The sequence below is a fragment of the Chanodichthys erythropterus genome, chromosome 19 (assembly GCF_024489055.1).
Source record: "Chanodichthys erythropterus isolate Z2021 chromosome 19, ASM2448905v1, whole genome shotgun sequence".
NCBI lineage: Eukaryota > Metazoa > Chordata > Actinopteri > Cypriniformes > Xenocyprididae > Chanodichthys > Chanodichthys erythropterus.
In genome coordinates this window covers 31,190,778-31,251,725 of record NC_090239.1, presented here as the reverse complement: position 1 = coordinate 31,251,725, position 60,948 = coordinate 31,190,778, and the positions used below count along the sequence as shown (strand labels likewise).

The window sequence follows — 60,948 nt, the reverse complement described above, 5'->3', positions numbered from 1 at the left end:
TTTATTTTACTAGAATGAAAAATTATGGTTTTATTACAGAAAATGTTTTTTGGCGGATTTATTACCATTTTTATAACCAGTTTTACTACAAATACCATGGTTAAACTATAGTTGGTGTTGTAAAAACTATGGTTAATTTGTGGAATATTTGGAATTCAGATGACCCAGAATCGGAACAAGCAGAATTGATAAATTCTCATATTACGTTTGTAAAAAAAAGTGATGCAGACTAGAGTTGTGATATATTTCAAACGATATCGACATAATTATGGTATGCATGATGCAATGATGGTGGTGGAATAATTTCATGTTCGCATGGGACTGAATGGTTACAATATCCACATATCATGTATTTACATGAAAGAAAACCATAACCATGGTATCATGTCATTACTTTAAATTACTTTTGATATTACTTATTGTTACGGTGAAACTGAAACATTTTCAGCGTTCTTCCTCCAAAATCAAAAGTTAAACACAATCTTCCGACCAATAAGAGGACGCGATATCACACCATCAAATCGGAATGAGCTATACTGCAGCAAACTGACATTCTCGGCCAATCAGAGGACGTGATCTTACGGACCAATATGGCAGCGTTGGGGTGTTGAGAATTGGAAATGAACAAAAACCTGATTCATTTACTGGAATATTTTGTGGTAAGCAGGATTTTGAATACAAAAAAAAAAATCAAAATGTGTATTTTAGCCTATTTGTGCATTTGATTTATGCACCTTATTCGAGAATGTGTGTTATTCTTTTGTGAGACGTCATGAGTAGAACTGATATCTGGCTTTCCTCTGCCATACACCGGGACTTGACTTTTAAACTTCATTTATATGGTTGATTAATCGATGTTTTGATTTATAGTTTATAAAACAGGCAGAATGAAGGTGGTGAATCTGAAGCAGGCTATCCTGCAGGCATGGAAGGAGCGCTGGAGTGATTATCAATGGGCCATTAACATCAAGAAGAACTGTCCTAAAGGAGCCACATGGGACTACCTCAATCTAGCAGGTCATATCTAAATATAGCACGTCATAACAGAAAAATAATGATTTAGTGATGCAATTCAATTCTGCTGTATAGCAGCTCTAAAAAGACAGCAGTAAACAGCCATTATTCAGTTGAAATCAGTGTTAAAGGGTTAGTTCACCCAAAAATGAAAATAATGTAATTTATTACTCACCCTCCTTCGTTCACAACTTTGGAACACAAATTAAGATATTTTTGTTGAAATCCGATGGCAGTGAGGCTTTCATAGCCAGCAATGACATTTACTCTCTCAAGATCCATAAAGGTACTAAAAACATATTTAAATCGGTTCATGCGAGTATAGCGGTTCAATATTAATATTATAAAGCGGCGGCATGAGGGTGAGTAATAAATGACATTATTTTCATTTTTGGGTGAACTAACCCTTTAATTAATTTCGGTTCAATAACTGTGTAAAGTTCCGCAATTATGAAATTAGTTCAGTTTAGCTATAAAGCAGGTCTGCAGAAAACAGTGATGTCTTCATCCAGCTTAGTTCTCCAGTAGTGTCAGTGCAGTCAAATCAGTAATATTGCTGAATATTAAGTGTCCCCAACTAAGCAAGCGACAAGGAACCCAAAAACTCCAATCAGGTGACAGAATGGAGAAAAAAACCTTGGGAGAAACTGGGCTCAGTCGGGGGGCCAGTTCTTCGCTGGCCGACAAACAAACACCGTGTGATTATGATTCAGGATACATAATCTCTAATGCTTTCCAAGGCCTTTATTTGATTAATTTTTTTCAGTTTTATTTTATGTTCTGTTTTCAGCAGCCATTACTCCAGTCTTGAGTTTCACATGATCCTTCAGAAATTATTTAAATATGCTAGGCTGTATGATTTAATGCTTAACTATATAATACTTTATAATGAATATAAATAGAGAGAGAGAGAGAGAGACCCATAAACTTCCTTGGGCTGAGTAATATCCAATATAATTACATGGTTCTATAGGGGGGAAAAAACAACTTTTAATTAACTTAATTTAATTTAACTTTTAATTTAATATATATTTTTTATAATTGGATATGCACAGTATGGTTAGCTGCATTTTATTACTTGCTTTTAACATTTAATTTTTTTTTTCCTTTGTTGCCCACAACCCTTTCAGAACAGAACCTGTAACCCTCAAGTTAGCAGTCACTGTGTTAGATAACACTCTGTGATGCAGGTAACTTGTCATATAGATGTCAAGGTTTGATTATTGTTTCTCCTGATACAGAAGCTCTTCTGGAGCAGGCTATGATTGGCCCATCACCTAACCCTCTCATCTTGTCCTACCTGAAGTATGCTATCAGTTCACAGGTAAAGTATACTGCTTGATTTATCATATCCTATTATTTGCCACATTTCTCAGAGAATAAATGAATCATGGCTGTCTGCTAATAGCTAATTTCTACAACAACAATATCAGGAACTGTAAACTTTACTGTTGTGTGATGCTGCATTTACTCCATTAGGTGTCGGTATAAGTTCAAGATGACTGCCATAGGCCCAGCACAGCATGCATAATACTATACCGAGTGCTTCTTGTCATGATATTCTCTCTCCCACCTCTAGATGGTGTCATATTCTAGTGTGCTGACAGCAATCAGCAAGGTTGGTGTTTGTTTTATTTTAAACAAATTATTTTTTAGACTTTTTTAACTTAATAAAAATAACCAAATTTTCATTTGTCCATCCACAGTTTGATGATTTTTCACGGGAGCTATGTATCAAATCATTGCTTGAGATTATGGACATGTTCTCCAACAGACTCAGGTAGCTATCCATCAGTCAGTCGCATCAATCCATTTAACAGTCAGTGAGATGCAGTTTTCCTAGGACAGAAGCAATATGTTTTTGTCTCTTGTGTTTCATCTCTGCAGCTGTCATGGAAAGGCAGAGGAGTGTATCGGGCTGTGCCGCGCCATGCTGTGTACTGTGGTTTGGCTCCTGCAGGGCTGTGCGTGGTACTGTGAGAGACTGCGGGAGTCCAGCGCTCTGCCTGCAGTAGAAAACAGTCTGAGAGCCTGCCTGGAGCGCATGACCAATCTGTTACACAGCACCAAGAACAGAGCCCTGGTGCACATCGCACGCCTGGAGGAACAAGGTGTGTGTGTATTCACTAAGAATTATTAATGATAATTCTTACTGAAGTGATAATTCTCTCTTTTTGATATACTTACAAAGAATGTTGCTTTTATAAAATTAAGCAACAATGTAAGTGTTAATGCACTCTGTTTGGTGCACAATGAACATCTTTCTTTTTTATTTGTCAAACATTGTGAGGGCAATAAAGTTTAGGCCATAATAAGGGTTTTTCATTACAACCAAATAAAGAAATAATAATAATACAGTAATAGCTGACAAATCTATCTTTTGATTCTTTTTAAAGAATCATTCAATATAATATAACAGTACAGGCTGTGGCAGGGGTTCCCAAACTTTTTTTGTTAGCTGAACCCCTTTGACATAAAATATTTACTTGAATCACCCCCTGAGATTTATATTTATTTATAAAGATTTATAAAGTAAATATTTCAATAATTTAATGACACATTCACATTTTTACGGTTCTCTGATGTCAGTTAATGGTCACATGACATGCGAGTAAATAGATATTTAATATAAATCGATAATAGAAATATTTTTTTTTTAGTATTTTTTTTACTTTGTAGCAAGACATTAAAGTGGACACAAACTTCTTTTTAATTGAAATAGTGTCTCAGTCCACATTACATTCACACTAGTGTTTTAGGAACTCAGTTAAATTGAATAATAATAATAATTGTAAGTAGATAAAGTTAGTCAAGATACCATGTATAAAAAATATTTTACTACTACTCTGTCACTTGTAACATATTGAGGCCATGTGACATTGCAGCAGTCTTTATTGCATAATGCACAGGAATCAGTTAGTAGTCATCTAGTATTGCATTCCTAATAAAACCCTTTTCTGTGGCCTGAATCAGCTTATTAATCAGTGTGACTCAGTGTGATTCATTTTTACAAATAATTTCTTTTAAACTGCCTTTCAGAGAATCAAATTTCAAATTTGTTTTCATTGCCAATCAGAAATTATTTTCCATTTTTGTTTGTAATCTAAAAAAGTATATGTGGGTTAATGTTAATGTTTATTGAATGACTGTTTAAAGGGATAGTTCACCCTAAAATGAAAATTTGATGTTTATCTGCTTACCCCCAGGGCATCCAAGATGTAGGTGACTTTGTTTCTTCAGTAGAACACAAATGATGATTTTCAACTTCAACCATTGTGGTCTGTCAGCCATATAATGCGTGTCAATGGGAACACAATTTATAGGAGTCAAAAAACATGCACAAACAAATCCAAATTAAACCCTGCGGCTCGTGACAGCACATTGATGTCCTAAGACACGAAACGATTGATTTGTGCGAGAAACCAAACAGTATTTATATATTTTTTTTTTACCTCTAATACACCACGATGTCCAACTGCATTCAGCACTCGGTTAGTGAGGTCTGATCGCGCTCTGACAACTGAAGTGATGTCTCGCACATAGACTTCAATGAGCGCTAGACATCACTTCAGTTGTCAGAGCGCGATCAGACCTCACTAACCGAGTAGTGAACGCAGTTGGACATCGTGGTGTATTAGAGGTAAAAAATTACATAAATACTGTTCAATACTGCCGACTGACAGACGGCAACGGTTGGAGTTAAAAATCATCATTTGTGTTCTACTGAAGAAACAAAGTCACCTACATCTTGGATGCCCTGGGAGTAAGCAGATAAACATCAAATTTTCATTTTTGGGTGAACTATCCTTTTAATGTCTATAAATTATTAAATAATGATGATCATTATATTGAATGCAATTTAATATTCCATGTCCTCTCTTGTCTCATAAGCATCCTGGACCAATGTAGAGCAAGCTTTGCTCAAACTGTCCGAAAATCTCAATGCTGTGACCAATCAAACGCTGAAGGAAAATCTTGAGGAGTGTGTTTCATTGGTCAAGAGGTGAGAATCCAAAAAGACCTCAGACTCACTGTTTGGAGTGCAGCAATGATAGAGCTGAACAATAAACTGATTACTCACAATGCATTTGCAAAGATGTTGCTGGCAATTATAAAACTAGGTAACGTTGTGATTTTAATGCAATTTGTCCATTTAGTCATTAGGCTAGTTTTACAATAATGAGGAGACATGGTCCCACTTTATATTAGGTGTCTAACTATTTTGCACCTACGTCAAAAAGGTTAATTGTTTATGTTCATGATATATTGCAAAACACTTTTGCTGCTATTGAGGTTGGATACAGGTAAGGTTAGGGACAGAGTTCATGGTATGTTTAGGTTTAAGGGTGGTTAAGGGGTAAGGGTAGGATCAATAGTGTAATTATAGATGTTATTACATTTTTATGATGTACATTTATTTTAGAATTTACCTATGTATGTAAACATGTAAATATTTGTACATAGTAGAATTTAAGCATTTATCCAGAAGCATTATGATAGTCTTTATAGTCCTCCTGTAGTCAATAATTTTATCCCTTAAAACTAATCTTTGATCACCAAAATTACATAAACTTTTTTTTTTTTTTTTCTGTGAAAAATAGCTGGAAAAAATAGCTTGAATGTAACTCTACACCCATGCTTTTAGTGTACGCGGACCCATGAATATGCAAATTAGTTTCCGCCTCCACTCAATCACACAAGCTCAGAATACCTGATCAACTCTGTCAACTTTACTGTAGTAAACACAGCACAATGGCAAGTGTAAATACTGGTTTAATTCAACCATATATGTTTGAACCAAAATACTGCATACTGTAGATGTGTGAGGGCAAGGCTTTGTCCTATGCTATTCTCTCCAGATGAGTTTTATTGCTTTATTGCAGGACGCTTGATCTAAGTTTTTGTCTGTGCAGGAAAATCAAGTCTTACATATACATCATATACATAATTTACCCGCTATATTGCTAAATGTCCCTTTTTTTTCATATCAACAGAAAATATACCATGCTAACCTGGCTTCTCTTGAGACCCCCCTGCTTTGCAGCATAGTTAATGATATGCTAAAGCCTCCCCCCCCGCATTGACGGGATTGGTTGCAATGTATTTGTAATGTAGAGAAAAAGGGCGATTTCTTTGGTCTTTCTGTCTTTGGTAAATTTTGGAAAAAATATTATAATACACTTGTGTTGACTGATGAATTTGCACATGGTTTGTCTTAAAGCATATTTAAAACACCATATAGACATATGAACAACATTAAAAAACTTGATTTTCACCACAGGGGGTCTTTAAAACTTAAAAGTTTGTAATTTGATTCATTTCCATGATTGTTTAAACTGTTTTTATTTTTTTTAAATGATTCATTTGTGTCTTCGTAGTATTCCTCAGATGTTGTGTCTTCAGTGTGATCCACCGGTCCACACCTCATTTCCTTCAGTCCATGCCTTCATCATGCTGGAGGGAACCATGAATCTCACCGGAGAGACGCAGCCATTAGTTGAGCAGCTCATGATGATCAAGAGGATGCAGGTGGCTTCAGACAGCAGCGTTCGTACTTGAGATGAAGTGGTGTATGAGTGGGTTTTCTGATGTGTTTTTGTGGTCCTTCTCTGTAGCGTATCCCAGCTCCACTGTTTGTACTGGAGATCTGGAAAGCCTGTTTCACTGGACTCATTGAGTCTCCAGAGGGGAACGAGGAGCTCAAATGGACGGCATTCACCTTCCTAAAGGTGTGGTTGAGTGAACAATCACTGGTCTCTCTTAAACTTTCAGTTGTAATATTGGCTATGTCAAAAGAGGCCACTTAAAGGGTTAGTTCACACCAAAATGAAAATAATGTAATTTATTACGCACCCTCATGTCGTTCTACACCTGTAATACCTTCGTTCATCTTCGGAACAAAAATTAAGATATTTTGATTAAATCCGATGGCTCAGTGAGACCTGCTTAGACAGCAGTGTTACTTCCTCTCTCAAGATCCATAAAGGTACTAAAATCATATTTAAAACAGTTCATGTGAGTTCACTGGTACTACCTTAATATTATAAAGCGACAAGAGTACCAAAAAAAACAAAATAATGACTTTTTAACTATCTAGTTATGTCCGATTTTAAAACACTGCTTCGGAGAATTATGAATATTTTGAGTCAAATCAAACCGCCAAAGTGCTGAAATCACGTGACTTTGGTGCTCCGAACCCCTGATTCGATTCGTAAAGCTCCAAAGCTTCATGAAGCAGTGTTTTGTTTTGTCCCTTTATAATATTAAGGTAGAACCACTGTGAACTTTATGGATCTTGAGAGAGGAAGTACCATTGCTGTCTATGCAGGCCATGCTGAGCCATCGGATTTAATCAAAAATATCTTAATTTGTATTCCGAAGATGAACGAAGGTCTTAGGGGTGGAGAACGACATGAGGGTGAGTAATTAATTATATTATTTTCATTTTTGGGTGAACTGACCCTTTAAAGAGAGAGATCACCCAAAAATTTAAATTCTGTCAGTTACTCACCCACATATCGTTTCAAACCTTTTTGCTCACCAGCCACTGTGGCTAGTGCTTTTCCAAAGTTACTACTAAGTTACCACTCGGCATTTTCACTGGCCACAATTTTTAATCAATACCATGGGGAAAAACTATAGAGCTAGAAATGAAAATATTATTTGAATTTTAATTGTGTAAATTTGAATTATAGACAAATGTTATTTAACTGAATATTAAGTGCCATTTTATATCGTTTTGAATGATTTTTTTTTTTTTAACTCGAATCCTGGACATTTGATATTTAACACAATTTAAAATTTTTATGGCATCATTTTCTATACATATATATTTTCAAGCAGCATATTTTTTTTGTTCTGAATTCTTCGACTGAACTTATCCACTTTCTTAAATATGCAGTTTAAAGTTTTCAACATGAAGAGCAAATTTGAAACACAAAATTCAATTTTCTAGAACTTCGCATTTTGGCCAATTACAGAAAAGCAATAATTCTCAGCAGGCGAGACATTTTGGGGGTCTCTGCTAGGCCTATTTATTTTAGTATGGAAGTGATTAGCATACGTTACAGTCACACATAACTCTATATTTACAATATTTCTGCTTAACTCTGTTATCAGAATCAAATTTAAGTTGGATGTTATGTTATTTCAAACACTTGCAGGCGTTTTGAGCTCAAGAACATTACAAATGATCATGTGTAACATAGCAGGCAAGATTTGTTGTCATTTGTTGAAAAAGCAGCATCAACTTCTCATTTTGTGTTTCACTGAAAATAAGTCATATGGGTTTGAGAAAATTTGAGGGTGAGGGTTCATTTTTTTGGTCAACAATCCCTTTATTGGAAGAACGTCACATAACATCCTTATCAGTTTGTTTCAGAATTCATAGATAATTATTCTCTGTACAGTTTGGAGTTCACATGGATTCAAGCTGTTGTTTATGGAGTAAAATTTAGCTTTTTCACATTACATTTCCAGATTCCTCAGGTTTTACTAAGGCTGAAGAAGTACCCACAAGGAGAGAAGACACAGGTACAATTATTTAACTGTTTACCTCACCTGTTCATGTAGGATTTTATCTATTTCAAGTTCTAGTTCCAATTTGTCTCTCTCATGACACCTGACCCCTCATATGTCTGCCATCAAAATATGTCAGTCCACATCATCTGAAATGTTAATCACTCCATCTGACCTGTCTGTGTGTGTTTGTCAGGATTTTACGGAGGATGTGAATGTGGCATTTGAAAATCTTCTGAATCTCACACCACTGCTCGATAAAGCCGACCAGAGATGCAAGTATGTCACCACTACCAATACCTTTGTTAGTTAAGTGCTGAACCACAGGAAGCTGGAATAATGATTTGTATAGACTGAAACTTCATGTTGCTTTTATTCAAAATGGCAGTACATTCAAAGTATTTATCAAAAGTACGGTATAGATAAACCGATTGAGCCTGAAACTTACATAAATATATATAATATATATATATATATATATATATATATATATATATTTTTTTTTTTTTTTTTTTACCATAATCATGTACCATGGTGAGTATATTGTGCTTCAAGAATACCACTGAATCTCCACAATTGTTTTTGATCTCACAGCAGTGTTTTTGTTTAGTTATAAGAATGTTGTTCACTGTTGGGTGTGTATATGTGTGTGTGTGTGTGTGTGTGTGTGTGTGTGTGTGTGTGTGTGTGTGTGTGTAGCTGTGACTGCTTGAGTCTGTTACTGCAGGAGTGTAATAAACTGGGCCTGCTGTCTGAGGCGAACACTGCCAATCTTACTGAAAAACGGTATGATCAGAAGGTTTTGTTCTTATTTTATCATTAAAATGAGAGGACATACACATTCTTGATCTATGTTCCTTGTTGATTCCTCTCTCTGCTCTCTTTTTTTTTTTTTTTTTTTTTATCTTCAGGAGTGAGGACAGAGAACATGCGCCCAGACTGAGGACAACAGAGAGCGCCGCTATTCAGCCCAACCCAGGCCTCATCCTGAGAGCCGAACCAACAGTCACCAACATCCTCAAGGTCCACAGCTGGATTAATTAATATAATTTTATATAGAATGTAACGAGTGTAACGGATTATCAGAAAGAAAAATATAGGGGTCTTAGTTCTGTGTATCATTAGGGCCCGAGCACCGATGGTGTGAGGACCCTATTGTAATTGCTCAGTCAAACATTCTTGTTTTCCGGAACGAATCCCATTTTTGAGGGCCTAAACATGCTCAAAAACTAGTGAAACTTTGCAAACGCAACAAAAGTGGTGAAATGTTTTGTCTGATATGGGTTTCAGAATTAGGTGTGGCAAAATGGCACGATAGCGCCACCTATAAAATTTTAATTAGGCACCCTTTGCGCTGTGTTTCACATACAGGTATGAAATTTGGTAGACACATGTAACAGCCCAATACCTACAAAAAAGTCTGTGGGTGCAAGATCTGAAAACCAAACAGGAAGTGAGATATTTTGCTATTTTGCAGTTTTTGCCATTTCCAGACATTGTACTTTAACAAAGTCCTCCTAGAGATTTTATCAGATAAACATCATATTTGGTCAGTCTAATCTAAAGGCCTTTGCGACGTTAAATTGTGAAGATCTTGAGTTTTTGTTGAAGGGCGTGTCCGAGGCGGCCTAACAAAATTTGATGATTTACATGGCAGTATTCAGTTATAGCAAAGTCCCTTTAAGACAAGTCATTTCACTCGGTGGCCATCTTTGAAAAGTTTTTAAATTTAGGTTTTTATTATGAAGGGAAAACAAAATCCAAACCATGGCCCTATGTGGAAAAAGTGCTTGCCCCTTAAACCTAATAACTGGTTGGGCCACCCTTAGCAGCAACAACTGCAATCAAGCGTTTGTGATAACTTGTAATGAGTCTGTTACAGCGCTGTGGAGGAATTTTGGCCCACTCGTCTTTGCAGAATTGTTGTAATTCAGCCACATTGGAGGGTTTTTGAGCATGAACTGCCTTTTTAAGGTCATGCCACAGCATCTCAATAGGATTGAGGTCAGGACTTTGACTAGGCCACTCCAAAGTCTCCATTTTGTTTTTCTTCAGCCATTCAGAGGTGGACTTGCTGGTATGTTTTGGTTCATTGTCCTGCTGCAGAACCCAAGTTCACTTCAGCTTGAGGTCACGAACAGATGGCCAGACATTGTCCTTAATGTAATATGTAATTTATTATAAACCACTTATTTACTGTATACATCAAAATAAAATTTGTTGTAATGGAGGAATGAGAATTTGGAGGTAAATGTGTGTAATTGTTATAAAAATATAATGTCAAAATAAAAAAGTAATGGTCCTGGAAATGGCCTTCATTTTCATTATGTAAAATATATATTTTCTGTTGGAGTGAAATATGCTTCTCTAAGGTTATTAAATAATATTAACACATCCAACTTTTTATTTTAATAATGTAAAAGTACATTTTGAAATTGTTAGTTCAATATTATCAAATGGAACCTTATTGTGTTACTTTTAGCTGACAGATTTTCTTCTATTTCTGATTGTCTAGACAGTGGATGCAGATCATTCTAAGTCTCCTGAGGGGCTACTGGGAGTTTTGGGTCACATGCTGTCAGGGAAGAGTCTTGATTTGCTACTCGCCGCTGCCGCAGCGACCGGAAAGCTCAAGTCTTTCGCTCGCAAATTCATCAAGTAAGACAATATGACAGAATGAAACATGATACATTGCATCACAACCACCTTATATATTTACCCAAATAAATACATGAGCAAAGTGTCTAGGAGATTGATATATATTTGCTGTTTTCTTCCAGGCTGAATGAGTTTCCAAAACACATCAGTGGAGAAGGATGTAAGTCATGCTCTATTTTGCTATGATTACATGCAGCCTGTTAATCTGCTATTTTTCAGATGGGCATTAGGCTATGTTTATGCTAGATAAAATTTCGGCACACTTTTAATTCTCATCTTCATGTAGAAATTATAACGGAAAATGAAGGACACTCTTTGGTGTCCTCGAGTATTACTACGGTAATACAGGCCACATTTGTAGTGTGAACCTGGAGTATTTTTAGCTTTAGTGTGTGAAAAATGTGTGAGTATTTATTCACTTGTCAAATCTGAGATCAAATTCACTTTTTACATAACGCCTGTGAATGTTCTTTCTAGCGAAGTCTGCGTCAGTGCGAGCTCTGCTTTTCGACATTTCCTTCCTCATGCTGTGTCATGTCGTGCAGACCTATGGGTCAGAGGTCAGTCTCCACACACACACACACACAATTATTATACAGATCAAGTGTTTGAGCAGAAGGGATGTTACAATCTGGTAAAGTTGCATAACATTATTACATAATTCATAACCCTGTCCTGCCATTACAAATGTTTCTTCTTTTTCAGACATTCTCATATCTGAGTCATTGATGACATCTTCCTTGTCTGTCTAGGTGATTCTTTCGGACCCCAGCCCGTCGAGCGAGACGCCCTTTTTTGAGACATGGCTGCAGACTTGCATGCCAGAGGAAGGGAAGACCCTGAATCCAGACCACCCCTGCTTCAGACCCGAGTCTGGGAAGGTGGAGAGTCTGGTGGCCCTGCTCAATTCTTCCTCTGAGATGAAGCTTGTGTAAGTTCTTCTTCATGTCAGCTACATCAACCAATCACTCTTGTCACATTAGTATCTTCATTATGCATTGATTTATATAGCGTCCACTACAAGAGGTTTTAAAACGATCAAGTTTGATTTATTTCTGTGAATCAGTTCAAACTGTTTGTGAATTTCTTCAACAATTTATTTCGGTCATCACCAAATAAATTTGTATTTATTTGTATTTCATCATAAATTAGTTTAGTTGTTTCAATAAATGATCCTTGGTTGGGGTTGTTTGGTTTTGTGCTGCTTTTTTCTGTCTTAAGAATCTATTAGTAAAACATGTCCTCTCTCTCTCTCTGCAGTCAGATGAAATGGCATGAAATATGTCTCAGTACTCCAGCAGCTATACTGGAGGTTCTTAATGCCTGGGAGAATGGAGTTTTATCAGTAGAAGCTGTTCAGGTGAGAAACCAGGCATCCTGGTGTCCTAACCAGGCCCAAAACCAGTTTCTAAAATCAATTAGAGTAATGACAATTTGAAAAGTTTTTTTTTTTTTCTGAATTTTGCTATATTGTCAGAATACAGTAGTTTCATCTTTATGACTGTAACTGAAAAATTCTCTTTCTGTGAGTGCAGAAGATCACAGATAACATCAAAGGGAAGGTGTGCAGTATGGCCATCTGTGCAGTGGCGTGGCTAGTGGCTCATGTCCGGATGCTGGGATTGGATGAGAGAGAAAAACCTCAGACTATGATTCGTCAGCTCATGACTCCTATGTCAGGAGAAAACACTTTGCAGTTCTACCATGAGCGGTAGGGATCTCTACACTCATCAGACTACATAACCACATTAAATCTTATGAAATAAACTGCACACATACCAGTGTAACAAATTCAGAGGGAGTCATGAATTGTGAATTACTTATTAGTGATGTCTGTTGTGTGAATTGTCATTCTTTTGTCTAACTTTTGAACGTGAACAAAGTCCTTTTTAAGGATTTATCTATGATTTTGTTTTGAATATGGGGTAAAATGTTCTAAAGTTTCTTTAAGACTAGTTAGTTTATTCACTTTATTCTACAGGTTGTGAGATCCAAACAATGTTTTATTTAAAAAAAAGCAAACCCTTTAGAATTTTATGGTTTTACGTATCGGAACATAATAAAAATCATCTGGTCATTAGCAGGTCTTAAAATTAGGTAAATACAACCTCAGATAAACAACAACAAAATAAATATTATATTGTGTCATTATTTATTTAACAAAAATAAAGCCAAAATGGAAAAGCCATGGGCAACAAACTAAGTACACTCTTTTGGCAGCAATAAGTTGAAAGAATCATTTTCTTTTGGCCCACTCTTTACAATGTTGCTTCATTTCATTGAGGTTTGTAGGCATTTGTTAATGCACAGCTCTCTGAAGGTCATGCTGCCACAGCATTTCAATCGATTGAGGTCTGGCCATTGTAACTTTTCTTTTTCACTCATTCTGTTGTAGATTTGCTGGACCATTGGGTCTCATTCACTAATAATTGTGTGGATTATTTCATATTTGTATGCACAGGAGAACTTCTCCCGAAAAATCTCCACTTAATTCACAACACGTCATATGCACTTGAATTTGTTCTTAACCTCGTTCTGATATTCATGAATTTGGAGTATTCTAAAAGATCTGCGTCTCCACGCTATCTCCAAATAAGGACTGCACAGCCTTTCATATATAATTTAAAAAAAAAAAAATGTTCTCATAAATTTAGAATAAATTTTAATACTAAATTTTTGGAGAATGATTTGTTCTTAAAATCATTTGTACGCACGTTTCATGCATAAATTTGTGCATACTGAATATCGGCCAAGATTTAGCTGTTGGACAGATCACCTCACATTTGACACATTAAGAATACTTGGTTATACAAAGGAGTTCATAGTCGACTCAATGACTGCAAGCCAAAAATCATCACCCCTCCACCAGTGTGATGGACAGTTGGTATGAGGTGTTAACTTGCTTGGCACCGTGCATAATGGACAAACATCTTCACTTTAGTCTCATCTGTCTGAAAGACATTTTTCCAGAAGTCTTGTGGTTTGTTCAGATGCAACTTTCCAAACCTAAGACGTGCTGTTATGTTATTTTTTATAACATAACGGCATGCAATCCTTTCAAACATGCCATACTTGTCCTGTCTTTTTATAATTTTACTGCCATGAACTTTAACATTTAACATGTTAACGGAGGCCTGTAGAGGTGAAGTTCTTGGGTGTTTTGCGATTTCTCTTAGCATTGCAGTTTGACCTTGGGGTGAATTTTCTGGGACATCCACTCCTGGAAGGATTGGTAACTGTCTTGAATGTTTTCCACTTTTGAATAATCCTCCTTACTGTAGAATAATGGACTACAAATTGTTTGGAAATGGCCATATAACCTTTACTAGATTGATGGCAGCAATTGCTTCTATAAGATCATTGCTGATGTCTCTCCTTTTTGGCATTGTGTTAACACACATCTGACTGCTCCAGACCAGCAAACTGCCAAAACTTCTGCTTTGTAGAGCCGGTCACACTTGCTGATGATCAATTAATCAAAGACATTTGATTAGCAGAGCCTGACTGTTACCTATCCTCTTAATTCCTATGGAAGCAGTAGGTATGTGCATATTTTGTCACCCATAGTTTTGTTAATTAAATAATGAAATGGTGTAATATGTCATATGTTATTCATAAATTTTAAAACCTGCCAAGGACCAGATAATTTTTTATGTCCTTTGATACATAAAACTATAAAATAGGGTGTCCATTCTTTTTTACATGACTGTGTGTGTGTGTGTGTGTGTGTGTGTGTGTGTGTGTGTGTACAGTATATTGTAATTATGTGTGTGTGAGAGAGACATGGTCTAATTTAGCTTTTTTTATATGTTATTCGAATGTCGCAATGAACGTTTGTGGGTAAACGTGATTATAAGCAAAATGTTTGAAATGTATGAAATTTATAAAAATTGTGTGCCATGTCCTGCAGTGTTTAGTTCCAGGTCTTCAAGATTACAGGCATTTGTGTTTGATTAGGGTTGGAACTAAACTCTGCAGATCTTGGTCCTCCAGGAACAGAGTTGAATCGCCCTAAAAGACTGGTATTTGTCTCCCTGTCTCTTACACCTTCTCCAGTGTGGTGATCATGAGCTCTATCTTGGAGCACATGTGTGCTGATGTATTTCAGCAGACAGGACTGTCCCTGCGGCCAGCAGTCGAGGGTCAGGAGATTATTCCCTACCGCAACCTTCTCCCAGCACGCCAGCCCATCCGTCAGGCTCTGCAGACCCAGTTCAGGGAGGTTCTGGAGAAGGGCTGGGTGGACTCCCATGCATTCCATCTCTTTGAGAACCTACTACATATGGGAGGGGTGTTCTGGTTTACTAACAACCTGGTTAAGGTAAGTGTGTTTGGCATTGCACTATTAAAGATTATGATAAATTAATTGTACCTGTAATCAGACTTTGTAAAATTTTTGCTTGTGTCTGTGTTGTAGGAGCTCCTGAAGGAGACCCGTAAAGAGTGGGCATCTCGTGTGGTGGAGTTGCTGTACAGTATTTTCTGCCTGGACACACAACAGATCACTCTCACCCTGCTGGGACACATTCTGCCACGTCTCCTCACTGACCCTGCCCATTGGCACAGTCTAGTAGATCCACCCGGAAGAGCCCTTGCAAAGTATGACATGAATTTTTTAAATAGAATTTTGTGTTAAAAGCATGGTGAATAAAAACACAGTACACACTTTAGGCACACTTAATCACATCACCACTCCTCCTGCTTGCCACATTAAGATACAGTATTAATATCATAATTATTTTCATGCTGAACGCACAAATATAACTGGTGGGATAATCAAAAGAAACACTCAGAACACCCTAGCAAAGTAGTGCCTCAGCTAATTTCCACAGGATTAAAATTATTTAAATTAACATATTATTGTAAATACAAATTATGTAAATATTATTATTAATATCCTCTATAACAACTGTATTCTTTCGCAGTTCAGTTCACACTATTATTGATGCCAACAAGAAAGTGCCCATTATCATGTACTTGTGTTAATTTTTTGAAAGACAGGTGGAGCCCTCACCAAATAACTCGGTAGCACTTTATTTTACAGTACCGTAGTTACGTGTTACTACTTGTACTTAGTAACAGAAATTATGCATCATTACAAATAACTAACCCTAACTCTAACTCTAGTAAGTACATGTAGTTAATTAATAGTACTCAGTAATTATTTGAGTAATTACAATGTAACTACGGCACTGTAAAATAAAGTGTTACCAATAACTCTTTACTTCCTTTGTGTAATACATTTTTATTCATTTATTTGCAGGTCAGAATTTTTTCGTAGAAAGGATTGATTCATGAATGAATGATGAATTTATATATGAATGGTCTGTGAAGTTCTTTACTCTTCCTCTTTTTACTTGCTTTCTTTCATCTGCTTCCTCTTTTATCAGACTGAGATTCAAAACGGACATCCGTTCTGATGGATATGCAGTTGTCAGGCTTTTCCCTTGGTTTCTCTCACTCCTTTTTTTTTTTTTTTTTTTTTTTTTTTTTTTAGTTACAGTAAGTGAAATGAACATTTAGATGAGATCAGACACCCTTACTAGATGTAAACCTTCTTTCATCTGACAGAATTTGCGTGGACGAACACCTGCTTTAACTCAGAGGAGAGATACTACATTTTAAATGTCTATTCTGTCAAACTTTTCAAAGTATGCTAACATTGAGATGTTAACTTCAAAACTAACAGATAGGAACTAAAAGCCACAAAACTCAAATTTTTGTTTTCACAAGGTCTATGAAAAACCAATGATCTTTGTGTGTGTGTTATAGATTGTCAGTGTGGTGTGCGCTCAGTTCTTACTCGTCTCATCATAAGGGTCAAGCATCAGCACGACAGCGCAAGAGACAACGTGAGGATATAGAGGTCGGTCACAGAGGTTTCTCACACAGCCTAAGTTAAAGTGCCCCTATTATGCTATTTTAAAGGTTCCTAATTTTGTTTTGGAGGTCACCTGCAACAGGCTTGCATGCATTCATGTTCAAAAAATGCTTTAATTTCTTCATAATATACATTGCAGCATCACCTCTTTTCTCACAGTGTCTGAAATGGTTCAATAAAGGATTCAGTCACTATAAACCCCTCCTTACCAAGAGCTTTCTTTGCTTTGATTGGTCAGATGCCCCAGTCTGTTGCTTATAGCGTGTGTCAATAAGGAAACGCCTATATTACCATATCTGAATTCCTGCTCCAAAGGCTTCCTCAGCACTTGATACACAGTGATACAAACAGTAACGATTTCACCATCAATTTGAGTCCGACTACTCATCCTTGGGAAGTACATGCAAAGTGGATTTGCTTTCACAGCACAGAAAACAGCATCTTCTCGACATGTCAACAACACATACCAAACTCTTCCATGTCTCAGCTACAGCTACAGTGTTTGTTCAAACGCCGGTCAAAATAGATGTTGTTCACGTGCAGCCAATGAAGACCATAGGCTGGCATTATGCACATTTGTTACAAACCTAGGTAGGTTCCTGCAGGAAGTAACACTGGAAATACCGATGTTTCAGGCGGTTCAGAATCGTTCTTTCTTTTGGGAGACAAATAATAACTCCATTTATTGTGCACTTTGACATTCGGAAAGTTTACAGACCTTTTACTTTCACAAACAGTTATATTACACACTACATGAAAGGTAATGTCTGAAAAACCATAATGGGGCACTTTAACTGAACTCAGTAATGCTGTGTATGCTTACACACATATGTCTTACATCTTTCACACATACTTCTTAAAACTTTGAGTAAGATTTACTATTTAGTTATTCTTCTCTCATTGGTTGTAGGACTACAGCAGCCTGTTTCCATTGGACGACACACAGCCATCTAAACTGATGCGTCTGCTTAGCTCCAATGAGGACGAGACTGTCATGCTGTCCAGTCCAGGTCATTTCCTGCTGCACAAAAACACAAAAACAGCAACTGCATTAAACTTACGTAAACTTCAGATTTGCACCTGAACGTCCTTCTGGGGATTAATGTCATGTTTATCTATTAGTCAATCTAGAAACTTGCTCTTTTAGTGTAGTGTTAACCAAACCGGCTTATGCTGCAATAATTGTAACAACTTAATTTCACAGAAAAATCCCCCAAAAATAGAAACATAGCTTGTGATAGCTTTGGGCTTCCTGTGGCAGTATCACTCAGTATGCCCATGACACAATGGATGAAAAATTATTTTGCAAAAATCATTTTCCGAAGACATTTCCTCCATTTAGATTAAGATTCTTTGCTGAACTCATAAAAATCACTTAATTGCCTTTTAAGCTTCTCCTAAAAATATAGATTTTTTTTTCCTCCTTGTTCTGGCTCTGGACAATGATTGAAACTTTGAATTGGTAGCACTTCTCAAATGATTGTCTTTTTAGGGTGTTTTATTCCTCATTTGGAAGTAACTTTGGATAAAAACATCTGCTAAATGGATAGAGGAAAGAAAATAGAGAAATATCAAGAAAACTGTTTTGTTATAAGAAGTTTCTGCGATGACTGCTTTGTCACTTTCACTAAAAAAAAAGGAGTAAGGAAATGAAAGTGTTGGTTTTATTCACGCAGTGAACCGAGAAAGAGAAGTATAGTGAAATCCGCTTTGATAGCCAGTGACACATTACAAAATTCCTTTTTTACAGTTTTTATGTATATTACAACATTAAGGTCAATGGAAAGTGACACAAAGTCAACTGATTTTGTCTTTCTAGGTGACCGATCCATGAGCAGTTCACTGTCTGCCTCTCAACTTCACACCGTCAATATGAGAGACCCTCTCAATAGAGTGCTAGGTTTGTGTTGTATCTCTGCTGAACATCTAGTCCCGCTAGATAGATTAAATAACATGTTATCATCATCATGTATCGTAGTACCATCACTGCACAACCTCTTACAAGCCGTGCTTACAGGCAGATTCTTGTCTTTTTTTTTTTTTCCCTTTCTAGCAAATCTGTTCCTGTTGATTTCCTCTCTGTTGGGGTCTAAGACAGCAGGTCCTCACACACAGTTTGTTCAGAGCTTTATCGAGGAGTGTGTGGAGTGTTCAGAGCAGGGTAGCAGGGGCAGTATCCTGCAATTTATGCCCTTTACCATGGTGAGGGAATCATCTAGTATACATGCACAACACACACACTGACAAGCATGCAGCATTCAGGTAAAGCTGCACAATTAATCAGATTTAAATCATGATTTAAATGTGATGGTTGGCCTACTGGTTATTTATCATGATTTTTTTTATTTGATATTCCTGATATCTTGCATTGTTTTGGTCACCAGAAGTCAAGAGTTTAAATACCCCAATCAGAGCTTTTCTGTCCCCGTTTTTTACTTAACATGGCAATCATGGGCACATGCTCTCTCTGCACTGCAAAAAGCGCTGATGATCTGAAAATGCTGACAAGCCTGTTTTGTTGTTTAGTGATCTGCTTTGTGATATTCTCTGCACCGTCTCTGTGCTACAATACAAAATCTTGTTGTTTTAATAGGAAAACATTAACAATTTGGAATATCTAGAATTGATGTTAGCTTTTGAGAGAAGCTTCTTAAGGTTTTACAGTATTTCTTAATCATGAGTGTTAATGTAACTAATACATATAATAATTCAGGAAACTAGATGAGATAAAATGAACCCTGCATATGAATTGGCGTTCTCTTGATTTGTGCTAATATGAACGTGCAAAAGTTCAGATGAAAAGTAAAAAGAAATGGTAACATTTTATTTTGAAGTGTCCTTGTTACATATTACATATACTTACTATGGCCTTAACAGTAAATTGTGCATATTTACATGCAATTAACCTTAAAGGGTTAGTTCACCAAAAAAATTAAAATTCTGCCATTAATTACTCACCCTAATGTTGTTCCACACCTGTAAAACCTTTGTTCCTCTTCAGAAGACAAATTAAGATATTTTTGATAAAATCCAATGGCTCAGTGAGGCCTGCATTGCCAGCAAGACAATTAACACTTTCAGATGCCCAGAAAGCTAATGAGGACGTATTTAAAACGGTTCATGTGACTACAGTGTTTCAACCTTAATGTTATGAAGTGACGATAATACTTTTTTGCGGCAAAAAAAACAAAATAAAAACTTTATTCAACAATATCTAACACTTGTTTTGAATCAGTGGTTCGGAGCGTGTATCAAACTGCCAAAGTCACAATGAACCATTGAAATTTCGAAACACTTATGACATAACGAAGCCTCGTTAATTGAAATCACGTGACTTTGGCAGTTTGATACACACTCCTAACCACTGATTCAAAACAAAAGATTCATATGAAGCAGGGTTTCGAAATCGCCCATCACTAGATATTGTTGAATAAAGTCGTTATTTTGTTTTTTTTGGTGCACAAAAAGCATTCTCATCGCTTCATAACATTAAGGTTGAACCACTGTAGTCACATGAACTGTTTTAAATATGTCTTTAGTAGCTTTCTGGGCATTGAAAGTGTTAATTATCTTGCTGGCAATGCAGGCCTCACTGAGCTGTTGGATTTTATGAAAAATATCTTAATTTGTGTTCAAATTGAACGAAGATGAAGACGAAGTGTCCAAAGATGAACGAAGGTCTTACGGGTGTGGAACGACATGAGGGTGAGTAATTAATGACAGAATTTTCATTTTTTGGTGAACTAACCCTTTACACCAAACCCTATACAAGTACATAATGTTAATTAGTATTACCAAAGACTATATAATAACACAAGACGCGTCACTCGTATTTTTTGCAAGTGCAATTCGCTATATGGCAGAATAAGTCCCGCCTTCTAAATGAGAGCCATTGGCAAAGTCGTCGCGTCAGTGAAGCAGCCGTTAGAAGCTCCGGTTCCTATAGAAACAGTCAGACTCACGTCTCTTGTGCCTCGCTTCGGAGACGTGAGTCTGACTGTTTCTATAGGAACCGGAGCTTCTAACGGCTGCTTCACCGACACGACGACTTTGCCAATGGCTTTTAGGGCTGTGCATGTGCATTAGCTTGATCCAGCCTGAAAAATAAAGGTTTTTTTTTTGTTGTTGTTGTTGTTGTTTTTTGTCATGATTTGAGCGTTTAGAAACAAAATTTATGAGATGGTTGTTTTCATTGGCAGATTTCATTGGTGATTTCAAATATCCAATTTAATCAAAAGCTTGGCAAACAGTTTGAGAATTTGATGTTTCCCCATTCAAAGAGATAGGGGCTGCACTTGAATGTCCGAGAGGTGTTTCAAAGATGGCTGAAATTACTTGTCTTAAAGGGACTTTGGTATTACTCAGTAGCTAAATGTATAATTGCACTGTAACAAGGACACCTTAAAATAAAATGTGACCAAAGAAATTTATCAAATGAGAAGCTGTGATCAATAATTGAAATTGGTTACACTTTATTTAAAGGTGTCCTTGTTTTAGTGTAATTATACATTTAAGTACTGAGGAGTATCAACCTACTTACTATAGGGTGGGGTTTGGTTTATAGTTGCATGTAGTTATGCATAATTTACGGTTATTTCTACAGTAAGTATATGTAAACATTTTGGGTGTTACCACAAAATCGTTTAACCATTATCGTCTAGCCCTAAATTTTAGTATGAAAAACAATTTACTTTTTTGAATTTGTCTTCACAGATTTCAGAACTGGTTAAGCTTCAGGCACTGGCAAAACCCAAAACTGTGCTGTCCATCACAGACTTGAGCCTTCCACTGGGCCGGAGAATGGCAGCTAAAGCCATCGCTACTCTATAGAGGACATTCACTCCAGCATGCCTCTTAGAATATGTGGTTTTGGTAGGTGTGCAACAGTGAGGAAACTGCTCCGACCTCTCTTGCCAAAAGAGAATTAAGTCATTTCTCATCATCTACATAGGCTTCCAGTAAACACTGATGCTGTGATGTTGCGTTCACGTCCGTTGTCTAGAGGACAGCTCAGTGTTAGTTCTGATTTGACACATGTGGGCACACCTGTGAACTGAGAGCAACTGACTGCTGACTGTTCACATTAATTTGACATTTTTTTTCCATCACTCAGATGTCAAAACAGAAAGTTGCATTGTGGGATAACATTTGATTTATATCTGTTATAAAATTTCATGCATTTTTTGTGTTTTTGTAAACAATATCTGATTTGGATTTTCTGCAAAACATAAGAACCCCAACATTGTATATTTTTATTAAAATTCTAATAAAATGGTAAAAAAAAAAATTCTCTCTCTCCCTCTCTCTGACCTATCTTTTGTTTAAATTTGGCTTTATGTGGTGCAAGATATGCTTGTCGACAAACATGAGCAAAAGTGTTTGTTCAGCAGCAGATTCTAGTTATTAAATTTCCACTGAACAGTCAGAATTATCTTATATGGTTTCACACCAAGACATATCTGTCTTTCGATGATTTGTACCATTAGATGTTATCTGTGCTCACTGGAACAAATAATGGGGGTGTATTTTAGCATTAGTTGGCCACCTTTTCTCAATCTGCCCGAATCGTTAGTATTTTTCTAACCCACACACACACACACACAAATTGGTTTTAAGCCAGTTATTTATATCTTTTGCTGTGGTGTGTCAGTAGGAAATATCAGTTTACATTTCCAAACATTCCTTTTGCCATTAATTGTAAAACAGTGATATTTTTGTATGCACAAGAAGTCTGACAACAGCCGGTATGCTCCACATGGAGATCTGATCACCATCAAGTTCATCTGGGATTACATGAAGAAACAGAAAAAAACTGAGACAGACTAAATCCAGAAGAATAGGAGCATACCGGCTTTTGTCAGACTCTCACTGGATTATTACAATTTCAAGCTTTTTTTGAGTGCATACAATTTCTCATACCTTAAAATCTTTGCAAAGATTTCAGACTATGCCAACACTTGCGAAGACTCCAGATGATGCCAAATTTAGAACGACATACAAAACTGTTGAATGTTATCCCTCATATTGTAATCATTATGAGCACAAGCTGTAATTGCTGCTTAACATGTTCATTGTGTCTGCTTAACTGAAAACCAGACGTTAACTAACCAAATAATGCGTTATCTTATAGCTGTATTACTGCCATATGGACACACTCATTTCTGACTGACAACAGAATACTTCCTAACTGTAACACTGGAACAAGAATTTTCTGTAAAGCTGTTTTGAAACAATATACACTATATTGCCAAAAGTTTTGGGATGCCTGCCTTTACATTAATGACATCCCATTCTTAATCCATAGGGTTTAATATGGAGTTGGCCCACCCTTTGCAGCTATAACAGCCTCAACTCTTCTGAGAAGGCTTTCCACAAGGTTTTGGAATGTGTTTATGGGAATTTTTGACCATTCTTCTAGAAGTGCATTTGTGAGGTCAGGTAGTGGTGCTGGCGAGAAGGCCTGGTTCGCAGTCTCCATTCTAATTCATCCCAAAGGTGTTCTATCGGGTTGAGGTCAGGACTCTGTGCAGGCCAGTCAAGTTCCTCCACACCAAACTCGCTCATCCATGTCTTTATGGACCTTGCTTTGTGCACTGGTGTGCAGTCATGTTGAAACAGGAAGGGGCCATCCCCAAACTGTTACCACAATGTTGGGAGCATGAAATTGTCCAAAATCTCTTGGTATGCTGAAGCATTAAGTGTTCCTTTCACTGGAACTAAGGGGCCAAGCCCATCCCTGAAAAACAACCCCACACCATAATGCCCACTCCACCAAACTTTACTGCGCACAATGCAGTCAGGCAAGTACCGTTCTCCTGGCAACCGCTAAACCTAGACATGCCATCAGATTTCCAGACAGAGAAGTGTGATTCGTCACTCCAGAGAACACGTCTCCACTGCTCTAGAGTCCAGTGGCGGCGTGCCTTACACCACTGCATCTGACGCTTTGCATTGCACTTGGTGATGTAAGGCTTGGATGCAGCTGCTCGGCCATGGAAACCCATTCCACAAAGCTCTCTACGCACTGTTCTTGAACTAATCTGAAGGTCACACGAAGTTTTGAGGTCTGTTGCTATTGACTCTGCAGAAAGTTGGTGACTTCTGTGCACTGTGCACCTCAGCATGCGCTGACTCCGCTCTGTGATTTTACGTGGCCTACCACTTAGTATTGAGGAAATTTCACGAACGGACTTATTGCACAGGTGGCAACCTATCACGATACCACGCTTGAATTCACTGAACTCCTGAGAGCGACCCATTCTTTCACAAATGTTTGTAGAAGCAGTCTGCATGCCTAGGTGCTTGATTTTATACACCTGTGGCCATGGAAGGGATTGGAACACCTGAATTCAATGATTTGGAGGGGTGCCCCAATACTTTTTTGCAATATAGTGTATATTGTATAAAGTGTTATACATAACTTGAATTAAACAAATTCAATTGAATTGTTTAAATCTCAGAATTAGTGTGTGTATGTACATACAGTCATGTGAAAAAGAAAGGACACGCTATTGATTTCTTTGGTTTTACATATCAGGACATAATAAAAATCATCTGGTCTTTAGCAGGTTTTAAAATTAGGTAAATACAACCGCAGATGAACAACAACACATGATGACATATAACAACATGTCATTCTTTATTTATCAAAAACTAAGCCAAAAATTGAAAAAGCCATGGGTGACAAATTAAGTACAGTAAGTAGCAGTCAGGCATTGTTGATGAAGTGCCTTTGATCATCAGTTGACACACAAGGAGGAAAGACATCAGCAATGATCTTAAAGAAGCAATTGTTGCTGCCATCAATCTAGAAAAGGTTATACAGCCTTTTCCAAACAATTTGAAGTATGTTATTCAACAGTAAGGAAGATTATTCACAAGTGGAAAATATTCAAAACAGTTGCCAATTTTCCAGGAGTGGACATCCCAGGAAATTCACCCTAAGGTCAGACTGCAATGCTCAGAGAAATCTTGAAAAACTTGAAAAAGAACTACACCTCAGACTGCACAGGCCTCCGTTAACATGTTAAATGTTAAAGTTCATGGAAGTAAAATTTTTAAAAGACAGGACAAGTATGGCATGTTTGAAAGGGTTGCCAGGAGAAAAATAATATGACAGCACATCTTAGGTTTGCAAAGTTTCATCTGAACAAACCACAAGACTTCTGGAACAAAGTGGAGATGTATGGTCATAACGCACCATCACTTTTGGTGAAAACCAAACACAGCATGTCAGCACAAACATCTCATGCAAACTGTCCATCATGCTGATGGAAGGTTGATGATCTGGGCTTGTTTTGGAGCCACAAGACCTGGGCACCTTGCAGTCATTAGCTGCATTTCCACTCCCGGGCCAAAGGCGGGCGTGCTAGTGCGTACAAGGGCCGGTCGCGTTTCCACTGTCACTTCTGGGGCTTGATCGTGCCTCTTCGGTGCTTCCTCAGTGCCAAAGGCACGGATTTTTCAGCCCAAAACCTTGGTCCAAAGCGGGCCAGCTGGGGCTTGAGGCGCGGTCGAGGTGAAAGGCGGAGCTAATCGTAGTCAGGTGATGGTCTACACGCTGAAATGGGTTGGGTTGTGTGACGTTTGATCAAGGGAGGTGTGTTTAAGGGCGGTTTATAGATCAGCGCTGCGGACCGACAGTGGAAATGCAACTTGATTTTGGCCTCGGTGCCTAAGGTCTGTGGCCATAGGCCCAGCCTGGCACGCTGTTAGCCCTGGCTCGCACTGGCCCAACAGTGGAAAAGCGGCTATTGAGTCGACCATGAACTCCTCTGTATAACAAAGTATTCTTGAATCAAATGTGAAGCCATCTGTCCGGCAGCTAAAGCTTGGCCAAAAAAATTGGGCCATGCAACAGGACAATGATACCAAGAACACCAGCAAATCTAAAAGAATTAAGGTGTTGCAATTGACTAGTCAAAGTCCAGACCTCAATATGACTGAAATTCTGTGGCAGGGTCTTAAGAGAGCTTGTGCATAAACAAATGCCCACAAACCTAAAAAAAATAAAAAATGAAGCAACGTTGTAAAGAAGAGTGGGCAAAAAAAAAAAAAATTCTCCAGAATGATGTCAGAGACTGATGAAGTCATCATTTTCTGTATGACTTTAAGTTATTGATGCTAAAAGTGTCCTTTTTCACGTGACTCTATATGTATGGCTTTTAGCGGAACTTCCAAACATGTATCTTCACCTGTATGCTAATGCAAACAGTATTGAATTAGAGGCCTTTTACACCAGACACATTTTAACCATATAAATAGGCCACTACTGTATCATATTTGATACACAATTTTCTAAGGCTATTAAATTATCAACTTTTTTTTTTAGCAAGTAAAAGGCATTTTAGTATAATTCCAAAATGTCCACCTTCAGGTCTTTTTTTTTTTTTTTTTTTTTCTGTGAAAATCTCTACTCATTTTTATAAAGTAAACATATTAATAACTTTTATATTTTTAGTAATTGTGACGAGCAGGGTGGGCGAGAGCCGTGAGGGAACGGCGCGAGGCCGGTGACGAGAGTGATAATGAGCGTCACCTGCGAGGCGTGCCGGTGTTACAATATATATTCGGTTCCTGAAATATTCTGTTCCACTGGGTGGCGCTTACGTGAATATTCATGATATCCTTCTATTGTGGGCGTGTCCTTGAGACAACGCGCAAGCGAATGGAACTGAAAATATTAGTACACGCTCCTCAGATTATTTCAAAAAGGCAATAAAATATTCCTTTGGAATATAAACCTTTGGAGCTTTGTTTTGATGACAGTCTTCATGCCAGCCGCTACTTAAAGATTGTTATTTTTGTTTAAAATATTATAATTATGATAAGAAAATTATAGTTTAGTTTCGTTTTATTTAAAGTTTGACAAGGCAGGATATTGCAGCACAAAACCCTGAAATGTGTCAAACATAACACATACTCAAACAACCTTATGTACCTGATTTAAAAAAAATTCAAAAGCAGTCAAAAAAAATTCTGATAATAATCATATAATTTATTCTGTGAGGTAATACAGCACAAACACACAGAAAAAAATAGACAGCTACTTTACAAAATTACGTTATACTTGTTATTATCACAATGTCATATGGTTTTGTTTTGCTTTTGTGATGTTTCCACATACACTCATCATCTTGTAAAGTCACTGTCTGTTTCAGATTGGATGTGAGAAGAGCTCTGGCAGTGTGTGATCTAAACATCCATGAAGGCTGTTCCTGAGTGCCAAGGCCCTGTTTTATTATTTACCTCAGAACCTCACATTTAGCATTGCTTCTTTTCACACATTGTTTTGAATTTTTAAATGTCTTTTCAATTTTACATTCATAGAGTATAATTGCTTCTGTACTTGTTATAACTTTTAATGTATTTAATATTTATATAGGCTAGGCTACAACTGAATTTTTTTTTTTTTAATAAAAAAAAATAAAACTAAGAAAAGATGAAAAAATCTTAAAAAAAAAAAAAAAAAGAGTCCATTTTCAGGAAAATATTTTAAAGATAATTTTGTACAATCCAAATAAGCTTTACAGATATTTAGAAAAGGTTTTAACAATGTTTGTCATGTTTGTCAATTATTTCACATGCACCTATAGGTCAATCCAGATAATCAGTTACAAAAACTAAAGAGGACACTAAAGAGACCTTTCACGGACTCTGAAAAACATAAAGATGCCCAGGGTCTCTGATCCCCTGTGTGAATGTGCCTTAGTCCTGCTGCAGGAGGTATGAGGACTGCAGATGTGAACAGATCAATAAACTGCAATGTTCCTAAAATGTGTAAAGGAGTCAAAACAGCGGCGGGAATCCCTCCATCACACACACACACACACACACGAAGATGCCTGAGACAATGGTACAGGGAGACAGAAGGACAGCTGCTTGTCCTTCCAGTACCAAACCACATGTAACCATAAGTCCCACCAGACATGTTTGAGAATGTGAAATGCCTTGATGGAAGAGTGGAGTGACATCTCACAGTAAGAGCTGCAAATGTGTTTCTGTCCATGAGGATGAGATGCTCTGTAAAGCAGCTGTTGCCACATCAGACTTTCAGATACTCTGTTGATCAAACGCCTGTGAAATTTGTTCAGTATGTCTCAGTGGTTGAATATTTTTGTTTGTACAAATATTTACACATTAAGAAATTTGCTGGAAAAACAGTTGAAAGTGAAAAACTCAAAAAAAAAAAATAATGATGTTGCTTTGCAACAAAAATGTGACAAATATCATCAAATGTGCATTTACTTGTTGGACTATAATGATAATTTGTCATGATATCCAGTAAAATATGAGAAAACATGAAATATTTGTAGTTGTTGATAAAGGGTCTTACTGTGGTGATAAACACTGAAAATATAAAAATAATCAAGAAATTAAGGATGACAATATTCACACCAGGCTATAGCTTTTTATTAGGTCACAGATACATTTGTAGAGGTTTCATGATGTCAACACTATGCAGTAGCCTGTAGTCACAGAATTACGAAGCAAAGTAATCAAACTATTCAAAAACTTTTTAAAGCCTCACAAATAAAAAAGCTAAACAGAAAACACATCAGTGTAAAACAAGGTTACTCGCTTATGTTTGCTCTTATGTTATATTACGTTAACTGTTTATCTGAATGCATGTCCTGTACTCAATCAGGCAAAATAGCTCTGACGATTTATCATTGCTTTGAACATGAGAACTGTTGCTTAACACTGAATATTTATTACCTTTTCGAAATAATCCATGAAACCGATGCGATTTGAGGAGCGTGTACTAATATTTTCAGTTCCATTAACTTGCGCGTTCTCTTAGGACACGCCCACAATAAAAGGATATTATGAATATTCGCGTAAGCGCCACCCAGTGGAACAGAATATTTCAGGAACCGAATATATTGTAACACCGGCCTCGAGTCTCTCACGGAGGAGCTCCGGAGGCATAAAAGGAGGAGCGACTACAATGAAGGATGAGAGAGGACCAGGCCTGGATTTTATTTTATGTTTTGTTATGTTTGTGTGGCCGGCAGACGTCCGCGAGGGTCTGCCGGCATTACTTTCGTTTTGTTCTTTGTTTATTTTGAATTAAAGTTTTGTTGAATGTTCGCTGGTTCCCGCCTCCTTCTTCCCCCATTTACTAACCTCGTTACATTGGTGCCGAAACCCGGGAGGAAGGAGGGACATGCTGTCGGAGAGCCCTCGCTGCTGAGGGGGATCGCGGTGCTGCGGAGTTCGGGCAGCGTGGAAGTGAAGACCGCGAGAGGCTGCCCGAGGCGGTGGTGCTGGAGCCTTGTGAAAGGTGGGACGGAGACCCGGATGCCATGCTCCTGGGACGAGGTGGGGTGGCTGCCGTCCAGGAGGGAGCGGAGGAGTCGCCGCCGTGGGCCGGAGCCTGCTGCCGTCCGCCATGAAGGGGAGGAGCAGGGGACGGGGGACTCGCTGCCGGCTGCCCTCAGCCGGAGGAGCCATCGCTGGCCGCAAGGAGGCGGTCGAGGTTCGGGCCGTCCACCACGCGTCCAGTGTCATCGCATGTGGCACCGCGAGGAAGAGCCTCTTGGCAGGCTGAGGACCGAGCGGCAGTGTGTCGGGGAACCGGACCAAGAATTTTTTTTTCTCTCTTTCTTTTTCCTCTCTCGCCCTGTCGCTCCCCTTGCTTCCGTCTCCTTTCTCTCGTCTCGTCTGTCCGTCCTTACCCCCAGGTGCTGCGGCCGCCGAGACAGGCCCCGGGGGGGAGTAAGCGCAGTCGCGGGAGTACCCCCCGGCCTGCGAGGGGCGTAGGGGGTATGTGACGAGCAGGGTGGGCGAGAGGCCGGTGACGCGAGGCGTGCCGGCCTCGAGTCTCTCACGGAGGAGCTCCGGAGGCATAAAAGGAAGAGCGACTACAATGTAGGACGAGAGAGGACCAGGCCTGGATTTTATTTTATGTTTTATGTTTGTGTGGCTGGCAGACGTCCGCGAGGGTCTGCCGGCATTACTTTCGTTTTGTTCTTTGTTTATTTTGAATTAAAGTTTTGTTGAATGTTCGCCGGTTCCCGCCTCCTTCCCCCATTTACTAACCTCGTTACAGTAATATTTAGAGAGGAACATTTACTGCACTGAAGCTACTTAGGTGTACTTTTTTGTCTTTTTTTTTTTTTTTTACATTATGCATCAAATATGATGCATCAGACTTTTGAGGAATGTTTTTTTTTTCTCGATCATCATTGTACTGCTTTACACACAATGAAAACTACAGAGCTTTGGTAATAAAACTAAGCATTAAATATCATTTTACTGAGGCATATAATTGTGAGATAAGACAACTGATATAATATGCATTTTTTGCAGCTAGTCTGCTATATTGTTATTGTTATTGAGATCTAACTGATTTACATTACAAGCTATTGGAATTTCACTTTTTTTCCACATACACTATTGCCAAAAATTTTGGGACACCTGCCTTTGCGTGCACATGAAGTTTAATGACAACCCATTCTTAATCATGTTCATTGTGTCTGCTTAACTGAAAACCAAATGTTAACTAACCAAATAAAGCATTATCTTATAGCTGTATTACTGCCATTTGGACACACTAATTTCTAACTGACAACAGAATACTTCCTCACTGGAACAAGCATTTTCTGTTAGCTGTTTTGAAACAATATACACTATATTGCCAAAAGTTTTAGGATGCCTGCCTTTACTTTAAGGACATCCCATTCTTAATCCATAGGGTTTAATGTGGAGTTGGCCCACCCTTTGCAGCTATAACAGCCTCAACTCTTCTGGGAAGGCTTTCCACAAGGTTTAGGATTGTGTTTATGGGAATTTTTGACCATTCTTCTAGAAGCGCATTTGTGTGGTCAGGCAGTGATGTTGGCGAGAAGGCCTGGTTCTCAGTCTCCGTTCTAATTCATCCCAAAGGTGTTCTATCAGGTTGAGGTCAGGACTCTGTGCAGGCCAGTCAAGTTCCTCCACACCAAACTCGCTCATCCATATCTTTATGGACCTTGCTTTGTGCACTGGTGTGCAGACATGTTGGAACTGTTCCCCAAAGTCGGCCAAAATGTCTTGGTATGCTGAAGCATTAAGAGTTCCTTTCACTGGAACTAATGAGCCAAGCCCAACCCCTGAAAACAACCCCACATCATAATCCCCCTCCACCGAAATTTACTCTTGACACAATGCAGTCAGGCAAGTACCGTTCTCCTGGTAACCGCCAAACCCAGACTCATCCATCGGATTGCCAGACAGAGAAGCGTGATTCGTCACCCCAGAGAACATGTCTCCACTCCAGAGGCAGTATGCTTTACACCACTTTGCATTGCACTTGATGTAAGGCTTGGCTGCAGCCGCTCGGCCATGGAAACCCCTTCCATGAAGCTCTCTACGCACTGTTCTTGAGCTAATCTGAAGGCCACACTAAGTTTGGAGGTCTGTAGCTATTGACTCTGCAGAAAGTTGCAGACTTTTGCGCACTGTGTGCCTCAGCATACTCTGACCCCGCTCTGTGATTTTACTTGGCCTTCCACTTTGTTGCTGAGTTGCTGTTGTTCCCAATTTCTTTCACTTTGTTATGATACCACTAACAGTTGACTGTGGAATATTTAGTATTGAGGAAATTTCACGAATGGACTTATTGCACAGGTTGCAACCTATCACAGTACCATGCTTGAATTCACTGAGCTCCTGAGAGCGACCCATTCTTTCACAAATGTTTGTAGAAGCATTCCTAGGTGCTTGATTTTATACACCTGTGGCCATGGAAGTGATTGGAACACCTGAAATCAGTTTGGAGGGGTGTCCCAATACTTTGGCAATATAGTATAAATATCAGCAATTGTGGCAAATTATATATTTTTGCTCAGTTTGAGTCTCTAATGTATTTTTTTCCAAAGGGATAGTTCACCCAAAAATTCTGTAATCAATCATTAACTCACCCTTGAGTTGTTCCAAACTTGTTTGAAGTTCTTTCTTCTGCTGAACACAAAGGAAGATATTTTGTAGAATTTTGGTGACCAAACAGTTGATGGGCCCCATTGATTTCCATAGTAATTGTTTTTATCCATGCTTTTTTTCATGTCAGGCTTTACAGGGTTAATATGTTTTAAACACTGTTTTAATCTTGACACTTGTCATTATAAAATGTTGTTCATCATTTTAAAGAGCAAGACAGCACAACTCAACTCAACTCAACAATGCCTATACCGCCAAAGAGACTTAACCAAATCAAGCATGGGAATGTCAAGACCCAAATCCAGTTGACGTAAACTGACACAGGCAGTTCAGACCAGACACATGAAAAAAATCCCTTAAAACAAAAAATGATCACTGTATTTAAGAGACACTCGGAGACACTCTTGAGGTTTGTGAAATAATTATGGTTGATGAATATCATGGCCTGGCTATTTTCTTAAAAATACATCTGAATGTTATGCTATTTCAATTCAGTAGTTTAAAGAGGAGAACTTTATCTATACTTCTGATTTGTTTATCTCTTATTAGGTGACAGGATGTTGCAGTTCCGGTGTTCAATATTTTATAATTTTCATTTAGTTCACAAATTTATTTTATGCCAAAAATGTTCCATGAAGATATTTTGTAAATTTCCTACCGTTAATATATCAAAAAATATTTTTGTAAGTAATATGCATTGCTAAGGACTTAATTTGGACAACTTTAAAGGCGATTTTCTTAATATTTAGATTTTTTTGTCAGATTCCATATTTTTAAATAGTTGTATCTCGACCAAATATTGTCCTATCCTAACAACCATACATCAATGGAAAGCTTATTTATTCAGCTTTCAGATGATGCATTAATCTCAATTTCATAAAAATTGACCCTACGACATGGTTCCAGGGTCCCAAATGTTGAACATCTTTGGGTTGTTTTCACTTGGTGTTAATAATTTTTTAATTTGAGAACAGTCGTGTGTGATGCCAATGGACTGCCAATGGATCCTACACTCTAAAAAATTTTTGGTTAAAAACAACCCAAGTTGGGTTGAAAATGGACAAACCCAGCAATTGGGTTGTTTTAACCCAGTGGTTGGGTTAAATGTTTGCCCAACCTGCTGGGTAGTTTTATTTAACCCAACTACTGATTAAAAATGTCTATATGGCTGGCTTAAAATGAATCCAAAATAGGTGAGAAATTAAAAACCAGACACATAATTACTAAAGGCAACAATAACAATCAAAAGGTGTACATTTATTAATAAGCAATTTAATAAATGTTTATTGTTTACTATTCATTATCTTATTAATAAATGCTAATTTATTAAACATATTAATAAATGTTAATTTCCAGCATATTTTGGGTTCATTTTAAGCAAGCAATACAGTAATTTTTATATAACAGTTGAGTTAAATAAAACTACCCAGCACATTGGGCAAACATTTAACCCAACCACTGGGTTAAAACAACCCAATTGCTGGGTTTGTCCATTTTCAACCCAACTTGGGTTGTTTTTAACCCAGCATTTTTTAGAGTGTAAATAATAACCCAATAATTGAGAGAAATCATAACTGTAGTAGGCATGATGTGGATAAAGTGAGTTAACTCAATTTGTTGTGATTCAGCAAAAAACTGAAAACCACACTTGTATGTCTGGGAAATAACAGTGCATGATCAAATGGAAAACAATACCACTCAAAAAACCAAAGAACTGGATAAAAATAGAACTGTTACACCATATCCTGTGTTTCATCAACGCCATTGTGCATGTCAAGGAATGCCCAATGCGTCAGAACAGCATCTGTCAGAGGGTCGCCCTTTTTTTTTTCTTATTTTCTGAGAAATGTAAAATCAGTCATTCTATTTATTTGACTGAATTCTTTAAGTAAACTTAATTTAGACTTCTAAAATAACTATTTTTTATTTTATGGTAATAGTACTGGCAGTGGAAATGGCTGAGATTTTCTAAGAAGACCCTAGTTGGGGAGCTGCTAATAGAAAAAAATATTTTCCAGTTTTATTTATTTTAGTACAATGTCTACATAAAATGCCAGTTATTTAATTCATGTTGTCTTTATAATATCACCCCTATTATTTTTGTCAGTATAGGCTTTATAGGACTATAAAGAGATCATCATATTTGGCGGTCCCTGGTTTGAAAACTTGCCATTTTTTGACGAAGAAGATCAATTATGCATATTCAAAGAAGCTTTTGATGTAAATTTCTTCCTGGAAATCTATCCAAATTTCACCAGCAAGCTTTATTAGCATGGAAAATTAGTTTCCATTATATATTTTTTTATATATATATAATGCTTCTCTGTGCTTATGAAAAATAAGTGTGCTTAAATGTATTAAATATGTACTTATAGTATACTTAAAATCTTAAAAAAGTTTAAAAAAAACTGTACTTGCAGGTAATATATAATATTAATGAAGTAAAAGGCCATTTAAGTGTACTTATTAAGTGTACACTTTCATATGTTTCTTAACACACTAGACACTTTTAAAAAGCGAAATCTGTAATAATGTAAGATTTAAAAAATTACTTTAAAGACTTTTGTCATGCTTTAAAGAAATACATTGACTTTGATGTGTTGACTTTATTATAATTTTAACTGTAGTGTGTTATTCAATATTGCATTTAAATGTGCTTAACTACAACTTGGTCAATACAATGTGTAGTTACAAAGATATTTAAATACAAGATATATACGATTTAATAGAAATCACATTAAGTTATACTTTTAGTTTACCATAAAGTCTTGTCAGTACATTCAGCAGTACATTTTCACCATATTTAAACAATAGTATATAACCATATATCATTTCCATAACTATTATAAATATTGTATATAAATATGTATAAGTAAATATTGCATTACTCTCTAAAAAACATAGTTACTTTTTTATGGAAAGTAATTGGTTATGTTACTTTTGCGTTACATTTTCTCACCTGTGCTGGGCTTGCTTGTTTGTTTTTTAAAGGGTTAGTTCACCCAAAAATGAAATTTACATTGCAGAGCTTCAGTGTTTACATCTGAATGGCGGCTGAGTATTGACTGGCTCTGGTCACGTGAGCAGCACAACGTGAGTCCACGTTCAGACATAAACGCTGAAGTACTGCAACGAAAATAGACATTGGTTTATAAAGTCAGATTAAATACATAAAGTATATTTGTATTATTTAACATATTTAATTATTGTAGGTTAGCATAATATTCTGAGTTTGTATTTTACTGTTTTTATTCACTGTTTTTTTTCAAGTAATACAAGTAAATGCCTGCTCAAAATTAGTCCAGAAATGACTATCATGTTTACACAGCGCACACAACACCTCTGCATTTAGTCCTGATTTCCCTCAACATGGGGTCAAGAGAGATGTAAATAAATAAATGTGAAATAAAACTTACGGTACTTATTTGAAAAAGTAACATTGTGTTGTAAATGTAAAAGTAATGCATTACTTGTTACTTGGCAAAAGTAATATGATTACAAACCTCACATTATTTATAATGCATTACCCCCAGCTCTGTCTGTAATAAGCACTCTTAAAAGTACAAACCCGATTCCAAAAAAGTTGGGACACTGTACAAATTGTGAATAAAAAAAGGAATGCAATAATTTACAAATCTCATAATCATATATATTTTATTCACAATAGAAGATAACATATCAAATGTTGAAAGTGAGACATTTTGAAATGTCATGCCAAATATTGGCTCATTTTGGATTTCATGAGAGCTACATATTCCAAAAAAGTTGGGACAGGTAGCAATAAGAGGCTGGAAAAAGTTAAATGTACATATAAGGAACAGCTGGAGGACCAGTTTGCAACTTAGGTCAATTGGCAACATGATTGGGTATGAAAAGAGCCTCTCAGAGTGGCAGTGTCTCTCAGAAGTCAAGATGGGCAGAGGATCACCAATTCCCCCAATGCTGCGGCGAAAAATAGTGGAGCAATATCAGAAAGGAGTTTCTCAGAGAAAAAATGCAAAGAGTTTGAAGTTATCTTCATCTACAGGGCATAATATCATCCAAAGATTCAGAGAATCTGGAACAATCTCTGTGCGTAAGGATCAAGGCCGGAAAACCATAGTGGATACCCGTGATCTTCGGGCCCTTAGACGGCACTGCATTACATACAGGAATGCTACTGTAATGGAAATCACAACATGGGCTCAGGAATAGTTCCAGAAAACATTGTCGGTGAACACAATCCACCGTGTCATTCGCTGTTGCTGGCTAAAACTCTATTGGTCAAAAAAGAAGCCATATCTAAACATGATCCAGAAGCGCAGACATTTTCTCTGGGCCAAGGCTCATTTAAAATGAACTGTGTCAAAGTGGAAAACTGTTCTGTGGTCAGATTTATCAAAATTTGAATTTCTTTTTGGAAAACTGGGACGCCATGTCATCCGGACTAAAGAGGACAAGGACAACCCAAGTTGTTATCAGCGCTCAGTTCAGAAGCCTGCATCTCTGATGGTATGGGGTTGCATGAGTGTGTGTGGCATAGGCAGCTTACACATCTGGAAAGGCACCATCAATGCTGAAAGGTACATCCAATTTCTAGAACATATGCTCCCATCCAGACGTCGTCTCTTTCAGGGAAGACCTTGCATTTTCCAATATGACAATGCCAGACCACATACTGCATCTATTACAACATCATGGCTGCGTAGAAGAAGGATCCGGGTACTGGAATGGCCAGCCTATAGTCCAGATCTTTCACCCATAGAAAACATTTGGCGCATCATAAAGAGGAAGATGTGACAGAGAAGACCTAAGACAGTTGAGCAACTAGAAGCCTGTATTAGACAAGAATGGGACAACATTCCTATTCCTAAACTTGAGCAACTTGTCGTCTCAGTCCCCAGACGTTTGCAGACTGTTATAAAAAGAAGAGGGGATGCCACAAAGTGGAAAATATGGCCTTGTGCCAACTTTTTTGAGATGTGTTGATGCCATGAAATTTAAAATCAACTTATTTTTCCCTTAAAATGATACATTTTCTCAGTTTAAACCTTTGATATGTCATCTATGTTGTATTCTGAATAAAATATTGAAACTTCCACATCATTGCATTCTGTTTTTATTCACAATTTGTACAGTGTCCCAACTTTTTTGGAATCGGGTTTGCATGTTAAAGTATTTATCACCTTCAGGAATAAAATATTTTTTTACACAAAAGGTTTGAATATGATACACCCCTTTTCATGGATCTATTGAATGAAAGTGGAAATATGTCTGATTTTGTGAATTTATAGAAGAATTTCAGCTAGTTGTAAATGTTTTGATCCATTCATGAAAAATTGTTGAAAAATAATGCACACCTGACGTGTTGCGTCGTGGCCACATTACCACCTTGGTGTGCATTATTTGTCTATAACTGAAAGGGTTGTTGTCGTTATGTATTAATTAGTTGTCTTCTGGCTAAAGATGACACAATTAAATCTCAATTACAGAAAAATACAGGGAGAAAAAATGAGCAAATGACAAATAACAAACTTTTCAATATATAAATTTGTTTTATTTTGATAAAATGTGAGACATCTTCAAATAGTCCAAACATATCATATACAAATAAATATGTCTGTGCTTTACTTAAATAAATAAATAATAGAATAGAATATATATTATAATATTATAAAAAGTTTTCCTGTAGCTCAGTGGTTAGAACGTGGCACTAGCAATGCCAAGGTCATGGGTGTGATCCCAGGGATTGCACATACTCAGATACAAATGTATAGTATAATGCAATGTAAGTCGCTTTGCTTAAAAGCGTCTGCCAAATGTAAATGTAATATAATTTAATCATACATTACATATTGTAAAAATTCCAGTTGCTTTTTTGGGTAAGAAAAACAAAAACATCATAATATCACATGCAATGAGTAATAAAAGCAGTAGGTAGTTCTCACAGAGATCAGGAGATCAATCCAATGACCATGATCTCATTTAGCAACGGATGAGACATGGTCATGTGCTCAATAAATAACCTTTAAATAGTATAACAAGTTTTTCACATTCAGTTAAATTATTGTATTCTGAGGCAGACTGTGAATAATACAGCAGTTTAAATGAGCTCCTAAATTGTTAAATTAATAAATAATAAATAAGATGTGAAGTGAAATACAAAATAAATAATGTAACTAATAAATACACTAAATACTAACTGTCAGAAGCTGTCAGAAAACTGATACCCTTCAGTGCCACCATGTCTAAAGCAAAGATGCTGTAAAAACACAGCCAATTAGGGGACGTTTACACGACAACATTTTCAACTAAAAACTGAAAAACACTTATATGTTTTGGCCGTTCATTTACCCGTCCATTAACAGTCTTAAAAAAATGAAAACTTTAAAAAGCACAATACTGTTGGTTTTTGAAAACAATACTGTTATTGTCTTTGTGTAAACTAAAAAAACATGAATTTGTGTAAACGGTGTATAACATGTTCAGTCTATAGATGGATGTGTTTGTTTTTTTTTTACAAAGTGACACCGCCAACTACTTGCCTGGCATGCATAATATACTGCTTTTAGTCATTTAAGCAGATCCGTGTGAACAGGGATCCCTTTGACAACGTTGTCGTCTGTACGCAAATCTTTTTACTGAAGGAAAAACTTTTCTGTTTTTAATAGTCATTGTTGTCATGAAACGTACCCTTATAACATGTCAAACATTTTTTGTTTTGTTTTTGCTCGTCACTTTACCAAGTTTCATCTGTTGAGTATAAAGCCCAAAGTAAACTTCAGTTTTTACAAATACACTACTTTACCCAACTTTCCTAACTATGCATATTCTACTCTATAGAATGCAACTGTCAGATTCATTTTCTCCAGAGAGAAATTGATTTTTAACCTATAAAACTTTAAAAACAGACCTACTGTGAGTATATGCTTTTGTTGAAGCCTCTGTTCACATTATGCCATCTTATTTTTAAAATAATGTTGTTTGACAGCTGAGTTTGTGGTGAAAAACTACATTACCCATTATACTGTACAAAAAATTTCACCAATTGCTGTGAGCAAAATGCCTACTCCCAAGAAATGACAATATCAAGTCTCGCCATGCTGTCAAAATACTTGAATAAAAAAAAAACCCTTTGGGAAAAATGAAAGTTTTGATCAGTCTTAACTTCTGGATGAAAAGAGCACTGACACAGGACAAAGACGAAATGCCCTTAACGTCACTAAGCATCCACGTTAAAACTGAAGTTCACTTTGGGCTTAATAGTCTAGATCACTCATACGTCTGCTGCATTTACCCAGAGCTGCATAGGGGTAGTAGCGTTCTCTGAAATGGAGGCCATACTGAGGATACTGCGTAGGACATCATAACTGAAGTCCTGTAGCTGTTGCAGGGTGAGGTGGGCTGCCACACCAGTTACGTATTCACTTGTCAGATATTTAGCCACATCAATCTCTGACTGCTTGCCTGATTCCTGCTGTGAGTGGTCAAATTCTGCTTGATTCTGCAACTGTGAAAATACATAAATGCATGAAGCATTAAAACATGCAGTATATTATTAGACAGTTTAAAAGTCGCCAAAAGTCGCACGTTCCCAACACACTTGATCAAGAATAAGACCTTTATAGGTTTTTTCTTATTACAATAGGCTTCATTTCTTCATTTCTAGAACATTTTCTGACATCTTGTACGAATTATTACAACTTTTCATTAAATCAGGTTGACTTTCCCTATTTAAATTGCTTTAGATTAAACACACTTTTTGATTACTATCCTAAGAGAGGCACTGCAATATGATTCCAGACATGACTTAAATTTAGCAGTGCCAGAAAGTGAGTTTCTAAATCAAGCCATGGCTAACACTCATGTAATTCAAGAACTGAGACTACAAGACTGTAGTTCAAAGCAACCATGTAAATGTACACGTTAACAGAAGAACATTCACCAAGTTGAATTCCATACCTCTTTGATTTGATACAGAAGGTCTTCAATTTCAGCTTTAAGATTCATCACCTGGTCAGTCTGGACCAGCATGGGTGATTTTCTGATCTCTTCCAAGAGATTGAGATGTAGTTGCAGTCCCTTCACTATGTGAGCAAGGCAGGTTTCCTGTGACAATAACAGAGATCTCACAATTTATTTGCAGAACTTCGTGTTATATCTTTAAATTGTGTTCCTCTGTAAATATGCCATCATAAAGCCGACAAAGTAGCCTAATAATTCTTCTTCAACTTTTATAATACAACTACAAGGAAAGAATTGGCTTGGAAACCTTTTTTTGAAAGTATGAAATAATATTTTCTTGTAAAGTGTACTTCAATAACCTTGTTTAATTTACATTTTTTTTTACTGTGTAGATTTTTCACTAGTCTGATTGCTTAGAAACGAAATAGCATATTCCTGTATAGAGATGTTCTAGAAGCTGAAAACCTTATTTAGAAAAGCACAGATAATGGCTTCAAAACAAAATAATGAATTCTACTGAATTATTGGAAAAATATTCAACAGGCACAGCCACTCCTCATGTTTGCCGTATAACAGTTGAGTGAGGGAATAGCGCGATATTACACATAGAAAACCACTATGCATTAATGAGTTAGTGAATGTGAATGAGTGTAAACTATCGCAAACCAAACAGTCAAATCAAATAGTCGCGCTGCCGTCTCTCATAAATCAGAGCTTTTAATTAGTAATATCAACTATACTACATCATACACATTTTCTACTATTTCATATGTCTATTTAAATGTTTTAAATACTTTATGAAGGAAAATTTTATGAGTTATAGAAGGCATATTTGTTAAATGAAAAGTATAAACAGAATTGCATTTAAAATGGTGCCTCAAATGTGTTTTTACAGTACAGTACACGGTGTTAAGAGTTTTCCTAGCCTTAGATGAAGAGCAACAGACATGCTTGATTTGCAGTTAATCTAAAAAACTGAATTTAACTCACCAGACTGAAGCTACTTGAGATGTTCTGGAGAACTGGGGCAGAGGGTATCATTTTTTCCTTGAAGTTCAGCAGCAGCTCCCTGTTGTCGCCCAAAGTGAAACTCTGAGAGAAAAGACAAGCATTGACATGTTAAAACAGGACAGGTCAAAATTTCTTGTTCTTGCGTCAATACACAATGAATCTTTACTCTAATTCCTCACAGACATGCGAGAGCAACGTAAATTTGAATACAGTGGCCCCAAAAAGTATTTGGACACACTATGGTTGTCAGACAATGTGGAAAACACAGTCCACAGTTAATGTGAACTACACTGATGGTTACACTACTAGAATACTCTGCTGAGAAATAACTTTACACAAGTTAAAAATCATTTCAAAGTAAAGTTATTCTGAGAAAGGTTTTTAGAATCATTTGTTTGGCGAGATCCCACTTGAATTTATACTTGGATCTAATGCAAATAACATTCCTAAATGTGACCCAAGTGTCCAAATGCTTCCAACAATGTTTTGATTTATAGAATCAATCAGTGAAAACCTCATATTGATTGCTACTCTTCGTAATTTTGGGGACATTGCCCCTCAATGTCAGGTTACAGCCCTAAAACATAAATGCTTACCATGCTTTTTATCCAGGCTGTGTGCACTGTAGGAATATCTTCAAGAATTTTGCGGATTAAGCTGTGAGCCTGTGCAATAGTATCCTTGTCCATAACGTCCAGTTTGTGAGAGACAGGGGCAGATCCCACGATTCCCACTAAGGTGACTAACAGAGCTACTGCAGGAGAGAGCGAGAGACACAATTAGAAGAGCATAACTGTGTGACGTAGATCTCACAAGACTCAAGCATTCACATGGACATTATGAGTTCACATAAATGCACCTGATTCTAACTGACCGGTACTATGGTTGACTAACTTATACTTATTTCCCAACACTTTGTCATTTATGTTTATAAACCTATATTAAAGTGGTACAAATAGTATAGCATATGCAAACATTAATGAATATAGTATATTAAACAGAATCATTATTTCATATATTTAAAAAATAAAAAAGCTTACCTTGGAAGTTCATTATAACAACAGCAATGAAAAAGAAAATGTGCAAAGTCACCAGACTCCAACAGTAACAAAGCCCCATCATGTTCAGAATTTATATATCCTGTAGGGGAAATTCCTCATTTTTTTTAAGACTGACGTAAACTGACAAACTCTGCTTAAGGTTAGTGATGATTATGCATTTGTACATCACTTATGTAATATTTGAGAGACTTCAGACCTTCAGTAGTTCATGAGTATTCATATATGGGTATAAAAATATTGGTAACACTTTACAATAAGGTTCATTAGATAACATTAGTTAACTACATTAGTTAATATGAACTAATAATGAACTTATACAGCATTTATTCATCTTTGTTAATGTTAATTTCAACATTTACTAATACATTATTAAAATTTTGTTAACATTAGTTAATGCACTGTGAACTAACATGAACAAACAATGAGCAACTTAACTAACATTAACAAAGATTAGTAAATACAGTAACAAATGTGTTGCTCATGATTAGTTCATGTTAGTTAATACATTAACTAATGTTTAAGTAATGAACCTTACTGTAAATTGTTACCAAAAACTTAAGACATGTTAAATAAATGAACATTAAACTGGCATGTAATTTTTAAAATGTTATTACTGATAGTTCTTTACAATGTATGTCGCTAAATGCTGATGAATTAGTTTTATTTTACAGACACTTTTCAAATTCACTGGAATGCTGTTAAAAAATAAAACATCATGAACAGAGAACAATACAAAATGTGAGATTATGAAAGCATGATTTGAATAAAATATATGAAACTTATTTTTAAGATTATTCAGATGTTTTGTCTGTATGTAAGATATCATTTAATATTTTTTTTTTCTTTTGATTTTTTAGGGACATCTAACCAGGTTTCATGAGATTTTTATACAGACTTTCAGATGATGATTATGATGATGCATCAGTCAGTGTGTTATGGAAGAAAAAAAATAGAAACAGCTATTGTACATGACACAGCACAAAATGTTTTTACCTTTTGACTTTAAAAGAATAGATACATATATTAATTAATTTATAAATTACTCCACAAATCTAAAAAACATTAACGCCTCAACAAATCCCTCAAAAACAAATACTCACAAAAGCCTTTGATATTCAACATATGTCACAAATCGCTACTTTTCAGAGAACAAAATTAGATCAATTAAAAACTGACTAATTGTCACAAATGATAATATTCAAATAAAATTACAAAGTTAATAAGAGCATAGCTACTCATTAAATGTTAATAGAAGATTTTTGCGCCATCTAGGGTCAAGAGAAAATATTATGTTATGTTATATTATGATGTAATACCATCTTTAACATGATACAGCATGGGTGTATTCATACACTTTTTCAAAGTCTGTGTGACCCAAAAAGCCTATTGATGTCATTATTGCACTCTTTCCCATGGATTTCACAACAGACAGTATTTTTTGGACCTCTGAATTATCTTTCACTTCCAAGCAGAAACATATATAAAAATAGAAAGAGTGATGAGACAGATACACTCAAATATATCAGTATTGCTTTATTATGTCATTTACTATAAATGAATTCACTCCTAAAATTCCATGTTGCACTAACCTCAACTTCTGATGCCAACCAGTTATGACGTATGGGATTTTCACTACTGGTTTTATAAGTTTGAGTACATTGCTATGGGTATGAGTTAAGCAACTCTTTCCTAGTGTACAATGAATTAAAAAAAAGTGTCTGCTAAATGAGTAAATGTAAATGAATCAAAATTTAATCTGTCAATTATTATTTCAAATAATAGTCTTCAAGATTACATTAAGTAGATCTCCTTGGAGATTATTGCTGAACTAATTGTTAGAATGCTGTCAGTCCAGAGGTGATATAGATAGATAGATAGATAGATAGATAGATAGATAGATAGATAGATAGATAGATAGATAGATAGATAGATAGATAGATAGATAGATAGATAGATAGATAGATAGATAGATAGATAGATAGATAGATAGATAGATAGATAGATAGATAGATAGATAGATAGATCGATCACTCATTATTTCCTATGATGACATTGAAACACATGGTAGAAATGTGTCATGTGATTGATGTGTAATCTAGCACAGGCGGTTTCCTTCAGAGGAAGCAGAGGGGAAGAGAGTGTCAAAGTGATGTGGGGAAAGGGGAAGAAATGTTTCTATGGAAACAAGCATTATCATGTGTAAAAGCAAAATAAATGTGACTCCACCATCACATCATGTTCATTCACAGTATGAAGTTTCTAATTTTATCAGAAAAAAAAATTGTCTGTTTTCATTGTGAGAGTGGGAGATAACCAGAAACACAGAGAGCTCCACATACAGAGAAAGGGGAAGAATTGGTGTTGCTAAATTCAGTGTGTTCCCACAAAAACCTCCATTAGCATGAACCAGCTCAGAATAGACATATAGAACAGATACTTACTCATAATTGAAAGTGCTGCTACAATCATGGTGGCACTGCATTCAGATTGGATTTGTTAGCAGTTGTGGAAAGCTAATGGTAAGAGGGTCAGACTTGTAACTGGTCGTGGGTTCGAGTCTCGGTACCAGGAAATGAAGGTGGGGGGAGTTCTGTCTTACACTCTCATAACTCACATCTGAGGTGCCCTTGAGTAAGGCACCTAACCCCCGATGACGCAGCAAAAATGACTGCCCACTGCTCTCTGTGTGTGTTCAGTACTCACTGCTGTGTGTTTTTGTACTTGGATGGGTGAAATGCAGGGCACAAATTCCAGGTATGGGATGCCACATGTCACTTTCACTTTCAAACAATGAATCCTTCTTCAGGGATTTTTAAAAAACCTTTTCTTAATTTTGTCTCAAAACTACTTCAGAAATCCAGCAATGAATTTTATCCCAAATCATGTTGTTGTATATGATTTATAACAAAGGGTAATTTTTAAAATCTGTGTCTCATTAAGATGAGGACTGTTCAAAAAGGGAACATTTAGAAGTGAATCAATCTAAATATAAAGTAATCATCACTGGCATCACTGGTGGAAAGAAACTGGGTCATTTCCGTTCCATGAGCTTAATGTATTTGACCATTCACCTCTATGACAACAATCCTTCTAATGCTTCATGATCTTTCCTTTTTTCATTTGGAGACTGGTTGCCCACTGAAGCTAAGTTGAGCATGGTCATACCTGGATGGGAGACCTCTTGGGAAAGCTAGGTTGCTGCTGGAAGAGGTGTTAGTGAGTGAGGCCAGCAGGGAGTTCTCACTCTGTGGGTCCTAAAGCCGCAGTATATTGATAGGCACACTATACTGGAACAAGCACTGTGCTTCGAATGAGATGTTAAACTGAGGTCCTGACTCTCTGTGGTCATTAAAAAATCCAATGGCACTTCTCGTTAAAGAGTAGGGGTGAAACCCCGGTGTCCTGGCCAAATTCCCTCCATTGGCACTTATCAATCATTGTGTCCGAATGTAACACTCTTTCCTCTCCACCTATAGCTGGTGTGTTGGGAGTGCACTGGCACCACTGTACTATGGCTGTACAGGTGGATGTTGTACACTGGTGGTGGTTGAGGAGAGACCCCTGATATTAGTGTAAAGCGCTTTGGATGTGCAATACATAGTAAAGCGCTATATAAATGCCTCATTCATTCATTGGCTTTAAATTTCAAACAAACAAACAAAAAAATAACTATGTTAAAACAAAGGTATTAAAAATATACATTTTAAACAAAATAAAATATGCTGAAACAAAATAGTCATTTAATTAATGAAATAAAAATGGTCAATGTTTTAGGTTTTTTGCTAAAGCAGTTTTTTCAAAACACTAAAGCCGGGGACACACTTAACGATTGTAAGGCTGATTATGAATGTAATTTGATACTTATGACTGATCATGCCCAAACGCGCTGAGTCAGAGCCAGTTGCGTTCAGTCGGTGTTTGTTTAACACCGGCTTCAATCAAAGAAAACAGTCTTTGTTTGTTGAGCTCAGGCTTAGAATGTTTTAGCTAGTCGTTAAGTGTGTCCCAGGCTTAAGTTGTAGAAACACATCAGATCTTTTGCAAAACGAAACACTTCATTCAAAACTTCATAATTTTGACACTGCATTGGTTCATACATTAAAAGGTTAGTTCACCCACCTATCATTTATTACTCACCCTCATGTTGTTCCACACCCGTAAGACCTTTGTTCATCTTTGGAACACAAAATAAGATATTTTTGATGAAATCCGAACGCTCAGTGAGGCCTCCATTGCCAGCAAGATAATTTACATTTCTAGATGCCCAGAAAGCTACTAAAGACATATTTAAATCAGTTCATGTGACTACAGTGGTTCAAACTTAATGTTATGAAGCGACAAGAATACTTCTTGTGTGCCAAAAAACAAAATAACAACTTTATTCAACAATATCTAGTGATGGGCGAATTCAAAACACTGCTTTATGAAGTTTTACGAATCTTTTGTTTTGAATCAGTGGTTCGGAGCGTGTATCAAACTGCCAAAGTCTCGTGATTTCAGCAAACGAGGCTTCGTCACATCATAAGTTTTTTTTAAATTTCAGTGGTTCACCACTGGGGAACGTGACTTTGGCAGTTTGATACATGCTATGAATCACTGATTTGAAACAAAGCTTCAAAGCTTCATGAAGCAGTGTTTTGAATTCGCCCATCACTATAGAAATCGTTGAATAAAGTTGTTATTTTGTTTTTTTAGCGCACAAAAAGTATTCCCATTGCTTTATAACATTAAGGTTGAACCCGGGTGTGTCTCATACGTCCTGAAAAGTGAAGCTGCGGGCTCTTTGATCGCCCCCTGCAGGCTGGATGCAGTACAGGTCATAAACCCCGCCCTTTCAATGCAGTCGAATGAGACTTCAGTGAAAACTTAAAAATAAATCCTGCTTCAAATAAAACTTTCTGAAAGATGGTTTTGGTCATTTAAGGTAGTTGTTATCACGCTGATATATATATAATTGTTCGTTTTTGTGATGATTTATATTTTAGCTAGCAATTTGATGCTATAAAAATGGGGCGTGTCGTCATGATTCGAAGTTGATTGTCAGCTCGTCTGAGGACTGTCGGAGCTTCGAGGGGAGATTGAAGATGTATTAACTAACTGTTAATTTTTGATTTCTTTGTTATTTAACACCAACAAAATGAGTTGTTCAGCAGTAAACTGTACTAACCGACCTACAGGATCTGACGGATCACTGAACTTTTTTTCTGGAATGTTAAATGTGGGTGCTATAAGCTAATTAATAAATGTTATTAGTTAAGATAACACACCTAATGTTAACCATGTCGGGAAAAAGCAGGTGATCATTATCTGGCAGTTACTTATTATTTTTATGGGTATAAAATAATAATTAGCAGGACAAAACTAATGATAGCTTACTCTAATTACAGCAATCGATCTCTTTTAACGTTAGTTGAACTTGATTTAAAATGGCAGGACCGTTTCTGACGATTTAGAGTTGTTTCTAGTGGCATATTATATTGATTTTATCTACTGAATTTGCTGTTTCAAAAATATTATTGCTCTAGAAACAGAATAGCCTATTATTTTATAGGTAGAATTTGAAATTGTGTATAATTTTTATAGTCTATTTAAAACACATGAATGATGACGCAGTCGTCTGGGTGGAAGTTTGATATCGCGACTCCGCCTCCGGGCTCCACTGACGATTCCTTCTGCGCATGCCCAGGCTCCAAACTTTTTTTTTTTTTTGACGTATTGAGTAACGTGTCAGCCCATTTTGGCTTCAGTTCAATACAATGGAAGGAAGCGGCGTCGCGTCGTCCATCTCTTTTTACAGTCTGGTTGAACCACTGTAGTCACATGAACTGTTTTAAATATGTCTTTAGTAGCTTTCTGGGCATCTGAAGCTGTTAATTAACTTGCTGCCAATGGAGGCCTCACTGAGCCATCGGATTTTATCAATAATATCTTAATTTGTGTTCTGAAGATGAACGAAGGTGTAGAACAACATGGGGAGAGTGCACATTAATGACAGAATTTTCATTTTTGGGTGAACTAACCCTTTACAACCTAGAAGTAAACACTTCTGCTTTTCTAATGATATAGTCTGTTTTTTCCCCCCCAGCAATATTGTTAAAGTTAAGTACATGAATATATTGACCAAACACAACACACAAGACCAGTACTGCACATAAAATCACTCAATACATCCATGCATTTCCAAAGGATGCATTTTGCTCTGAAAATCGGAACATATTCTAAATAGAATAGGACATAAACAACAAATCTGGATATTAAATCTAGTTATTGATCAGCACTAATTTGTTCATCACGTTTTCAAAACTTTGCTCAAATCCAAGAATTCCACACACTAAATGCAAAATGCCTCACATCTCTTACAAAATGAAGCACTGCATTCAAAATATTACAAACATCTCAAAAGCAAATATTTGCATTACGTTGCAAACACCTTTGTGTTAATATTCTATTTTTGGATATATCATATCATACACACAGTTATTCATAATCTAAAGCTCTTCTTTCATGAGCTCCTGTCCATTTCTGTACAAGATTGAAAGTAATTGGCAAGAGATGTTGAAAAATTCACTGTAAACATGAAAGCAAGATTGACACCAAACTATTTATTTTTTTACTGTAAACATTTGTGGTTGTGAATGCAGTAGTACGAAAGAAAAGAAATACATCAACCATGCAGTTGGACAGGAAATCAAGATACTTCCTGTTAGATTTTTTGTGTGTTTCATAGAGAATTGTGTGTCGTGTTTTGCAAAAATTCTTGAATAACTGAAGGCAGAGAATTGTGGTTTTGCAAATTTGGTGTGTGGTTCTGGTGTTTGAGTGTCAGGTTTCAGAAAAAGGATTTTGTGTGTAAGCAGTTAAAAAAAAAAAAAAAAAAAAAAAAACTGTAATAGTGCTTTACTCATTTGTTCCTGTGCAGTTATACATTAATGACAAAACAGTATTCTAAAGTGTTACAGAGAAAAGTTTTTTTTTTAGTTTTTTTTTTTTACCTGTACTCTTGTTGAAATGTCCGATTACTGTAGCAACAGTATATCTGAAAAATGTTGTCCTCTTCTTGTTTGTCCATGTCCTCCTCCAGATCTACCTCTTTCTCTTCCTCTCCCTACCCCTCTTCCTCAATAGGCTCCCCCTATATAGTTGTGCAGATCTGGGCTGAGGTTTTACTCCTTGAGTGTCAGGTTTCACAAACTGTGTTATTTTTAATTTTAGTGTGTAAGCATTTGTAAATCATAAAAAAAAAAAAAAAAATTGTAAGTCATATCCACAAGGTTCTGAGTTCTTTGCTGGCTGCACAAAGTGTGGTTAGTTTGGAATTACATAAAGTTGTTTGTGACCATACAATAACGGTATACATTCTCCTTACCCGTAGAGGGCAATGTTGTTCAAAGAATCCCAGAGACAGAATGGAGCAAAACAGAGTGTGTGTGAGAGAGAGAGTTAGATAGTAAATATGAAATACCCTAAAGTATCATGTAAATGCTATTGTACACGAATACGGATGTAGAAATATTAAAAATGGTTATATCATTTGATACCATGCCTGATACTGCACTGTACATTTTTGTAATGTCCACATATCAGGCCTCATGAAACACAAGCAGAACAAATTTATAAAAAATGATTTACAAATTATTCACACAAACAATTGTCCATTACTGAAGTGTGCACACACACAGACACACTCTCTTTGACTCTCCGCCTCCCAAAGTGCAAGGTGAGCTAGTCTGAAATGTAAATGAACCTGAGGCAACAGGTGTGTGTTTGGTAAAGGACTGTAACATTACCTGTTAACATTACCCCCCACCCCCCCACACACACACCTGTTGGACCTCTTAATTTACTGTTCTATTGAGCTGTCTGGGACAAACATTTATTGGCTTCAACTACATACAGCACAAGTTTGTCAGTGATGAGTTGTGAGTAAATATATACTGTTGTGTTTCCATATGTTGTTACATATCTGAGTGACAGTGAGATCTGAGCAAGTGAAAGTCTAACCATCTACTGTATATTTCAAAAGTACTGATCCTTTATGGAGAAACTGATTGCTTCCTTAAAGAATATTTCTCCCCAAAATAAATATGTAATTTATTTAGTATCATTATGTTCCTGTATTGCTTTCTTTCTTGTTAGGAAAACAACATAAGAATGTTCACACAGCTCTTTTCAAAACAATGGGGCTGCTGAAGAAAAAAAAAAAAAAACATAATTATTACGATTTATGTACCAAGTCTTCTGAAGCCTGGCAATTGCTTTGTGCTGCAGCACTTTAATCTCATTCACTTGCACATATTCAAAATTGCTGCCTCAAGACATGTTGTGCTAGATTTGATTCCCTAACACCAACCACCATTGTTTCTTGTTGATCTGACAACACTGATCGAATCATAAACATTTACCATTGTCCCATAATTCAAAGAATAAGACTTTTTATTTGTCAAAGCAACCTTCAAATTGATGAGGTTATGAAATTCAGTTTTCATATGTTCACACTTAAAAAGTGTTTGAAATGTCTGCTGATTGTTTCATTCACCAAAGGCGCTGTTACCAAGATTTCCGAAATTGAAATCTTGATTGCTGCACACCTGCTCATCATTTTTCATAGTTGTGTATTTATAGTCTCATTCACTCTCTGCACATTTTTGTCAAGTCTTGAATGTAATTGCCAGTGCAGTTTTCTATAATCATAGTCCTGTCTTTCATGGTTCATCTGACTCCTGTCTGGTTATCTTGCATATGCTTTTAGATTGTGTGATCTGCATTTGTTTACCCTTCATCATGTCTGACTGCATATTTTGACCCTTTGGAAATTGTTTTGGGATTCATTACTTAGATTTGTTAGCTATCAGCATTGCTCATTAAAATCTCTGCACATGGATCTGAACACAGCATCTCTGTTAGATCTGCTAGATAAGACCACCACACAAGGGCCATCACAGAATATCTAAGCAATTTTCTTAGTTCAAAGTTCAGGGATATCAATGATACAAATGTGGTTCAATATTTTTCATGAGGTACAAGGAACTAAAATGGCTTGTAAATTGCTTATATTACAGGGTTTGAATATGACTATGTATATTCTTAGGATATAACAATGTTATAATTCACATATATTCTAGGGCTGCTATGTCAACAGATTACTAAAGGAAAATAATTAGTAATAACTAATAATTGGTGATTATATGTAACTCATTCCATTTGTCATCTGTTCTATGGACATGAATGATGCATCATAATGAAAAAATTTAGAATATCAGAATAAATTTAAAGCGCGAGATTTAAAGGGGCCGCAGCCTGAATCTGTGCATAGTTAATGATGCCCCAAAATAGGCAGTTAAAAAAATTAATAAAAAAAAAAAAAGTCTATGGAGTATTTTGAGCTGAAACTTCACAGACACATTCAGGGGACACCTTAGACTGATATTACATCTTGTGAAAGAACGTTCTAGGGCACCTTTAACAATACTATCAGAATTTAAAGGGTTAGTTCACCCCAAAATAAAAAAATCTGTCATTAATTACTCACCATCATGTCGTTACACACCCATAAGACCTTCGTTCATCTTTGGAATACAAATGATCTTTCTGATGACAGAATGCTGTCAGATTTCCTTCCATTGACTTGCAACTACCACTTTGACACTTCAAAAACTTCATAAAGAGATCGGAAAACGAATCCATATGAATTGAGTGGTTTAGTCCAAAAATTTTGAGAATCAATCTCTTATTATGATGAAAAGATCTAATTTAGGCTTTTACTTGCATGTAAACATTGATCAGTGAATATGACCAGAAGCTCAACCTAACTTGAATAACGCACAAGATCAAACCTCTTCTGGAAGCTCAAACGTTCTGACGTAACCAATGAGGTTCATTCTCATGTGTTATGCAGCACGTTTGAGCTTCTGGAAGAGGTTTGATCTTGTGCATTATTCAAGTTAGGTTGAGCTTCTGGTTATATTCGCTGATCAAATGTTTCTTCATTTGTGTTCCAAAGATGAATGAAAGTGGAACGGGTGTGGAACGACATGAGGGTGAGTACTTGATGACAGAATTTTCATTTTGGGGTGAACTAACTCTTTAAGAGTGCCATAAATCTAATATTCATTTCATTTTCATGATTTAGAGGTTAATCTCTATACAGTTAAACTACTAGTTATATTATGTTATAGTAAAAATTAATAACTAAATAGTATTGCCAAATTAAATTTAAAATTGAGAATAATATAAAAATTAAAACTAATTTTAAATTCAACACTATAATAACAATGGCTAGAGATTGGGTTTATCTGCAGACATTGTTAAATTTTTTCACAATACCTCACATTACAGTTCAATGGGTTGCAGACAGTAGTTCATATTGACATTAATATCTCCTATTATCTTCAATATTTAACCAACATCTAACAGCTCTAATTGAGGCACAAATGCTTAGGTCTCTCATTCTTCTGCCAGTTTATTATATGGGACTCATACTATTTCAGGCTGTGTAACTAGACTAGGTCATGTTTTTCTTCTCCCGTATTCGAATTTCCAGTCCCCATGGGAATGCCTTTTCAGAACATCCATAGTTGCTAGGAAGATTCCTGAAGGTTCCCTGGGCAACAGTCCAATTGAAACCAATGGAGCTACGATCAACTTAAGCTTATGATGCTTTTGGGAAACGCTGCCCAGGACAGGAAAATCTGCCTCACAGCAACCAAGGAAGGAAACCACATCTAGAAGGATGGTCGTCACCTCTGAGGCCTCTGGTCTTCACACTTGATTGGCATGTCAGAATATTGCATGCATTATAAATAACATTAATTGCACCTTTAAAATGGTGTTTGGGGAGTAAATTAGTGTCTGCCAAGGCTCTTTTGATGGGACCTGCAAATTTAGGCAGATGCCAATTGATCTTCTCTCCAGTAGCCAAATGTCAAAATGTTTAATGCCAAATGTTTAACATTAAAGGATCATGCATAGATGGGGCATAGCTTGCTGTCATCACCTACTTTTGTTTTTATGGATTTCATATTTCCGTTTAACCTATAACCTTGTTGTTGCTAATTCTAAGCTCTTCCGGTTAAGATATAAGAACAGCCTTGACTAAAACATGCCGATGGCCAGCTTCACATTCACTCGCATTCACTCACATACATAAAGGCCTGCAGCTGTGAAGAAAGATGTGAAAGTTTAATTGGCACACCTCAGTTAATCAGCCCTTTTTGTTTAAAAGACACTGACTGTGTTCACATAGGATGCACAGTATAGATACTGTATGCAGCAATAGTTTGAATATGCTATTTCAAACACTTTATCCAGTAGTGCTTTAATTTTGCAAGTGATTAAAGGTGCAATGTGTAAAATTTGGGAGGATCTTTTGACAGAAATGCAATATAATATATATAACTATGTTTTCAGTGGTGCATAAAGACCTTACATAATGAACTGTTATGTTTTTATTACCTTAGAATGAGCCATTTCTATCTACATACACCGCAGGTCTCCCCTCCGTGTCAAGTCGCCAGTCGGCATGTTTCTACAGCAGCCCTAAATGGACAAACACTCTACAGAGCACGTTTAGTCACTATGTTGTTCTTCTTCTAAATCGATTGTGTTTTTAGATGCAGCTTGCATTGTCACTAAGTTGAATACGCACAAAGTAGTAGTAGTAGTAGTAGTAGTCATCTGGTATATTAGAAGCAGAGACCGTTCTTTGTTGGAAGTAAGAAGAAACCTCATTGCTTCACACAGGCTACTCTCTGCTGTCTCAGACGACATCTTTGTCTTGTGTCGGCCAGACGGCCACCGTAGCTTCTCTGAAAAGGAGGGGTGCGAGGGGTGTGCACCATTAGTTGCAGTTCGCAACCTCACCACTAGATGCCGCTTAAATTGACACATTGCACCTTTAAAGGAATATTCAGGGTTCAATAAAAGTTAAGCCCATGCAACAGTATTAATGGCACAATATTGATTACCGCCACAATAATAATAATGTAAAGATTAAAGTTTTATTAAAGCACTTACATTAAAGGGATAGTTCACCAAAAATTTAAATTATGTTATCATTTACTTAAACCTGTATGAATTTCTTTGTTCTGCTGAACACAAAGGAAGATATATTGAAGAATGTTTGAAATCAAACAGTTTTGGGGCACCATTGACTTCCATAATATGACCTCCATACAGGTTTGGAACAACATAAGGGTGTTTGAATTATTTGAGCTGTAAATTTGTTCTTGTCATTTTACTGTTGTTTAAGAGTTTTAGGAATTGTTAAGGCAACAAAGTTGTAAAATTGGATGTAAATCACAGAAATGGTTAGTAAGCAATTTTTTTCACTGAAATCATGTTTTTATTACTACTATTGAAACAGTATATATATTCATATTTATGGAATGGTCCTATTTACTTACAATGTAAGTGTCCATTATGCCACAAGTGCTGTCGATTGAGCTCAACTTGTATAAAATTTGGAATTTTCCTTGAAAATTTGCTAAATGTATTGTAATATCGCAAATTATAATTATGCTGTAGCATGTACATTCTGAGACTACCATCATATTTTTCATGGGTAATTCTATACCGGGGCAACTTTTACAGCTTCCTACACTGATGCAGGCCATTATGTTTTTATGTGAATGCATGTTTGTGAAGATAGTCAGGAATGTGTTTTGACACAACTCTATGTTGGATCAATAGCCATTGTCTAATTTATTGTGGTTGTTATTTCTTTGTATTTATTTATTTTTTGTTTGTTTGGTGAAGCTGAAAGTACACAATCCATATTTAAAGTAAAAAGTAAAGCAGTATTATAAATGAAAATAAAGTTTACCTCTCAGAGTTTACCATCATTTTCAGCATGACATTTCTTGAACTATGTTAGGATCAATGGATTGAATGCACTCTGCTATCAAAAAACAATGCCATGTTGGCACTACAGATAACACTTTCAAGCAAACAGGAAAAATCAAATATCTTTTCTGCCACATAATGCATCTTTTTCTGTTGCTTGCTCTGAAACAAAATATCTAACATATGCATGACCAGAAAATCATTTATTTCACTAACACTTTACAATAAGGTTGTATATAAGCAGTTAGCTAACATAGCTGAAAACATGATGAAAAAAAATGAAAAGTGCTTATAGAGCATGTATTAATCTTGATGAATTTTACATACACTAATAGATGTTTAACTTTACATAACAATGAACTATGTATATTTATGAATTAACACTAACATAGAGTAATAAATGCTGTAAAAATATTGATCACTGTTTATTCTTGATAAATAATGCATTAACTAATATTAATGTATAGAACCTTATTGTAAAGTGTAACATTTCTTTGTTTCTTTTCTTTCTTCATATAAACCTAGTGCTTATGGACTAATTTACAACCACATCCAGACCTGAGATGACTACTGTTATAACCTAGTGAGCTGCCTTGTTATCTATTGTCTACATATAGCCAGATGCCAGCACAATTACAGCTTTCTTGTCAGGAGCACGTATGATACCTAAAATGTTTCGGTAGGCAGCTCATTAGGTTTGGGACTTTTCTGAGGAATTTCATGACATACCCCTCACTGTCTTTAGTAAAGGATTAACAAAATGCTATTTTCTTAATTTATGGATATGACTTATAAAGCTTTGAAGACATTAAATCAAGCAGGCAGAACATTCAGGTGGATTTTAACTCATGGTTTATCTTGGCAGACATTCTGAATTAGTCTTGCTGGCACTCCACATAAGAAACTGAAGAATCACACAGTATTGGTAGTGACATACCAAGAATCCACTCTAACAGTGCAAACACACTATGTGGTTGTCAACATTGTCTCATTATCTTTAAACATGAAAGTTTTTAAACATTTTAAATCAGATTAAAAAAAAAAAAAAAAAAATGCCACAGGGTGTTTTCCCTTGAAAAGACTATAATAGTGATTTATCTTACACTGACTGATCATGAAAATAACAAGCCAACCTGTTTATTTCTTTTAAGTCATGTCATTAACGCTGCAGGATTCTTAAAGAAAGTAGCTTTTCTGTGCTTCCCTAAAAACCTAACCACTGAGTATCAAAGCAATCTACAGTGCTTTTTACTTTTGCACAGTTTGTATACTATGTTTACTGAGACACCTGAAAAATCGTTGATGCATGCAAGAATGTGTTGCTCTGTAAAATTTTGATGCTGCCTGCAGGGACAACAACAGTACTTTTTGTAAATACCCAGTAGGATGAGTGCTTTACGCTCCGTGTGTTGCATGTCAAATGGAGATCTGACTGAAAAAACAACCACAAAAAAAGAAAAAAAACAAAACAAAAAAAAAAACAGACAAACGCCTCCTTTAAAAGCGTGCAGAGTAGAAAAACCTCTTAGTCAAGATGAGCCTCAAGCCCGGCCATTTCTGAATCAATTATTCATCGGAATTGGATTAGATGGCCTCTGTGATTTCCCTACTTCTGTCTCTAGTCATCTCTGTCCATCCGCGTGTCTGTGGATGGTTTCTGTCTAAGCATGATATGTTACACATTTCCCTATTGTGGACATTGCACTCCACTGGCCATGAAGCATCCTATGTCAAAAGTTCTTTCTGATTCTTTGGGAGGGTACAGATCAATCCTGAGTGGTAACTTGTGGTGTTATCTTTGTTTTTCCAAGGATTTAATCAATTTTAAACTTTGGAGACATGTAGCCCATTGCCAAGTGTGCCCATTGCCTTTTGGCAGCCTGAGAAGCTTCCTCCACATGTCATGAGCACTTGGCCTGGTGCTATACCACAGTGCTGATGGTGGAAGACTCCTCAGACTTGCCCTGCCTGCTGGGCAGAGACTTGAGATATTCCAGGTGGCGCCTGGCATCTTCCTGATTGTGTCTCACATAGTAGACCAGGTAGGAGATGACCATGGTGAACCATCCAAACATGGTCACCAACATGGCCACGTCCGTGGTCTTTTTGAGCACCACACACAGGTCCAGGTCTTTGGCCAGCAGGAAAGGCACACCTTGGGCTCCAGAGTCTGAGGGTTCAGACGTCTGACAGATAATGCCAGTCAAAGACACGGGCTCTAGGTCCAGGCGTGGAAGGGCTGTCTGCAGCCTGCAGTCACAGTGCCAGGGGTTTCCTGTGAGATTTGATCTTGCTCTAACACCTTCAAAGGCATCTGGGTCCAGCATCGTGAGCTGGTTGGACGAGAGATCCAGAAACTGTAGTGAGGCTGCCAAGCCTCTAAAGGCTCCAGGTTCAAGCAAAGCCAGTTCATTATGGGAAAGATCTAGTTCAGCTAGCAGTGGAAGATCATGAAAAGCATTGGCAGGGATGCTGGTCAGGAGGTTGTAGTCCAGGTAGAGACGTCGTGTGTCATTGGGAATGTCCTGAGGGATCTCAGTAAGATGCAGGTTGCTGCAGCGCATGGTCTTGCCACCAAATGAGCCCTCGCTGTCTGAACAGTAACAACGTTTGGAGCAGGAAGTTGCAGCGTGGTGGAAACACAGTGTCATCAGCACCAAGCTGTGAAACAGCAACCACATGACCACAGAGTGCCGAAGTAGCCAACCTGAGGGTAGCAGCATTGTGGGACGGCGAGCATAATCCCTTTAGAGTACGACCTGTGCTGAGAGCATCCAGGAGGCTGTATCCAACATCAAAATCTCCAACAGCTTGCAAGCCTAGAAGATTGAAGAATACCATAACCAGTTAATAGAGAATATATTTTCTTTAATGTTTCAGACTTCTTGGAATGTCAGTGTACTTCATGTGTGCAATGTTTTTGAAGTATGAGAATGTTAAGATGTTTACTGATTAAAACATTTGGTGGAAAATGATTCATCTAACTGAAACAAATGACCCCTAAACCATTTCAGAGCAAATGCATAAATATTGAGATATATTTCAAACGTTGCCAAAAGAATATATAATGCAGATATCTTTATATATATATATATATATATATATATATATATATATATATATATATATATATATATATATATATATATATTACCCAGTTCTATTTAATACTTTTTAACCCTCTGGCCCTCTTCGTTTAGGAGTCAGACTTGCCTTCTTTACGGTCAAAAGTGACCGAAGCCTTGAAATGTAACTTTTTTCTTTTTTAGAAAAACCAATGTAATATATTTTAGTTCAATAATATTTTTTTGATTATTATATACAATTTTGAGGGTATTTTACGATTGAAATTGAAAATTGAAAATAATACACAATTTTTTCTAATATATTTTTTAATTATTTTTCAATTAAAGCAGTATTCCATGTTAAAATAGAGGCATTTAAAATTCTTTTTTTCCATCTGGTGGGGGTAAAAAAAAGAAAAACTTAATGTAATGCCATGGTGTAACCACTAGATTCCTATATAGTTTGAAGTGGTTTATAAATTTTTAGACACAAATACTTATTTTTATTAAGTTTTGGATTTGGATTATTAGACATTCTCAAAGACTACTTTTTGTCAAGGTTTAGATTTTTTGGTTTGAAATGTTGATTTGAAGTGTTGGTTTTTGCATTAATTTTACTACAGTCAAATCTTTTTGTTTGAATTTTGTTACACATAACATCAAAATTCAATAAAACGTCTATTTTGCACTCTTGGCATTTAGTAGTGTTGCCCCTTCATTGCTGTGCACTTTTTTTCTGAACAGTGGCTGATTTGTAATTTGTACCAACAAAAGATTCTCAGAGTTTTTGTACTTTTTCGTATTTCCTATTATTTTTCTATGTCGGTCATTTTTGACAGCAAAGAAGGTAAGTGTGACTTTTTTTTTTTACCCTTTAACATGTCTGAATCATGTACTTGATTTTTTTTGTACTTGATTGTTCATATTGCTAATGCGACAAAAGTCACCAAGTGTCATCTCATTCCAATGAAGCTACAATTTTTAACATTTCAAAATATAAAATTTTTGGTAAAAAATGACCGAAGAGGGCCAGAGGGTACCACGGTATTGACATCACGAATACCCATTAATGAAGCCATGCTATTGTTTAACTGCATGTACAGTCTATTACTAAATACTAAATTTCCATTTTTTTTTTGTCTCCTATTGCAGCAATGCCTCACCAGTCTCTTATGATTTAAGGATTTGTACATAGCATACGATGCCCCTGATTAACACAATTAATTATATCTCTTATAGCCTACCTTTTAGTATGAGTAGTATACACAGGCACAAATACACAGAACCATATATGCAAGGATCACAAACCCATACCGCTCAGAGGTAATAAGCGGATTAAAAAGCAGATTGATGCCTTTACCTTTCAATTTTAATTTACTTGTGGTAAATAGTTTGCTCATTGCTCAAAGCAATGGGTTTCTGCTGCTATTATTTACCCACAGGCTTTATAACCTTTTTTCTACACACGCTAAGCAATGCTCACACAATTAAAAAACCTTCAAAGAAAATCCACTCATGTTGATAAGGGGAAAAGTGGAACTTCCTCAAAAGTGTTGGTTGATTGAATCCCTGCTGGCCTGATTCACAGCTCTGCCACAGGTATTAATGTAATCCAGGACTGACAAAAGATGACAAGGCATATGAACAAGATGTTTCAGGTCTAGAAACTTCAAATAGAACAGTAGAACAGTTACATAAAATTTATAATACTGTTGCCAGATGGCTTTTCTTTATTTTTTAAAAATCTAATATGAATCGCAAAGCTGAGTTAACAAGAAATTTGCCGTTTACATTTTTTTGACCCTATATTCTTGAGTTCCATCTGCTCTTAGCCACATCAGTGAAATGGTGTTCTACTTATATGGATATTCTAATGCCCTGTGAGAAATTTTCTTTTGAATGTGCAATTTGTGTTTCACTTCTCACATTTTCTCTATCTACGTGTCTCATTCATAATTGCTCCCTCACACATGGATTGCGGGGCTGCCCTTTGCTCACATAAAGCATATGAAGTGACCAAATGTAAATACCTTTTATAAGTTAACCCTATATATAAATTATAAACCTAACCTTATATATTATATAAAATTAACTAGAAAGAGAGGCCCATCTAAATAAAGAGTTTTAGAGAGGCAGACAATTGTCTGTCCCTTCTCTGGCATTGTGACATGACAACTTATTTAGCTCGTCCCAGAGTATGATGGACATCATACAGTGCACATTGTGATTAAAAAAGCAATGAACTGTGAGAATGGACTGCCATGGTTTCAGAATTGGTGCATTTTTCATTCATCTGAAGTTTTCAAGGGGATCACCTAAGAAATATGAAATTTCTTATTAATTTACAGTACTAAAACAATGCCCCTGGTAGATATGCCCCATAGATATATATAATGCCCCATATATATATATATATATATATATATATATATATATATATATATATATATATATATATATATATATATATATATATATATATAAAAGCTTGTTTGCTGGTATTAAGTTATCTACAAGCCTGGTCATAGGGAGTTTGAGTACTTGTCAGCTTGGCCAGACAGATCAGATAGTTGCATAAACATAGTTATTATGTTAAAGGGTTATTTCACCCAAAAATTAAAATTCTGGCATAAATTACTCACCCTCATGTCGTTCCACACCCGTAAGACCTTAGTTTATCTTCGGAACACAAATTAAGATATTATTGATAAAATCTGATGGCACAATGAGGCCTCTTTTGAAAGTAAGATAATTAACACTTTCAAATTCCCAGAAAGGTTCTAATTTAAAACACGTGCCTCACGTGACTACAGTGGTTCAACCTTAATGTTACGAAGCGATGAGAATACTTTTTGTGCGCAAAAAACACAACTTTATTCAACAATATCTAGTGATGGGTGATTTCAAAACACTGCTTCATGAAGCTTCAAAGCTTTACGAGTCTTTTGTTTCGAATCAGTTTTACTGAAATTTAATTTACTGAAAAAATTTAATGTACTGAAATCAGATTTACTGAAATCACATGACATTGGCA

At 36.4% G+C, this 60,948-nt stretch overlaps 3 protein-coding genes across 4 annotated transcripts; 1 reads left to right on the top strand and 2 right to left on the bottom strand.

Moving 5' to 3' along the window:
* The first annotated feature begins 564 nt into the window (after nucleotides 1-564).
* On the top strand, nucleotides 565-22,338 carry med24 (mediator complex subunit 24). Its single transcript, XM_067369122.1, has 26 exons — nucleotides 565-659; nucleotides 871-1,017; nucleotides 2,256-2,338; nucleotides 2,594-2,632; nucleotides 2,721-2,794; nucleotides 2,902-3,125; nucleotides 4,906-5,017; nucleotides 6,393-6,543; nucleotides 6,630-6,743; nucleotides 8,494-8,547; nucleotides 8,729-8,811; nucleotides 9,232-9,318; nucleotides 9,444-9,555; nucleotides 11,048-11,190; nucleotides 11,313-11,350; nucleotides 11,668-11,750; nucleotides 11,943-12,121; nucleotides 12,451-12,550; nucleotides 12,726-12,901; nucleotides 15,247-15,511; nucleotides 15,608-15,789; nucleotides 16,963-17,056; nucleotides 17,982-18,081; nucleotides 18,891-18,971; nucleotides 19,125-19,273; nucleotides 21,785-22,338. The coding sequence occupies exons 2-26, from the start codon at nucleotides 888-890 to the stop codon at nucleotides 21,899-21,901; spliced, it is 2,970 nt and encodes a 989-aa protein (XP_067225223.1). The 5' UTR covers nucleotides 565-659; nucleotides 871-887; the 3' UTR covers nucleotides 21,902-22,338.
* Nucleotides 22,339-37,531: 15,193 nt separating this feature from the next.
* csf3a (colony stimulating factor 3 (granulocyte) a) lies at nucleotides 37,532-42,487 on the bottom strand. 2 transcript variants are annotated; one of them, XM_067370142.1, is made up of 5 exons: nucleotides 41,989-42,487; nucleotides 41,545-41,699; nucleotides 40,928-41,029; nucleotides 39,935-40,081; nucleotides 37,532-39,482 (listed from the first exon to the last, which is right to left on the bottom strand). In XM_067370142.1, the coding sequence occupies exons 1-5, from the start codon at nucleotides 42,068-42,070 to the stop codon at nucleotides 39,249-39,251; spliced, it is 720 nt and encodes a 239-aa protein (XP_067226243.1). In that variant the 5' UTR covers nucleotides 42,071-42,487; the 3' UTR covers nucleotides 37,532-39,248. The 2 variants fall into 2 exon arrangements, with proteins under 2 accessions (XP_067226243.1, XP_067226242.1); XM_067370141.1 differs by having other exon boundaries at nucleotides 41,545-41,702; nucleotides 41,989-42,485.
* A 14,284-nt stretch (nucleotides 42,488-56,771) lies between these two features.
* On the bottom strand, nucleotides 56,772-57,572 carry lrrc3ca (leucine rich repeat containing 3Ca). Its single transcript, XM_067370004.1, has one exon. The coding sequence runs from the start codon at nucleotides 57,570-57,572 to the stop codon at nucleotides 56,772-56,774; it is 801 nt and encodes a 266-aa protein (XP_067226105.1).
* Nucleotides 57,573-60,948: the final 3,376 nt, after the last annotated feature.

Coding starts and splice junctions, on each gene's coding strand:
- med24 (XM_067369122.1), top strand. CDS start 888: ATGAAGGTGGTGAATCTGAAGCAGGCTATCCTGCAGGCATGGAAGGAG. Junction 9,556..11,047: donor CAGTCACCAACATCCTCAAG/GTCCACAGCTGG, acceptor CTGATTGTCTAG/ACAGTGGATGCAGATCATTC. Junction 11,351..11,667: donor ACACATCAGTGGAGAAGGAT/GTAAGTCATGCT, acceptor TGTTCTTTCTAG/CGAAGTCTGCGTCAGTGCGA.
- csf3a (XM_067370141.1), bottom strand. CDS start 42,070: ATGATGGGGCTTTGTTACTGTTGGAGTCTGGTGACTTTGCACATTTTC. Junction 40,082..40,927: donor TCTCAAGTAGCTTCAGTCTG/GTGAGTTAAATT, acceptor TTATTGTCACAG/GAAACCTGCCTTGCTCACAT. Junction 39,483..39,934: donor TTCTGTATCAAATCAAAGAG/GTATGGAATTCA, acceptor GTATTTTCACAG/TTGCAGAATCAAGCAGAATT.
- lrrc3ca (XM_067370004.1), bottom strand. CDS start 57,572: ATGCTGCTACCCTCAGGTTGGCTACTTCGGCACTCTGTGGTCATGTGG.